The sequence below is a fragment of the Glycine max genome, chromosome 2 (assembly GCF_000004515.6).
Source record: "Glycine max cultivar Williams 82 chromosome 2, Glycine_max_v4.0, whole genome shotgun sequence".
Classification (NCBI taxonomy): Eukaryota; Viridiplantae; Streptophyta; class Magnoliopsida; order Fabales; family Fabaceae; genus Glycine; species Glycine max.
Genome location: NC_016089.4, coordinates 22,224,164 through 22,296,252, shown reverse-complemented (window position 1 = coordinate 22,296,252; position 72,089 = coordinate 22,224,164).

Sequence of the window (72,089 nt, the reverse complement as noted above, 5' to 3'; positions counted from 1 at the left end):
ATCCAGAGACAGCAAGTTCGATGACGGGTGGAGACCAATCATGGCCATCCGCCACCTTTGTTAACCAGAGGCAAGCGAGCCCGTTGATTAGGACTACTTTAGTCTCACCTTCGTCATCCAGAGACAGCAAGTCCAATGACACGCGAAGACAACATATGTTCGTCTGCACCCTTCCTATCCAAAGATTATTGAAGTCCCCTTTATCATCCAGAGACAGGCAAGTCCGATGATATCCGGGATGAGGATGGTTGTCCGCTTCTAATCATTTTGAAGATTTTTGTAGATTTACCTTTGTCATCTAGAGACGATCAAGTCTGATGACATGCAAAGACTCTTTTCTACTTACCAGAGACAATCAAGTTCGATAGCATGCGGACACGTCATGGCTATCTGGTTTTATCACTTTCAAGGCACTGAGGTTCTTGCTGATGCCCCTAATGCTCGTTTCTGCTCTTTCTGATTGATAGGTTTCGCTGATTGAGCTATAGGTCGAGTGAAAGTTCAGCTCAAACGAAATTCGTGTCTTATCTTTACTTTTCTTTTATCTCCAACAAAAGATAAGAAAAGAGGGGCAACTATCATACCCTAATTTAGTCTGGGGAAACATCTTGTCGGTATGCGGACCGTGGTTAATCACTTTGGGACACTTAAACAAGCATCGTCGCGTAATCCGTAAAGTTCCGCAACGTTTCAAAAAGAAGTCAGCAATTGGCTCATTTGGGCCCATCCAAAAGACTCTAGAGAAAAGGTTGCTTCTGGTGGAAGCAACCCAGCTTGCTTGGGCAAGCTGGGCGGCAACCACCTCCCCTTTTCTCCTAAAAATAGGGGAAAGGGTTTGAGTTTAAAGGGTCCAGCAATTTTTGCACTAAGTTTTCACTTGAAATTAGTGAGGAGAAGAGAAAGAAGGGAAAAAAATCCAAGCCGAGGCGCTTCCGTAATGCTTCCGAGAAGTTTCTGTAAGCGATTCCATGGAAGTTCTTCGCCGTTCTTCGTTTGCTCTTCATCGTTCTTCGATCTTCAACCGGTAAGTCCTTAAAGTCAATGCTTTCAATTCATTCTATGCACCCTCAGTGGTCCATTCTTGTTTTGTATGTTTTCATTCTTATTTCGCTTACTTTTGGTATACTTTTCTCCCATTTTTAACGAGTTTTGATAGATCATTTAAGTCGTTATCTCGTTTAATAATTGATAAAATGAATTACAACCAATCATTTGTTTTGTAATCTCGTTTAATCACTGTTAAAATAAAATCCAACCGATCGTTCATGTCGTAACCTCAGTTAAATAATAATAAAAAAAAATAATAATAAAATAATCAAAATATCTGATAATAATAATAAAATAATAAAAAGCCCCAATCAGACATTTTTACTTTGAAAGTTCCTTTAAATGAGTTGAGTGAAGTTAAGGCTAAAATCAACTCACAAATCAAGCTTTGTCTGCAAAAAGGGTCACTTGAAACCGTTTTAAGGACCAATGCCTTAAACGGTCCTCTTCACTTTTATCGGTTAAAATGGACCGTTCAAAAGTATAAAATCAACACACTGTGTAACTTTACCGCTTTTTAGAACTACATAGGTTTGATTTCCTCATTGCAATTGAGGATACGTAGGAGCAAAAGTCCTGATTAGAGGTTGTCGTCCCTTGTGACGGACACGTGGGGTGCTAATACCTTCCCCGTGTGTAAAAACAACTCCCGAACCTTTCACACTTAAAGTTCATAGACACCACGTTTTGGTTTTTTTCTAACGTTTTCCTCAAATAAACGTTGGTGGCAACTCCGCGCATTTTCCTCCCTTGGAAGACGCACCCGTGAGTCTCACATCGCTTTCCCGCCGAAGGGTAGGTTGCGACAGACGATGTCTCCTTCCACCATGTTCCCAGAGAGGAAAATCAGATGGCTGATGCGCTTGCCACTCTAGCATCCATGTTTCAGCTAACCCCACATGGAGACTTGCTGTACATCGAGTTCAGTGTTGGACAAGTGGCCTCAAAAATCTTAAGAAGAGGGAGTTGAATTAAGATTTTACAAACTATTCCCCAATTAAAATTTCTATACAGATTTTAACCCAAGTCCTAAGATTCCTTTTAAAATGAATTACTAAATAACAATTCAAATTAAACTTACTAAATAGAAATTATAAACAACAATAAGTAAAAGAGTTTGGGGGAAGAGAGAATGCAAACTCGGTTTTATATTGGTTCGGCAAAGTTCGTTGCCTACGTCTAGTCCCCAAGAAACCCGCTTGGGAGTTCCACTATCTTGTAAATCCTTTAGAACTTATGAAACACACAAGGACAACCCTTCCTTTGTGTTCAGATGCTTTACAACAAGAAATTCTCAGTCTCTTAGCCCTTTGATTAGAAAGAGAGGAAGAAGAAGGTGATCTCTCTTGAAAGAGATAGATGTTTATAATGAAGCACTCAATTCCTTATTGAATCTCACAAGTGTTTGGCCAAGGAATTTTTGAAGATAAGATGATTTGTATTTGAGAGGATAAGAACTTGGAACTCAGTGAAAAACTCTCTTAATCATTTGAGAGGATAAGACTTTTTGGGCAATAAAAAAATCTCTTAATCTTTTGAGAGAATAAGACATTTTGCACAATGAAAAACTCTCATCATCTTTTGAGAGGATATGACATTTTGCACAAGCAAAAATCTCATAATCTTTTGAGAGGATAAAACATTTTGGACAAGCAAAACTCTCATTCAATTTCGTTCCTAAGTCACTAATTTATAGGCCTTTGATAGCCTTTCAAAATTCATATGAAAAGTTGTGACTGTTGGGAATATTTTTCGAAACTACCCACTAGTAATCGATTACAATCTAGGTGTAATCGATTACATAGTTATTTTTCTTGAACAGTTGTGACTCTTAATTTAAAATTTGAATTTCCAACGTTCAAAGTCTCTGGTAATCGATTACAATATGTTGGTAATCGATTATACATTTTGAAAACCTTTGAAAATGTTTGAAATGATTTTCAGAAAGCTTTTGTGCTTATGGTAATCGATTACAGTCTCTGGTAATCGATTACCAAAGAGAAAACTTTAAAATCATTTGTTTTGAAAGAAAAATAACTTGGCCAACTCTTTGTGCTTTCAAATCTAACTTATAAATCTAACTTAAGAATCTATCTAGTCAATCTTACTTGAATATCTTGGATTGCTTGATGTTTACTTGAATTATCCATGAAGACAAATCTTTCTTGAAATCAAAATCTTCTTGAGTTGGGCTTGGATATGCTTGATTATTGGCATCATGAAAATCTTCTTGAAGCCTTGCTTCTACATTCAGATGTTGCGATAAGCCCGCACATTACTGCTTGATGGAAGAGGAACAAGATGGTAAACTGCGGTACTTCGACATAAAGCGGTATGTAAAGTATAATGAGTATCCACAGGGGGCTTCTGGCAACGACAAGAGGATGTTGTAGAGGTTGGCAGCTGGTTTCTTTCTAAGCGGAGGTATCCTGTACATGCAAAATCATGATATGGTTTTGCTCCAATGTGTGAACGCTAAAGAAGCCGAGCGATTGCTCGTGGAGGTACATGAAGGGTCCTTTGGGATGCATGCTAATGGGCATGCCATGGCCAAAAAGATTCTAAGGGCAGGCTATTACTAGCTCACCATGGAAAGCAATTGTTGCATCCATGTGAGAAAATGCCACAAGTGCCAGGCATTCGCAGACAATGTCAATGCTCCGCCCATGCCTTTGAACGTATTGGTAGTACCCTGGCTCTTCTCTATGTGGGGAATAGATGTGATCGAAGCCATTGAGTCCAGGGCTTCAAACAGACATTGCTTCATCTTGGTTGTGATCGACTACTTCACAAAATGGGTTGAAGTTGCTTCATACTCCAATGTGACGAGGAGCGTGGTGGTTAGATTCATCAAGAAGGAGATAATCTGTCAGTATGGGTTGCCCATGAAGATTATCACGGACGATGCCACCAACCTGAATAAAAGATGATGATGGAAATGTGTAAGGATTTCAAGATCCAACACCAGAATTCCATGCCTTACAGGCCCTAGATGAATGGGGCGGTTGAGACGGCCAATAAGAACATCAAGAAGATCATTCAGATGATGACGGTGTCATATAAAGATTGGCACGAGATGCTCCCTTTCGCGTTGCATGGTTACCGAACCTTAGTGCGCACATCAACTGGGGCAAATCCGTTTTCTTTGGTGTATGGAATGGAAGTCATACTACCGTTTGAAGTATAGGTCCCCTCTTTAAGGATTCTGGAAAAGTCTGGGCTAAAAGAATTGGAGTGGGCCTAAGCGCATTTTGATAAGCTTAATCTTATAGAAGGTAAGAGATTGGAAGCTATGAGCCACGAGCGCTTGTATCAAAGATGGGTGAAGAATGCTTTTGACAAGAAGGTACGCCCGCACAAGTTAAATAAATGGGATCTTGTCTTGAAGAAAGTATCCCAGGCCAAAAAAGACAATAGGGGGAAGTGGGATCCAAACTACGAAGGACCTTTCATCGTTAAGAAAGCATTCTCAGGAGGAGCACTAGTGCTTGCCAGCATGGATGATGAAGAGTTACCTTCACCCGTGAACACCGATATCGTCAAACGATATTATGCTTAGCACTTGGGGCAGCTAGGGAGTCAATACATGATTGTACTCTAAGGCTCCCCAAAGTTTTCCCGTCCTTTGTAAACTTTTATCGCAACATTTAATAAACATTCGATTGATGGTTTGCATTTCAACCCTTGTGTTGTGTCTGTTATTGCTTTAAAATGCATACTCTCATTTTAAATCCTGAGCCATCTCGCTCAATCTATAGGGGTGCCGTAAGCGTTTAAGTAAGATTGAACATAATAAACATTTGTTTAAATTGTAACACTTCAACTGCCTAATCATGAGCCTGCATGCATATGCATTTTGTCATCCTGTGAGTCGAAGGATAAGCAAAGATTTGGTCGATACCATGCCGAATTCAAGGCAAAGGTAAAAAAAGGTAAATGGTAGCATGGTCGTATTTTATTGCGTAGTGCCATTTCCTGTATTCAGAGACTTAGGGGCAGGTACGAGCAGGTGCTAGGCCCGTGATCAACAGATCATCATCCCGCGTTCAGCTCAAGACGTTAAAGAAGCGCTACTAGGAGATAGCCTAGTACCTTTTAAATTTCTGCTTGTTATTTATTCACCTATGTTTCTTAAGTCATAGTTGAATATGCCTAGCTTGTTTGTAATGCTAGGAATTAAAATAAAACCAGTGCAAACCCAGAGGAGAGTTAAAATTTTGCAAAGAATTCTTGCAAAAAAAAAAAAAAAAAGCAGAGTTAGCTCGCCTGGACGAGCATCATCTGCACGAAAACATAAAAGGGGGGGGGGGGGGGGGCAGGGGTGAAGCTTCATTCACCCCAAAACCTTCCCCAACGTTCAAGAGAAATAGAAGCTTGCGGAAATCATGATTTTGCAGCCCCCAACCCACCATTTTTGTGCTTTGCTTCCATTTTGGTATTCTTGCTCACTCCATACAAGTAAGTACACCATCCTTTGGTTCTTTAGCTTTCCATTGATGCATTTTTGTGCTCTAAATTTTATGTATTTGCTCAAATCCGTGAAGCAATTTGTCCTTGAATTCATGTTTGTTTTGTTGAATTTGGGGGTTGTAGGGGATGGCCTTAGGCCTAAGTTGTGTTCTGAAGTAATTGGGCATGTCGCATTGCCCCCATTCCCCACTTTTTCATGCCTAAAAGTGCGCCCACCAAGTGCTCAGTGAAATGCCTTAATGGCATTTGAGCACAGTTCTGTGAATTTTGCTTATGGAATTGACTTGGGCATAAATGTCTGCCATTGTTGAGTTTAGGGACAACTTGTAGAAACTAAGATAGGTGCTCAAATATGTGCTTAGGCCTAGAGACCCAAGCTTTGGTTTTTGAATGCAAGAGAGCATGGGAATGAGCACATGTTGGTAAGGTTCCCCTTTTAGGCCAACATTTGATGAAGGCTGCACCTTGAGGGTTCTTTGTGCCTAGATGATGTGGAAATGTTGGTCATAGAGTAGGTAGCAAGAGGTAAATAAGGCGTACGTATATTGGGTAGATAGCCAAGTGCTTTGCCAATATGCATATATGCTGAAAATGGCACGAAAATTCTTCTCAAAATGGGAGCATATGGCATGAAATTGCTTTTCAAAATATGAATGGGTAGTAAAAAATTGTGCCTTTCCTATGAATGTGTAACATGAAATTGCTTTTCAAATAAATGCAAATATGTGTATAGCATGAAATTGACTCTCAAGTGTGTACGTATATGCGAATAAAATGTGAACATATAGCAAAAAAATGCCACCCAAAATGGAGTAGATATAGGTAGCAAAAATACTTTGAATATGCATGTATGTTGATATAGGTAGCAAAAATACCTTGCAAAAATGCATGTATGTAGATATAGGTAGCAAAAATACCTTGCAAAAATGCATGTATGTAGATATAGGTAGCAAAAATACCTTGGATACGCATGTATGTTGATATAGGTAGCAAAAATACCTTGAATATGCATGCATGTTGATATAGGTAGCAAAAATACCTTGCAAAAACGCATGTATGTAGATACATGTAGATATAGGTAGCAAAAATACCTTGGATACGCATGTATGTTGATATAGGTAGCAAAAATACCTTGCAAAAATGCATGTATGTTGATATAGGTAGCAAAATACCTTGTAAATATGTATGTGTGTTCATAAAATATTTTCCTCAAGAAAAAAAAATGTGTGTGTAAATATATGTGCATCCTAGAGAGGCATACGCATCGACGTGTAAGTTTTCTCTAAATTGATATTGATATTTGTGTTTTGTTGGAAGGAATTGTATGCTATTTTTGCTTGACTTTGCTTTAAAATGGTATTTCCTTGAAAACTGACTTTACAAATGTGTCTTCGCAGGAGATGGCCCCGAGAAAGCTCCCCGCGAAGAGGTTCAGGAAGGACACCACTGGAGAGGGTTCTAGTGCGGCCCCGCAAGCTAACATGCACTTCAACAGACACCGGTTCCTGAGCATGGAACATCAGCAGCGTTTTGAGACCATTAAGGGATGGTCATTCCTTAGAGAAAAACGAGTCCAGCTGAGGGACAATGAGTTTCCTGACTTTCAGGGAGAGATAGCCCGCAGGCGCTAGCCACCGCTTGTGACACCCATGGCTAAATTCCATCCGGAGATAGTCATGGAGTTCTATGCCAATGCTTGGCCTACCGAGGAAGGGGTCTGAGATATGCACTCCTGGGTGAGGGGCCAGTGGATTCCTTTCGACGGAGATGCCCTCAGTTAGTTCCAAGGACACCCACTGACCTTGGGAGAGGGCCAGTAGTGCGAGTACAACCAGATGAGGAGTCAGGCCTCTGGCTTTGATGAGGAGGCTATCGCCCAACTGTTATGCATACTGGGGCAAGACTTCGCCTGGACCGCCGCAGGGAGATGGGTGTTGATCATGCGCACCAACATGACCACCCTCACACAGATATGGATGACATTGCTACTTAGCAACATCCTGCCCAGCGACTACAACTCTAATCTCCCCCTGCCGAAGTGTTAGTTGGTTTATGCCATCCTAACACAGGTGAGTGTGCATGTGGCCCAGCTCATATCTGAGGCTATTTATCAGTTTGCAGGGATTGCACCTACGAGACATCTTGTGGACTCGGAGAAGTCCAATAGGGCCCTGGGTTTCTCGCTCTGATTATAGGCCTCTGCCAATTCTACGGAGTGCCCTTTGCCCCTAGCAAGGTCATTCAACCACCTATTAATATGGCCTTCATCGAGAAACACTACACCCCCAGGCAGGCGTAAGGCCAGGCGCCGCAGCAGCCAAAGGAGGACCAACAGCCAGCTGCAGATGCGCCACCGTTGCCTAAAGAGCAGGTACCGTCTCTGAGGTCTATCTCCGATCGCCTGCAGAGGATAGAACTCCAGATACACAGGTATATGTGTCACGTGACTAGCCAGTAGGTGGCTAATCACAGAGGGTAGAGGCATCTGAATGAGACGTTCTATCGTTATAACATGCACCACCAGAGTCAGGACCCTAGTCCTTTCCCTTGGCCCACCCCTGAGCAGTTCAAGGCCACAGTTGCCTGGCCTGGGGACAAGACCTATTTTGAGACGCGGGTGGGGCCTGCGGAGGCCTCCGGAGGTGGAGACGAAGCCCAGGAGGATGAGGACATGGCTGACATGTTGGACTTCCTCCTGTGAAGAGTCAGAGCTGCATAGTCGGGTCGCCAAATTTGTGATTTGTTTTCATTTTGACATTATTGCTTTTAATTATTTTGTTATTTCCGTTGTGATTTGACGTTATCTGCTTCCAGTTATTACGTCCATTGTGATTGAACTCAACATGCCATTATTGCTTTCAATTATCTGTTGCTCATCGTATGTACTTTGCGATGGTTTGTCTGAAATGCCAAAAATAGAGGTCTTGTGTACTTTCATTCGCACACTTTTTTTTTGATAAAGTGTAATCTCAGATACCAACCGTGCCCGTATTGCAAACTATTTTTAATCTTTTATTTGCTTGAGGAAAATTGATTGAAAGAAAATAGCTAAAAAGAAAAACAAAAAAAATGATTAATCAATTAACCAAAAAAAAAAGAAAAGGCCAACACGCTTTTGAAAAGAAATAACTGCTAGTTTTTCTTTGAAACAATTCGCTGGTCTGAACACAAGTGGATTTTGAAAAAAAAAATGTGTGTACACCAAAAGGATGAATGTTGTGAAAGTTATCCCAAATGCCTAAATGGACTCAGATGTGTGCATAAATTGATAAAAGAGCATCTTTTGGAAACACTGGGTTGATTTTAAATAGGGAAAGTGAACCCTAAGCCTTGGTGTTACATGGCCACAAAACTTGATGTTTTAGTGTCCACATAGGTGCATTCATGATCAGTTTTGCATAAATTTCTAAACCATCATTGTTATATGTGTGCCATGCAAATAAGGTGGGACATTGCCTTATCTCTGAACCGCTTGCCAAGAAAATACCCTGACATGCACCATGTCTTGCCTTCAGCAAGCCCTTTTAGCCAAAACCCCAACCCTTCGGCCATAAACCTTCACCAACATGGTCGCCTGCACCCTTTGTCGAAGACTCAATGTCTATCGATCGAGACTTTAGTCTCCCTCTCGTCATCCAGAGACAATCAGGTCCGATGACATGCAGAGTTCAACATGGTCGTCTGCACCCTTTGTCAAAGACTCAATGTCTATCGATCAAGACTACTTTTTTTTAGTCTCCCCCTCGTCATCTAGAGACAATCGGGTCCGATGACACGCAAAGACCAACATGGTCATCTGCACCCTTTGTCGAAGACTCAATGTCTATCAACTGAGACTTTAGTCTCCCCCTCGTCATCCAGAGACAATCAGGTCCGATGACATGCAGAGACCAACATGGTCGTCTGCACCCTTTGTGGAAGACTCAATGTCTATCGATCAAGACTACTTTAGTCTCCCCCTCGTCATCCAGAGACAATCAGGTCCGATGACACACGGAAACCAACATGGTCATCTGCACCCTTTGTTGAAGACTCAATGTCTATCGACCGAGACTTTAGTCTCCCCCTCGTCATCCCGAGACAATCAGGTCTGATGACATGCAGAGACAAACATGGTCATCTGCACCCTTTGTCGAAGACTCAATGTCTGTCGATTGAGACCACTTTAGTCTCCATATCATCATCCAGAGACAATCAAGTCCAATGGCACGCGAAGACAAATTATGGTCATCCACACCTTTGCTATCTCGAGACAATCAAGTCCGATAGCATGTAGAGACAAACATAGTCGTCTGCTTCCCCTTTGGTCGAAGACTCAATGTCTTTCAACTGAGAGTGTTATAGTCTACCCTTTGCTATCCAGAGACAACCGAGTTCGATGGCATGCGGAGACCATAATGGTCACTCGCTTTCATTGTTCCGAGACTATCAAAGTCCCCTTATCATCCAGAGACAAGCAAGTTCGATGGTATGCGGGGGCGATGATGGTCATCCATTTCTAATTGTTTTTTGAGATTTTTGCAGTTCCCTTTGCTATCCAGAGACAATCAAGTCCGATAGCACACAGAGACAAACATAGTCCTCTGCTTCCCTTGTCGAAAAACTCAATGTCTGTCGACCAAAGCTACTGAAGTCTCCCCTGCTATCCCGAGACTAGCAAGTTTGATAGCATGCAGAGACCATCACAGTTATCCATGTTTATCAATTTCAAGGCACCAAGGCTTTTGCTGATGCGCCTAATGTCTTTTATGCTCTTTCTTTTGAAAGGTTTCGCTGATTGAGCTAATGATCGGTCGGGAGGAAATTCGGCTCGAACGAAATTAGTGTCTTATCTTTACTTCCCTTTTATTTCCAATAAAAGATAAGTAAAGAGGGGAAATTCTCATACCCTAATTTCGCCCGAGGACATTTGTTTGTTGACATGCGAATTCTTGCTGGTCACATTGAACTGCTTAAAGCCAATTGTCACGCGATCCGTAAGATTTCGTGACGTTTCAAAAGGAAATAAGCAAAAAACTCAAAATGGGGGGTGAAAAGATCAATTTAGGGGGTGTTCTTTAGTCATGGGGCCATCTAGGCCCATTAGGAAGCTTCAACATGAAGCAACTAGCTCGCCAAGGCGAGCATGTTGCTTCTGAACTAAGCCACCAGCTTGCCTGGGCGAGCTGGGCAGCAAGCTCCTCCCCTATTTTTGCTATAAAAGGGCGTGGGAGGTTGAGGAGAAGGGGTTCAGCACCCTTGTGTTGGATCAAGTGGCCTCAGAATAATTAAGAAGGGGGGGTTGAATTAATTATTCCTAAACCTTTACTAATTAAAAATTTACTCTTCTAAGGCTTTTACTATGTTGTTAAGTAAATGAAGAATAGAAAAGAAACTTAACCAAAAGTAAAAGCGGGAATTAAAGTGCACAGTGGAAATTAAAAGAGTAGGGAAGAAGGAGACAAACACACAAGAGTTTTTATACTGGTTCGGCAACAACTCGTGCCTACATCCAGTCCCCAAGCGACCTGCGGTCCTTGAGATTTCTTTTCAACCTTGTAAAATTCCTTTACAAGCAAAGATCCATAAGGGATGTACCTTCCCTTGTTCTCTTTGAACAACCTAGTGGATGTACCCTCCACTAGAACTGATCCACAAGAGATGTACCCTCTCTTGTTCTCAGTCAACAACCCAAGTAGATGTACCCTCTACTTGTACCACAAAGGATGTACCCTCCAATGTGTTAAGATAAAGTTCTCAGGCGGTTAAACCTTTGAAACTTTGTGAATGGGGATACAAAAGAATTCTCAGGCGGTTAGTCCTTTGAAATCTTTTGTATATGGGAAAGGGAAGAATCAAAAGAATTCTCAGACTGTGTCGTTTTGAATTCTTTGACAAGGGAGAAGGGAGACACAAAAGAATTCAGGCGGTTAGTCCTTTGTTCTTTTGGAAAAGGGAGAAGAGAGACACAAAAAGAATTCAGGCAGTTAGTCCTTGGCGAATTCTTTTTGGCAAAGGGAGAAGGGAATGAAAAAGATGAATAGCACAAGTTTTTGAACAAAGAACTTTTCTTGGAAGAAAAAGTTTTGAACAAAAACTTTTAGAAAGATGAAGAGAAGATGAAATAAGAAAGTTTTGAAAGAAATGAAAGAAGATATTGAAAGATAGAATGATTGAAAGAGATGATGGATATGAATGAGATTGATCAAATGTTTCATGCCAAGGTCACATATTTATAGTTTCTTGATGACTCAAGTCAAAACTTGTAACTCTTGGAAATTCCTTTAAAACTAATCACTTAAAAAGATATGACTTTTGAAAAAATCTTCAGAAACAAGTCACTTGAAGAAATGTGACTTTTGGAAATGAATTTTTCGAAAACAGTCACTGGTAATCGATTACCATAAAGATGTAATCGATTACACATCAACAGATGTGACTCTTCATTTTCAATTTTGAAAATCTTAACGTTTTAAAAACCACCGGTAATCGATTACTATAATCTGGTAATCGATTACCAGAGAGTAAAACTCTTTGGTAATGAGGTTTTGAGAAAAATTCATGTGCTACTCAGTTTTTGAAAAAACTTTTTAATACTTATCTTCATTGATTCTTCTCTTGATTCTTGAATCTTGATCTTGATTCTTGGAACTTGAATCTTGAAACTTGATTCTTGAAATCAAATTTCCTCTTGAACCTTGAAGTGTTCTTGATTCAATCTTGAACTCATTCTTTGATTCTTGAGATCATCATCTTTGTTATCATGAAGTGTTCTTGACTTTTGAGCTTTTTGTCATCATCTGTTATCATCAAAACTCTTTGAATCAATCTTGATTCATCATGAAGCTTGCTTCTACACCTTGGTATTCATATTTCACTTAAAATTAGTGAGGAGAAGAAGAAAGAAGGAGAAAATCAAGGCCGAGGCGCTTCTGTAATGCATCTGTGGTGTTTTCATGACCAATTCCGTGAATGTTCTTCGCCATTCTTCGTCTGTTCTTCATTGTTTGTTGATCTTCAACCAGTTAGTTTTCAATTTCGAAACTTTGAATTCATTCGATGCACCCTTAGGGGTCCATTCTTGCTTTGTATGTTTTCATCTTCATCTCGTCTACTTTCAGTTTTCTTTTTCTTCATTTTAAGCAAATTTCGACTGATCATTTAAGCCATAATCTCACTTAATCAATGTTAAAATTAATGTCGACCAATTGTTTGTGTTGTAATCTCATTTTATCACCTTTAAAATAAAATTCAATCGATTGTTTATGTTGTAACCTTGGTTAATCATCAAAAAGGCAAGTTTCAACCAGACATTTACTTTGAAAGTTCTCTTTTAATGAGTTGAGAAATAACCAAGTGAAACTAAAGCTAAAATCAACTCACAAATCAAGCTTTGTCCGCAAAAAGGTCATTGAAACTGTTTCAAGGTCCAACGCCTTAAACAGTCATTTTACTTTTATCGGTTAAAATGAACCATTTAAAAGTCTAAAATCAACACCTCGCGTAATTTTCTTGCTTTCTCAAAGAATTACGTTGGTATGAGTTCCTCATCACAATTGAGGATACGTAGGAGCAAAAGCCTGCTTTTGTTGACCCCAAAAAGATAAAAACATAGAAAAGGGAAAATAAAATAAAATGGAAGTCATGATTTTGCACATTTGATTAAAGGTTGTCGTCCCTTGTGACGGATGCGTGGGGTGCTAATACCTTCCCCATGCAAAAAAACAATTCTCGAACCTTTTATTCTTAAAGTTCGTAGACCCGCTTTTGGTTTTTCTAACATTTTCCTCGAATAAATGTTTGTGGTGACTCCACGCGTTTTCCTTCCTTGGAAGAAGCACCCGTGAGCCTCGCGTCACCCTCCCGCCGAAGGGTTGGTTGTGACACCAATCTTCCTATCATGAACCCACCAACTAAAGTCGGAATAATAAAGGCTTTATATTTCGACATCAACATCATCACTTTATAATGTGTTTTAAGTCAAGTTGATGACAATGGAGTGATAATGACGTTGAATCGTTCCAAAAACAAATATAACTAGGAAATTTTGTAGCATATGATTAACCTAGGCTGACTCGAAGATATGATTCAATTTGGTTCCTACGTTCATTCACTTATAAATAGCAAGGGGGGAAATTTCATCGAACATTTTGTAAGTGACTGTAAAGGAATGCGAAAATACAAAAATAGAGATGAAGAAACAGAACAGAACAAAAATAGAACACAAATCAAGTTTAATAGAATCAATCCAATTCTCCAAACAAATGCAAATTGAATTATCACAGTTACTACAAATGATGTTCAGTGTAAAAGTTCAGTCAAATGCATTAGAGATAGTTCAATCGAATCAATCCCTAAATTGTTCGAGATCACAAATTAGGTTGGAAAATCCTCCAAATAGTCTATGATTAAATTTCAAAACTAGGAAATTAATCCATAACCAAATCCATTTTCAATCCTAAGCATAATCATAATCATGAAAATCGGAAATAGGATTGAAGAGAAAGATTTTATTCACAAAGATTATAAATACTAAACCAGAACGCAAATTCAGTCTTGCTTGGAGTGGATCCTTGGATGGATGAAGTATTTATCCTTCTATGATTATCACTAATGGAAAAGGCACGAAATTTTGTGCAAGAAAATGGTAGAACAGAAGTGAAAAGAGGAAGAAGAATGAAGATCAGGTGAGAGAAAAAAAAAAGAGAAAAAAGGAAAGCTTGCACAACAAGTAACTAATTTTGTTTTTTACAAAATGAAGTGGCTAACTAACTAACTAACTTCCATTAATATATAGATTGACTACTCAGAAGGAAGGGATGAGCATTGATTAGACTCATCTAATCTACCTAATTAAACTAATTACACAAAACAAAGCCTAAACTCCCAGCCCAATTATTCAAGTGCAGAGGTTCTGACTTCCATGCTTAATTTAACCCTTGAAATCGTAGAATTGGCCAAATCTTATTTGTGACAAAATTGATTATCGTTTTCATAGCTTTCCAGAGACTACTCTCATGAGCCATTTGGAGTTTTTTAGTGTCCTATAGGCCCTGCATAAGGAAGATAGGTCAAGTAAGCATAAAATCTGAAAATTTGCTACAATTCTCAATTAAAGTCAATGATTTGCCTAAGACCAATATTGAGTTAAGGTGACAAAATAAGGGTCAAAGAGATATCAATTGAGCTAAGAAGAATAGAAAAACATTAAACTACAAATGCTCAGTTGAAAGTACTGTGTATTATTTGAGTAGGATTCTTAATAACTAGAAGTTAGATATAGTTTGATAGAAAAGTTGTGTCTATGTTTGTATTATTCTTGTATTAAACTAAAGAATTACATTAAGCCCTTTGATGTAACACCACTTTCTTATCGTAATATAATAAAATACATGTCTATTAGGCATAAGTGTTGGTAAATGGTCTTTAGCTTTAATTGAATTCTCGCTAACATTTGTTCCTTTAAAATTAGTTAAGGAACAAATAGAAGCTGATTTTATGGCTAATCATACTTTCTTAGAAGTAGAAGAGTGTAATTTTATTGAAATAAAACCTTTGATACTATATTTTGATGGTACAAATCATGATGATGGTTCTTAAATAGGAGGTTTATGTTGGATCAAGGGGCCTCGGAATAATTAAGAAGGGGGGTTGAATTAATTATTAGTGAACCTTTACAAATTAAAAAAACTTATCCTTCTTAATGTTACTAGATTCAATTAGGCTTTTACTACAAAGTTAAGAAAGTAAAGAACATAAATAGAAACTTAACCAAAAGTAAAAGCGATAATTAAAGTGCACAGCGGAAATTAAAAGTGTAGGGAAGAAGAAGACAAACACAAGAGTTTTATACTGGTTCAGCAACAACTCGTGCCTACATCCAGTCCCCAAGCGACCTGCAGTCCTTGAGATTTCTTTTCAAGATTTGAAGATCTTGGAAGCAACACACAATGAGATAATGAATGATGCGACTTTCAAAAGCCAATGAACCGGCAAGAAGCCTTCCGGTCATATCCGCTTGGTTGGTGCAAACCAACCGGCGGGCATCATGCACAGAGAAGTCAAATTTCCAATCATTATTCAGTGTACCTTCAAATGGTACACCTTCACTAAATAATTGGGTCAAGTCATAGAATAGGGATTGGTAAATGATCATTTTTATCCCATAAACTTCAGAAATCAAAGTGCCTTCTTGAATTTCAAGGTTAGAACAGAAGGCTTTAACTAATTCAGTATAAACAGGCAATTTTAAAGACATGAAAGGAATGAGATTGGAGTTTTCAAATGCCTGAATGCATTCAAAACTCTCATTTGAAAAGAAATCCATGTCAATGAATTTTGGATCAATAATGGAACGAGAAGAGAAAAGATTTGTGTATCGTAACCGTTGTTCTTCTGTTGAGAACAATGAGGAAGAGGAAATGGAGGAAGGAATCTGTGTTTCCTAAGTCTCGGAATATCATTGGCTTTGACTTGAAGAGCCCTTTCGCTTCTTTGATGGTTCCTCAATTAGAAGGCGTTATTTGAAATTTCAATCGGTTCAAATGAAAGAGAATGAAAAAAGATGAAGTTTGGACTTTGTGGGGAGTGATTTGGACAAGAAATGAGTGAGATATGGCAGAAGGAAGAATTGGGAATGAGGGTTTTCGAGAAAATGAGAAGTTGCAGTTTTCAGATTTTGAAATCTGAATATATAGGAGCAGGGACGCGTTGTAATTTATTATTGCATTTGGTATTTGATTACACCTTACTTAACTGCCTGTAATCGATTACACTACTACGGTAATCGATTACCAGAGTGCATTTTAGCCAAAACTAAATGTTGAATGACTTTTAAGGGAAAAGGGATTTGAATGAATATCAAAATACTTTCTTAAAGAAAATATATATTAAAAACATTATGAATGAATCTTAATCAAGTAATTCACATATCATATTCAAAATCATGCATAATCATTTAAAGGAAACACACACATATATATATATATATCACAATAATCAACACAAGTATTGAAGAATAAAGATCATAGATATTATCAAAATATTTAAAGGAGACTTCATGCTTTGAGAAAGAAAATTAACTCAATCATAAACATATAAACACATACTCACAATTTCAATCAATGAAGACAAACAAATAAAATTTTGTTAGTCATTATAATCAAAATTAATTGAAAGGGAAATTTCAACCAAAATAAAATTTTAAAAGAGAATGGTTTTGATATTACCTTTTTCATGATTAAAGTATCTAGTTCTTCAAATATGGAAGTCATATTTTTTACTTTTTCCTTAATCTTCTTGAGAGATGTTCTCATCACTCTCATAGTCCTTGGTTAGAAGGTTGATCTCCTTCTCTGAACCATTGGATGAGTCATTGTCATCCCATGCAATGTAGGCCTTCTTGGTCCTTCTTTCATCATACCTTTTCTTATCACGTTTCTCAGGCCATTCTTCATTTGAAGGACAATTTGCTTTGATGTGACCAAGTTGGTTGCATTTGTAGCATCTAAGAACTTGAGAGTCTTCTTGAGATCTTCTTCCAATGTTGAAATTCTAACGCTTCTCGATTCTTCTTTTCTTGACAAATTTTTGAAACTTCTTCACAAAGAGTGAGAAGTCTTCTTCACCATCTTATTCTTCTTCTTCATTTTCTTCTTGCATTGATGAGGAGGCTTTAAGCACTATACTTCTTTTATTTTTGTTGGTTTCTTCATTTTGATTAAGACGTTGGAGTTCCATTTCATGTTCCTGCAATCTTCCCAACAAAGTAGCAAGAGACATAGAGGAAAGATCTTTACTTTCAGAAATAGTAGTTACCTTAGGCTGCCATTCCCTACTTAAGCATCTTAAAACTTTATTAATTAGATCTTCATTAGGGAAGATTTTTCCTAAAAAGGCAAGATGGTTGACTATATGTGTGAATCTTTTTTGCATGCTATGGATGTTTTCATTAGGGTTCATCCTAAACAATTCATATTCATGTGTAAGGGTGTTGACTCTAAATCTTTTCACATCAGTGGTGCCTTCATGTGTAAGTTGGAGAGTATCCCACATCTCCTTGGTATTTGTGCAATTTGACACTCTAAAATACTCATCTATTCCTAGGACTGAAGTAATAATGTTTTTGGCTTTAAGATCATACTGGATTCTTCTTCTATCTTCTTCAGTCCACTTATCTCTAGGTTTTTGTGTTGTGGTGCTAGTGCTTACATCTACTACAGTGGGTATGTAAGGTCCTATTTCTATTGCTTCCCAAATGTTTAAATCTATGGCTTCAATGAAAATCTACATATGGGTTTTCCAATAGTGGTAACCCCCACCATTGAAGATAGGTGGCCTATGGATGGAATTTCCTTCAGGAAACAAAGAATTTAAAGAGGCCATGAATCTTGAAGTGGTTAAACTTTCTACAAGATACCTGCTCTGATACGACTTGTTGGATCAAGTGGCCTCGGAATAATTAAGAAGGGGGGTTGAATTAATTATTACTGAACCTTTACTAATTAAAAAAACTTATCATTCTTAATGTTACTAGATTCAATTAGGCTTTTACTACAAAGTTAAGAAAGTAAAGAACAGAAATAGAAACTTGAACCAAAAGTAAAAGCGATAATTAAAGTGCACAACGGAAATTAAAAGTGTAGGGAAGAAGAAGACAAACACAAGAGTTTTATACTAGTTCGGCAACAACCTGTGCCTACATCCAGTCACCAAGCGACCTGCGGTCCTTGAGATTTCTTTTCAACCTTGTAAAATCCTTTACAAGCAAAGATCCACAAGGGATGTACCCTCCCTTGTTCTCTTTGAACAACCATGTGGATGTACCCTCCACTTGAACTGATCCATAAGAGATGTACCCTCTCTTGTTCTCAGTTACAATAACCCAAGTAGATGTACCCTCTACTTGTATCACAAAGGATGTACCCTCCAATGTGTTAAGACAAAGTTCTCAGGCGATTAGTCCTTTGAAACTTTGTGAAGGGGAAACAAAAGATATCTCAAGCGGTTAGTCCTTTGAAATCTTTTGTTTATGGGAAAGGGAAGAATCAAAAGAATTCTCAGACTGTGTCATTTTGAATTCTTTGACAAGGGAGAAGGGAAACACAAAAGAATTTAGGCGGTTAGTCCTTCGTTCTTTTGGAAAAGGGAGAAGAGAGACACAAAAACAATTCAGGTGGTTAGTCCTTGGCGAATTGTTATTGGCAAAGGGAGAAGGGAATGAAAAAGATGAATAGCACACTTTTGTTTTCTGTGAAAGAACAAAGTTTGGAAACCAGAAAATTCAGAAAGCTTTTGGCAGAGTTACATCTTTTGATTTTTATTCAAAACTTGTCACTGGTAATTGATTACCAAAACCATGTGATCGATTACACAAAGCTTTTTATGAAATGATATGACTCTTCACAATTGATTTTGAATTTCAATGTTCAGATACACTGGTAATGGATTACCAATATCTTGTAATCGATTACACCATTTTGAAATCAATTGGAACGTTGCAAATTCAGTTGAAAACTTTTGAAATCAAACTTTGCAACTGGTAATCGATTACAAGAAACTGGTAATCGATTACCAGAGAGTAAAAACTCTGGTAACTTAGAAAATTTTGAGAAAAACTCTTTTGAAAAGAGAAAACTGTGCTATGTTTGTTTTTTGAAAAATCTTTTCAATACTTCCCTTGTGAAGTCTTCTTGATTTCTTCTCTTGAATCTTGAATTCATCTTCTCTTGAATCTTGAAATCAAACTTCTCTTGATTCTTGAATCTTCTTGATTTCTTCTCATGAAACTTGATCTTGAACTTGTTGACTCAATCTTGAAATCATTCTTTGGGCTTTTTGTCATCATCTTTGTCATTATCAAAACTACTTGAATCAACTTGATTTATCATCATGAAGCTTGCTTCTACAGTTTAATAATAACCACATGGTTAATTTGGGATACATACAAATTACATACGACGAGAATATGTTTGAGGGGATTTTATAGCTAAACAACACTCATGGGTTGGATCTTCCTTGATGGTTTGTTTGTTCTTCACTTCATTGTGGAAGCAATGCTTTCCAAGGTTATTTTGATGATGCCAAAGAATCAAGAGTTAAGCAAATTCCAAAGATTCAAGAATCAAGTTTCAAGAATCAAGATTCAAGATTCAAGGATAATCAAGGTCAAGATTCAAGACTCAAGATTCAAGAATCAAGAGAAGACTTAATCAAGATAAGTACTAAATTTTTTTTCAAAACATTGAGTAGCATAAGAAGTTTTCACAAAATCATTACCAAAGAGTTTTACTCTCTGGTAATCGATTACCAGAAGGCAGTAATCGATTACCAGTAGCCAGCATTGTTTTCAAAACTGATTTACAAAGTTGTAATTGATTACCATGAGCATGTAATCGATTATCAGTGTTTTAAAACGTTAGATTTCAAATTTCAAGAGTCTCAACTTGTGTTTAAACATTTTCAAATCATTTTAAACTTGTGTAATCAATTACACAATATTTGTAATCGATTACCAGTGTTTCTAAACGTTTTAATTTTCAAATTTAAACATGAAGAGTCACATCTGTTAATGTGTAATCGATTACACCTTAATGGTAATCAATTACCAGTGACTGATTTCGAAAAATAAATTTCTAAAAGTCACAATTCTTCAAGTGACTTGCTTCTGAAGATTTTTTGAAAAGTCACAACTTTTTAAGTGACTAGTTTTCAAAAGAGTCACAATTTTTAAAAGGTGACTAGTTTTAAAGAAATTGCTAACAGTCACAAACTTTAACTTGAGTCATCGAGAGATTATAAATATGTGACTGTCATACCCTAATTTCTTCCGGGGATTATTACTTGATGACATGCAACCTTTGATTGGCCGCTTCAAGATACTTGGCACCCTTTGTTGCACAATATGTAAGTCACGAGACGCGTCGGAAGTCAAAAGGAAGCAGGGTTACGCGATCCGTTAAATTCCGTAACGTGGCGGAAACCAAAAGGAGGTGTTGTTGTGCAATTCGTGAGTTTCTGTAACTTCTTCGAAAGCTGAAAAAGAGTAAATACATGATCCGTAAGGAGTCGTAACCTTACGGAAAGAAAATAAGTATCGTTATGAAATTCGTAAAATTTCGTAACGTCACGGAAAAAGAATCACCAAAAAAATAAGGGGGGTACATTTAGTAAAAAGGGGGTAAAAATAGCAATCAGGCCCACTTGGGCCTTCCAGATTCTTCCTCCAGAAGGCGGTTGCTTCTGGAGGAAGCAACCTTGCTCGCCTGGGCGAGCTGGGTGGCAAGCTCCTCCCCTATTTTGTTATAAATAGGGGGAAGAATGAAGAAGGAAGAGTTGAGCCTTCTTGGCACTTCGTATTCTCTTAAATTTGCTGAGGAAAATTGTTTCAGTGAAGAAAATCCAAGCCGAGGCGCTTCCGTAACGTTTTCGTAACGTTTCCGTGTGTAATTACGCGAAGATTTTCAACCGTTCTTCGACATTCATCGTTCGTTCTTCGTTTTCTTCGATCTTCAACTGGTAAGTACCCCAAACCGAGCTTTTCAATTCATTCTATGTACCCGTGGTGGTCCCCATTTGTTTCATGTACTTTTATTCTCATTTTCATTTACTTTCCGTACCCCCTTTTGACGTGCTTAAGTCATTTTAAGTCATTTCTCGCCTAATCAAAAATAAAATAAATTTCCACCGATCATTTGATTTGTAATATCCGTTAATTTCTGTTAAAATGAATTCCGACCGTTCGGTCGTGCCGTAACCACGTTGGAAATAAAAAAAAAAGAGGTAAAATAATAATATAATAATAAAAAAGTACCATTTAGTAAAATGAAGCGAAAAAAATCAATCGGACGTTTTCTCTTTGGGATTTCTCATTCTTAATTGAATTGACTAATAACTAAAGTGAAACTAAGGCTAAAATCAATTCGCCTAGTCAAGCTCGTCCACAAAAAAATCACTAAAAAGGGTTTGAAAGTTTATCATCTCAGTTTTCCTTATCAAGTAAATGGATCATTTCCTTAAAATGATCACCTTTCAAGTAAAAAGAATCGCTTGATTCACTCTTAAAAAAGAACTACGTAGGTCTGATTTCCTCTTCCATGGAGGGTACGTAGGAGCAAAAGCCCCGCTTTTGTCGACCTCAAAAAATAAAAAGGAATAAAAGGTAAGATAACACAAATTCACAAATCTAAAAAATAGGCTGTTGTCCTTTGAGACAAATGTGAGAGGTACTAATACCTTCCTCAAACGTAAATACAACTCCCGAACTTAGAATTTTCATTTTGACCAGTTTCCTTCGGTTTTTCTGACGTTTTCCACAAATAAACGTTGGTGACGACTCCACGCATCTTTCCTCCTTTGGAAAGCGCACCCGTGACCCTCGCCTCGCACGCCCGCAAAAAGGGCATGTTATGACAATTGGCGACTCCACTGGGGACCTTCTGTGAGTTATGCCTATTTTAAGGAATTGTGGAATTGTGAAACTTTGTGTGTGCACTTGTTGAACTGTGTAAAATGTAAATAACTGTTGTCTATTTTGCATTCTTTACACTACATTCTAAGCACCCACGGGTTTGAGTAAAAAAAGGGCCCTATACCCGGGTTCATGGGAATCTAAGGAGTGGGGGGTGAATCTATCATCATGCTAGGTCTCCGACTTGCTTGATAATAGTGAAACCTCGTCTAGAGCTTTCTCTCTTTATAATATGTTGTCGCTGGTATTCCATACTGCCAAAATATTATTATTTTGAGTGATGATACCTCTAGAAAACAGCCGTGTGAGTTATGAATTGTTGGGGGTAGTGATTAGAGACCCCTAGATATTGTCCTATAGGGTCCCAAAATAGGGGCAAAGAGCAAACACGCTCCGTGCCATTTTGTTCTCATGCAATTTTTTTTGGTAAAATAGCACTAGTTTATAGTTTTGCTAGTGATGTTTTGTTTCTTTAGAGTAATATGTAACTTTTTAATACTATGTTGAGGTGCCATGATGCCTAAAAAGTAGCATTAAAAAGATGGATCTTTGCGGTCTCGTACGTGTGAATTACCCCTTTGTTTTGTTTTCTTTCCGTTTCATGCATGCGCATCGCATCATTCATATCGGAGTCTTGATCCACCCCTGTTTTTAGGTAAATGATGGGGACAAATCAAAACGGCAAAAGATTTATCAAGTCAAGGTTAAGGGTCTAGATGTCACCAGCCTCAAGGAATTGGGACGGTTGATGGGACCTCTCCAAAGGCAAGCCTTCCGCAAAGTGTACGGAAAGATTCTAGATTTGACCGCAGCACAGGTATTTACGGAAGCTGTCGTATCCCTCGCCCAATACTATGATCAGCCGTTGAGGTGCTTCACGTTTGGGGACTTCCAAATGGTACCGACTGTTGAAGAGTTTGAGGAGATATTGGGATGCCCTTTTAGGGGAAGAAAACCGTACCTATTCTCCGGGTTTCTTCCCTCCTTGAGTAAGATTGCAGCTGTGGTCGGAGATTCGGCAAAAGAGTTGGATCACATGAAGCAAACTCAGAACGGCGTAGTAGGCCTGCCGCGGAAGTACTTGGAAGGCAAGGCAAAGGACATGGCAAGCCAAGAGAAGTGAGGCCCGTTTGCGGATACACTAGCTTTGCTGATTTTTGGGGTTGTCCTCTTTCCGAACGTGGACGGTTTGGTGGACTTAGCCGCAATTGATGCTTTCCTTGCATATCACCATAGCAAGGAAAGTCCAGTGGTGGCTATCTTGGCGGACTTATTTGATACCTTTGACCGAAGGTGCGAGAAAAACAGTGCACGGATTGTCTGTTGTTTACCCACCCTCTGTGTGTGGTTGGTTTCGCATCTATTCCAACAAGACATAAGACATCCGTGGCCACTTCAAAGTTATCGTTCGTGCATCAAAAAAAGAAAAGTCGATTGGGACCAACACTTGGTTGGGATAGGAGGCAGTGCAATCAATTGGTTTCCTCGATGGAAGGAAGGCAAGGAGGGAGTTCTTTTCTCGTGTGGGGACTACCCTAATGTTTCGTTGATAGGGACGAGGGGTTGTATTAACTATAATCCCGCACTTGCCATAAGACAGCTAGGGTACCCCATGAGGGGAGCGCCAACAGAAGAGAGTCTCTTGCCCTTCCTTGTGAGAGATTTTGGCGCGCAAAGTCTCAAGGTTATACAAAGAGTCCACAAGGCGTGGAGAAGTCCATTGAGGAAAGACAAAGAGCTTAGGGGCATCCGTAATGGCGTCATCGGTGGTTATCATGGATGGCTAAGAGTTCATACACGAGGGTTAGATTGCCTCTCCAAGTTGAAAGTTATCAATGAGGAGAACTTTGAAACTCCGGAGGAAGATGAAGAAGTCCAAGCTCTAAAATTAGAGCTAGGGAAGGCAAGACTCGGCAAAGAAAAGTTCAAGTCAGCCGCTACACACATCCGGAAACAGTGCACCGAGTTACAAGAGGAAAACGCGGCCACTGCAAGAGCCCTTGAACAATAAACCAAAAGGGCCCGCAAGGAGGAACATGGCCGAGAGAAATTCCGAGGAGCTTTGTGGGGTAGCAACAATGAGCTCAAGCTCCGAAGAGAGGAAAGAGACCGGTCACGGGTGCATGGCATGATCTTAAAAGAAGAGTTAGCTGCTTGCGCAAGATCCAAGAGGAGTTTGGCTCAACACTTGGAAGCCACGGAGCAAAGCATGCTAGCTATCATAGGGCATTACAAGGAAGAGTTGAACCAGTATGTGACCCATGAACAAAAGCTAGTAGAGGATTATGCACAAGTGTACGCCGAAAAAGAAGCAAGAGGGAGGGTGATTGATGCATTGCATCAAGAAATGACTATGTGGATGGATAGGTTTGCCTTGACCTTGAATGGAAGTCAAGACCTCCCGCGACTACTAGCCAAAGCAAGAGCCATCGCCGAAGTGTGTACAACCCCCGAGGAAATTCATGGGCTAATCAATTACTGTCAACACATGATAGATTTGATGGCCCATATAATTAGAAACCGTTAGGTTCTGTTGTAACACTTTTGTATAATCTTGGCTAGATGAAAGCTTTGTTCTTTTTATAAAACAAGAAGTTCTGAACTCATCACGTTATCTAAAAACTTTGAGGTGAATCTAAGTGCTTCGATCATTCATTTGCATATTCATGTTTTGGTGGCATACTCACTGTTGTTTGTTTCTTTAGGGAATTCACCATAACTAAGAAAGCACAAAGGCACCCCTATAACACCCGATCCAGAAAAATGGATAATGAAGAGGGCGTGCAAGAGCAGATGAAGGCCGATTTATCGGCCTTAAAAGATCAAATGGCTTCTATCACGGAGGCCATGCTAAAACTCCAGAAAACTCTAGAGGATAATGCCACGACGACCGCCTCCAATGCAGTTAGGGTAGCGGAACCGGTGCTACAACCCATAATAAATTTGGGCCGAGATAGGAACCCAACGATGTTCGGTCGGAGGTACAGTCCGCAAGCTTACCCTTATGGCTTGCCTCCAGACTTCACTCCCCGTGCCGCTCCGGAAGAGGTGAGCCAAGCCCCTACCTTCGAGGGGCAACTTCCTCCTTATGCCGATTATCCCCTGCAAGAAGACGACGAAGGAGATGCCCATCTAGGCCCTCTGCTTCCCCTCAAGGATCCAGCCCCCCATGAATTACCCCAACCAAACATAGTCCGACATGTCCCGTCTTCACCCGCGCCCGTAAAAGAATCCGTTCCCTTCGCAAAAGATAAGGGAAAGATTGATTCACTTGAAGAAAGGCTAAGGGCAGTAGAGGGCCTCGACAATTACTCGTTCTCGGATTTAGCGGACCTATGTCTGGTACCTGACATCGTCAACCCTCCCAAATTCAAAGTACCAGATTTTGATAAGTATAAAGGGACGACATGTCCAAAAGGGCATCTTCGGATGTATTGCCGAAAGATAGGGGCGTATTTTGCGGACGAAAAGCTGTTGGTACATTTCTTTCAAGACAGCTTGGCCGGAGCAGCCGTGGCATGGTATACCAATCTGGAAGCATCTCAGATCTGGTTGTGGAAGGATTTGGCAACAGCCTTCATTAGGCAGTACCAATACAATACGGATATGGCTCCCGATTGGAACCAGCTTCAGAGTATGACCAAGCGAGAACATGAGTCCATTAAGGAATATGCCCAAAGATGGAGAGATCTCGCAGCCCAAGTCGTCCCACCCATGATAGAGAGGGAGATGATCACAATTATGGTAGATATGTTGCCCACGTTCTACTATGAAAAGCTGATAGGCTATATGCCAGCTAACTTTGCGGATCTCGTTTTCGCCGGAGAAAGAATTGAATCCAGACTAAGAAAAGGCAAGTTCAAATATGCCTCCAACGTGGCCCCCAACAACAACAGAAGGGCCTCAGTGGTAGGCGCGAGGAAAAAGGAAGGAGATGCCCACGCGGTCACCGCCGCCCCGACGTGGATGAAAGCACCCCAAAATATCCAAAGCTCATACCAGCCCAACCCCCCAAACTTTTCAATCCGAGCCGGGAGTTCCCTCCCAACTCAAGTAAAAGGACCACCCGCAGCAGAAAGAGTGCCGGCCCAACGCACAGCTCCAGCCACTCCCCGGCCAGTCAATAATACAACCCCCGGTGCGAGCTATAATAATGCACAGCGCCCACCCCCGAAAGATAACTTCTCTCCTATTCCCATGGCATACTCCGAGTTATGGCCTTCATTATTGGAGAATCATTTGGTGGTGGCCATACCCGGGAGGGTCTTCCAGCCACCCTACCCCAAGTGGTACGACCCGGGTGCCAAGTGTGTGTACCATAGTGGAGCTCTCGGACACAACATTGACTTCTGCATCCCGTTCAAGTATAAGGTGCAGCACCTAATTAGTGCCGGCTGGCTATCATTTCAAGAGGAAGGCCTAAATGTTAAAACCAACCCGCTAGCTAGTCATGGAGGGGCTAGCGTAAACGCCACCGAAGAGAATGGGCCATTGCGGGCAAAGAGATTAGGAGAGGTGGCTACTTCTAGACGCTTCATCTACCAATCGCTGCAAACGGCGTGCATGGTCTCCCGTGGCGGAGATGAAAGGGATGAATGTTTGTTTTACCTCGGGGAGTCACACAACATGGAAACCTGTCCCGCGGTGGAAGAATTACTTCAGCGGCTCATGGACTGGGGGCAGCTTGAAGTGTCCAAAGGAGGGAAGGAAGAACCACAAATTTGCAAGCAGTCGGAAGAAAAGAAGGTTCCCCCAACCCCCAAAGCCCTAGTAATATGTTTTACTAGGAAAGGGACCGGCTCCACGTCCATATACCCCCAAACAGCGCCCAAGCCGACGTCGTTTTCATATCAAAGCAATAAGGCCGTTCCGTGGAAGTATACCCCTCCTGCATTTGGAGAAAGAGTTGCAACCGAAGTTGACTCCCTGTCAGCCAAGGTGACCAACATCACCGGCCTCAGTGGCATAACCCGCAGTGGTCGGGTGTTCGCTTCCCCTCACTCGGCGGAATTTCCCTCCAAGGGGAAAGCACCCATGGTCCAAGAACCCACAGACATAGCCACCCCCTCAAAAGAAGTGGATCCTTCAATGGTAAAAGGGGCTGAAAAGAAAGAGGGACTTCAAGGAAAGACGGTGACTTTGGAAGAGGCTCATGAGTTCCTTCGCCTCATCCAACAATGCGAGTTTAAGGTAGTCGAGCAACTGAATAAAACTCCAGCAAGGATCTCTTTGCTTGAACTACTCATAAACTCCGAGCCTCATCGGGCGCTGTTGATAAAGGTCCTTAACGATGCCCATGTAGCACATGATATCTCGGTGGAGGGTTTTGAAGGCATCGTTAATCATATAACCACCAATAATTATATCGCGTTTGCGGAAGAAGAGATTCCCGTCGAGGGGAGAGGACACAACAAGGCTCTACATGTGTCGGTGAGATGTATGGACCACGTCGTTGCGAAGGTACATATCGATAATGGATCGAGTCTAAATGTGATGCCAAAGACCACCTTGGAAAAGCTTCCTTTTAGTGCATCACGTTTAAAACCGAGTTTGATGGTGGTACAATCTTTGATGGTACTCGGGGGGAAGTGATGGGGGAAATCGACATTCCTATTGAGATAGGCCCTCACACTTGCAATGTGGTGTTTCAAGTGATGGACATAAATCCCACCTATAGCTGTCTCTTGGGGAGACCTTGGATTCATGCACTGGGAGTGGTCCCTTCGACACTTCACCAAAAATTGAAGTTCGCGGTGGGTGGACTTTTAGTGATAGTGTCGGGTGAAGAGGATATGTTGGTGAGCTGCCCCTCCTTCGCACCATACGTAGAAGCGGCGGAAGAATCGTTGGAAACGGCTTTCCAATCCACTCATCTCTTCCCCTAATGATTGCCTTGATCCTCATGTGCGTCCACATCTTTTCCAAATTGTCTTGTCCATTGATCCTTGATGTACAATTCTTCCTTAGGCATCAAAACAAAAGACTTTGCATGGTTAGATGCACAAAAAAAATTACAATAAGAATTAATATTATCATTCAAATTAGAAGAATTAGAGTCTTGCATTTCTCCATTGAGATCTCATTTTCATTCTCCTTCTCCACATGAAAGACTTCATCATTATACAATGACGTAGAACATGGAATTTTAAATTCTGCACATGGAAGCTCTTCTTGAAACCCCTTGAACAAAGAATCTTCACAAACAAACAAAGGGTTAGAATAAAAAGAACAATATTCACATTTATCTTTATCTTTTGCTCTCTCTTTTTCTCTTATTTCTCTATCTTTTGCCTCCTTTCTCTCATCCTCTATTTTCTTTCTCAGTTTAACTTGATTCTCACTTGCTTCCTTAGGTGAAAGTGAGGCAAGTTTGATCTTGTGTTCTTCATTTACAAAAGAAATCTTGTTGGTCTTTCCATGGTGTTTCACATTTCTTTCAATTTGCTAGGGTTTACCCAGCAAGATGTGACATGCTTCTATGGGAGTTACATCACACAACACAACATTATATTTTCTAAGGGTAAAACTCATCAACACTTGCTGGTCCACAACTAAATCACCTCCTTCACATGTCCATTTCAAGCAATAAGGATTAGGATGTGGGATGGTTTTTGAAAAAGATGATGGGACTCACTAAACCAAGCGGGTTTTTTTGGGGGGAGGGGTGAATTGGTTTTAAAATCAAATCAAAATAGAAAAAGAGTTTTAAAACTTCTTCACAAGGATTGTATCACAACTTTCTATTAAATCCAATATTGAATCAATCACCTGAACACAATATCCTTTTGTTAAAGTGCATCAATTTGAAACTTAGCAAATTGATAAAGAATGCAATAGAGAGAGATGGGAGTTAAAGAGAAGATAGACAACAAGATTTATACTGGTTTACTCTCTATTTCTAGAGAAATTACTCCAGTCATCTAATTCAACCCGAATTAGATTTTCACTATGCAATGCGAGTCTTACAAGCAATCACAAGAAATTTCAAATTCTACCTAGAAAATGAAACTTAGGCACCCAACCCTAGGATCCTTTGAGAATCTAAGCCTAAGAGAAACCTACTCCTAGCTTCAAACTAGAAACACCTATTCTAGCACATGGTAAAGACTTTTGCACATGCAGTAACAATATGTAAAAATCTTATGAAGCGAAGTTAAGGAGAGATACAACCTTTACATTCAAATGCAAGAACAAAAAAATTGATTGAATGGACCTTTCTTGATCTCAAATATGTTTACAACTCAATTATCCTTTGAAAGCTCCAAGAAACGAAAACTAAAGTTTTAAGTTGTTATAGATCGTTCAAAGCTCATTGTTGAAAGTAAGAACAAAATTTGGGTATATATAGATAAAATAATTATAACTATTTGTAATCGATTAAATTGACAATGTAATCGATTATCTTGTGAGAGTAATCAATTAGATTCTTTTTTTAATCGATTAAAGTGTTCTTCCCCAAAACTGGAAAACATTCAAGAACAATGTAATCGATTAGACTCTTGATTTAATCGATTAAAGTGTTCTTGATCACTTCTAGAAACACTTGAACAATGTAGTTGATTACTATACCCTCATAATCGATTAAACTAGAGATCCATGAAAATATATATGGTCTCAAAAGAACTATGTAATCGATTATGGATGGATATATTGTAACCGATTAAACTAGAACTATAATCTATGTGCAAGTTTCTCAAAGACTTGTGTAATCATTACAAATAGCAGCAATCGATTAAAATAGAAAGCTATATAGCACTAAATATGATTCTTACCTTAGAAACTTTCTTCCTACTTCTATAGGATGATGCATCATGATGTACACATAAATAGACTAAGAATAAAAAGCAATAACCAATACAAATGCCACTCAATAAGGAGTTGGCATATAAAAGTCAAAACTCTTCATAGCTTGATCTTCATGTTGGTCCTCTATCTCTTTCAATCTCCCTCTTTTTGGCTTTGATGATGCCAAAATTTATTGCTATTGAGTGCATTTGGAGAGGCTTCAAAGTAGGGTCTTGTCTTGAGACATCACCTGGAAATTTACTGGACACTATGACCAAGAGAATGTTGGATCAAGTGGCCTCGGAATAATTAAGAAGGGGGGTTGAATTAATTATGAACGTGTCTTGACTAATTAAAAATTTATCCTTCATATCGTTACTAGATTCAATTAGGCTTTACTACTAAGTTATGAGGAAGTAAAGAACAAAAGCAATAACTTAGATAAAAGTAAAGTGGAAATAAAAAGTACACAGCGGAAATTAAAGAGTGTAGGGAAGAAGAAGATAAACACAAGATATATATTGGTTCGGCAACAACCCGTGCCTACATCCAGTCCCCAAGCAACCACCAATTCTTGAGATTTCCAATAACCTTGTAAAATCCTTTACAAGCAAAGATCCACAAGGGATGTACCCTCCCGTATTCTCTTTGAACAACCAAGTGGATGTACGCTCCACTTGAACTGATCCACAAGAGATGTACCCTCTCTTGTTCTCAGTATCACAACCCAAGTAGATGTATGCTCTACTTGTACCACAAAGGATGTATGCTCCAATGTGTTAAGACAAAGAATTCTTAGGCGGTTAGTCCTTTGAATTCTCTGTAAGGGGAAACAAAAGATATCTTAGGCGATTAGCCCTTTGAAATCTTTTGTTTAAAGGGAAAGGGAAAAAGATATCTTAGGTGGTTAGTCCTTTGAAATCTTTTGTAAGAAACAAAAGATATCTCAGGCGGTTAGTCCTTTGAAATCTTTTGTCAAGAGGGAGAAGGGAAGAAATAAAAAAATTCTCAGGCGGTTAGTCCTTTGAATCTTTTGACAAGAGAGAAGGAATGAAGAAAAAAATAGCACAAGTTTTTGGTCAATGAACTTTTCATAAAAGAGAAAGTATTAAACAAAAACTTTTAAAAGATGAAGGAAATTTGTTATGCATAAAAGGAAACCAGTCTTTTTGAAATTCGTGCCATGGTCACATATTTATAATCATTTGATGACTCAAGTTAAAGTTTGTGACTCTTGGAAATTTCTTTAAAACTAGTCACTTTTTAAAAGTTGTGACTCTTTTTGAAAACTAGTCACTTAAAGATTGTGACTTTTGAAAAACTCTTCAGAAACAAGTCACTTTAAGAATTGTGACTTTTGGTAATTTTTCAAAATCAGTCACTGGTAATCGATTAACATCATAGTGTAATTGATTACACATCAACAGATGTGATTCTTCATGTTTAAATTTGAAAATCAAAATGTTTAGAAACACTGGTAATTGATTACAAGTATTGTGTAATCGATTACACAAGTTTGAAATGATTTAAAAAAGTTTAATCACAAGTTGTGACTCTTGAAATTTGAAATCTAACGTTTTAAAACATTGGTTACATGATTATGGTAATCGATTATAGCTTTGTAAATCAGTTTTGAAAACAATGCTGGCTACTGGTAATCAATTACTACCTTCTGGTAATCGATTACCAGAGAGTAAAACTCTTTGGTAAAAGATTTTTCTTTTTGAAAAATCCTTGTGCTATTCAATCTTTTGATAAAATCTTTTTAATACTTATCTTGATTGAGTCTTCTCTTGATTCTTGAATCTTGAGTCTTGATTCTTTACTTGAATCTTGATCTTGATTATTCTTGAATCTTCAATCTTGAATCTTGATCTTGATTATTCTTGAATCTTGAATCTTGATCTTGATTCTTGAAACTTGTTTGACTCTTGATTCTTTGGAACTTGCTTGACTCTTGATTCTTTGGCATCATCAAAATAATCTTGGAAGGCATTGCTTCCACAATCTCCCCATTTTTGATGATGACAATCCAGAAATCAAGAGGATACATACAAGTTTTGTTCTACCATTCACTCATCTCTTTCTCCCTGTTTCGTTTTGAATTCATGCTTAAATTTAAAATTTTGAAAATATAATATCTTGATTTCTAAAATACCCATTTTCTCTCCCCCTTTGGCAACATAAATAAGGCCAAAGTGCGTAAAATAAAACATACAAGAAATGTATTTATACAAGACAAAAAGGAGAAACTTATAAAAATGCAAACAAGATAATAAATTGTCCACAAATCATAATAAAATCATATATATCAAATAAGTCATAAGACATCATAACATAAAAAAAATCAAGTGTCTAAGTCACTAACATCTAGAAGTCCTAATTCTCTTCTAATGGTGTAGAAAGAATCTTTGGGTAGTAGTTTTGTGAAGATTTCTGCAAGTTGGTTTTTGGTATCTACAAATTCTAGAACATAGTCACCTTTTAGGTCATGATCTCTAAGAAAATGATGCCTAATTTCTATGTGCTTGGTTCTAGAGTGGAGGACTGGGTTCTTAAATATATTTATGGCGCTTGTGTTGTCACATTTTATGGGAATATGGTATAATACAATCCCATAATCAGATAATTGTTGTTTCATATCAATCATGTAATCATTATTTTCTCTGAAACCTATATGCTCAATATCTTTATCATGCTCATGCTTGATAGCACATTTTTTAGAATCAAAAAATACTTTATATTTGAAAACTTATATAAATATATACATATATATATATATATATAACAATGGATTTTTGAAAAACTTTATGAATGAACCTTAAACAAGTAATTCATATATCATATTAAAAATTATGCAAGAACCATAGGCATCATCAAATATTTGTTTTATTTTAAAAAAAATAAACTTCATGCTTTGAGAAAGGAAAAATAACTCAATCAAACGTATAAGCACATACTCACAATAGCAATTAACCAAGACAAACAAATAAAATTTTGTTAGTCATCATATAACAAGTTAATTGAAAGGAAAGTTTCAACCAACTTAATTTAAAAGAGAATGGTTTTGATGTTACCTTTTTCATTATTTAATGCCTAGATCTTCAAAGATGGAAGTCAGACTTTTGCTTTTTGCTTAATCTTCTTGAGAGATGTTCTCATCGCTCTCATAGTCCTTGGATAGCAGGTTGATCTCCTTCTCCGAACCTTTGGATGAGTCATTGTCATCCCAAGCAATATACGCCTTCTTGGATCTTCTTTCTTCATGACTTTTCTTCTCATTCTTCTCGGGCCATGACTCATTTGTGGGGCAGTGTGCCTTTATGTGAACGGGTTGATTACACTTATAGCATTTAAGTGTTGGGGAACCTTCTTGAGATCTCTTACCATTGTTGAAGTTATGACATCTCTCCATTCTTCTATTTTTAACGAATTTATGAAACTTCTTCACAAAGAGTGAGAAGTCCTCTTCATCATTAGATTCTTCTTCTTCTTCTTCTTTTTCTTCTTCTTCTTCTTCTTCTTCTTGTATTGAGGAGGAGGCTTTGAGTGCTATGCTTCTTTTCCTTTTGTCAATCTCTTCATTTTGGTTGAGACGTTGAAGTTCCATTTCATGTTCCTATAATTTGCCAAAAAGAGTGACAAGAGACATAGAAGAAAGATCTTTACTTTCAGAAATGGCAGTTACCTTGGGTTGCCATTCCCTACTTAAGCATCTCAAAACTTCATTAATTAAATCTTCAATAGGAAAGGTTTTTCCTAAGGAGGCAAGGTGATTGACTATGTGTGTGAATCTTTTCTGCATGCTTTGGATGTTCTCATTAGTGTTCATCCTAAATAATTCATATTTATGTGTAAGGGTATTGACTCTAGATCTTTTCACATCAGTGGTACCTTCATGTATAAGTTGGAGAGTATCCCACATCTCCTTTGCATTTGAACAGTTAGACACTCTAAAATATTCATCTATTCCTAGGGCAGAAGTAATAATGTTTTTGGCTTTAAGATTATACTGGATTCTTCTTCTATCTTCTTTAGTCCATTTATCTCTAGGTTTTTCTGTTGTTGTGCTTGTGCTTGCATCTACTATGGTGGGTACATAAGGTCCTATTTCTATTGCTTCTCAAATGTTTAAATCTATGGCTTCAATAAAGATTTGCATTCGGGTTTTCCAATAGTGGTAACCCTCACCATTAAAGATAGGTGGCCTATGGATGGAGATTCCTTTAGGAAACAGAGAATTTGAGGAGGCCATGAATCTTGAAGTTGTGAAACTTTTCTATATTTGCATAGAGGGTGTATTTCCTAAGGACTGAAAGAACTTGCCTGAGATGTCCTAAGTGATCATCTAGGCTCCTACTGTACACTAAAATACCATCAATATAAACAACTACAAATCTACCTATGAAATCCCTTAAGACATGATGCATAAGCCTCATAAAGGTGCTTGGTGCATTAGTGAGCCCAAAAGGCATCACTAGCCATTCATACAAACCAAACTTGGTCTTGAAAGCGGTTTTCCACTCATCACCCTTTTTCATCCTGATTTGGTGATAACCATTTTTAAGATCAATTTTTGAAAAGATATTGGCCCCATGCAACTCATCAAGCAAATCATCAAGTTTAGGAATGGGGTGCTTATACTTTACAGTGATGTTGTTGATGGCCCTGCAATCTGTACACATTCTCCACGTACCATCCTTTTTGGGCACCAACAACACAGACACAACACATGGGCTTAGGCTCTCTTGGACCCAGCCCTTTTCCAACAATTCTTTAACCTGAGACTCTATCTCCTTAGTCTCCCGAGGGTTAGTCCTATAGGCTGGCCTATTAGGAAGGCTTGCTCCTGGGACTAAGTCTATTTTGTGTTCTATTCCCCTTAAAGGAGGTGGCCCAAGGGGTAACTCTTTGGGAAATATATCACAAAATTCATGTAAGAGTTCTTAGACCTTTGGGGGTAAGGTCTCAAATGTAGGAATTGTGGCAGTGCAAAGGGATGTTTCCCTTGATAGGAGAAGGTAGAAAGATTGTTTAAGAAGGAGTGATCTTTTAATATCACCTTTTGTTGCAAAATGATTTTCCTTCTTAACAATCTTCTTGGAGGAATCCTTTTCCTCCTTTTCCTTCCCCTTGGCCTTTGAAAACAAGGCCTTACTATCCTTCTTTTTCTTTTGTTTTTCTAGTTTTTCTTCCACATCCCTCTTGTCTTTCATAGTTAGTTGATCTTTGGGCACCCGTGAAGGTGTTTGAGGATGCAACACAAATTTAGTGCCAAGATGGGTGAGGGTAATCTCATTAGTTAGGCCATTGTAAATGATCTTCCTATCAAATTTCCATGGCTTTCCTAAAAGAATATGTCCTGCCTCGATGGGAACTATATCACAATTAAATTCATCCTTATATGTCCCAATGGAGAAAGGTACCTTCACTTGTTGGTTAACTATCATTTCCCCTTGCTCATTGAGCCATTAAAGTTTATAAGGTTTTGGATGGGGAATAATAGTGAGGTTCAACTTGGAAACTAATCTTGTGCTACAACAATTGCAACAAGATCCACTATCCACAATGAGAGAACATGTTTTATCTAAAATTTTGCATCTTGTATGAAAGATGTTCTCTCTTTGGGATTGAGATAGATCAGAAGATTGCCCTCCAAGGAGCCTTCTAACCATTAAGAGGTCACCTTCTTCATGGGGATAGCTTTCAAACTTTGTAACAAAAAGGCCTTTCATTGGAAGTAAGTTGGGAGCCTCCAATAGGTCACCCTACTTCCATTTGTGTGTAATAATTTTAGGCAATTTTCCATTAGGATAGTGAGTGTTTTGTTGGGAACCTTAAATGAGGTCATCCAAACACTCTTAGGATCCGCCTAGTTTGCATTTCTTGCACTTTAATTTCTTGCTTACTTTCATAGCTTATTTCCTTTACTCTCCATTGTCAAACCGCCTAGATAGCTTGCCTTTTACCAATTAGTTTTTACCTTATCTTTCACACCTCTTTTAGTGTTTGTTTTGGCTAGTTTCAACCATAGTTTCTTTTACCTTTTGTTTTCAAACCCCCAACAAGAAGAAACATAACTTAGGAACCAACATGAGTCTTCATTCTTCATCTAGTGTTAATGGTGAGGGTTTTACACCTAAGGACCCCTTGTATAAGATATTAGATGAGTTGAGATCCCTTAAGTTGTGGAAAGAAAAACAAGAGAGAAAAGAAAAAGGAAAAAAAGAGTGGAAGAAATAAGTCAAGATAGAAGAGAGAAAATAAGAGAGGAAGAAAGAAGAAAAATAATGAAAGAAATGAAAAGAGAAAAACATGCCTTCTATAGTAGTCATGACTCTTGCAATAGCTTAAGTGAAAAACTTAGTGACTATTATAGAGGGCGCCATAGTTCACATACTAAACATCATTCCCAACGAAGAGAAAAGGATAGAAGGCCTCAAGAGGTTAACATTAGCCTCCCATATTTCCATGGAAAAGATAATGTTGAGGTATACTTAGATTGGGAAATGAATGTTGAACAACTCTTTGCTTGCCATCATATTAGCGAAGAGAGAAAAGTTCCATTTGCTACCCTTAGCTTTCAAGGGTATGCCCTCTATTGGTGGACATCCCTTGTTAGGGAACGAAGGATTCATGGGAATCCTCCAGTAGAGTATTGGAATGATCTTAAGTGTGCCCTTAGGAAGAGGCACATTCCCTCCTACTATGAAAGGGAGCTTATGGACAAGCTCCAAAGGCTTAGACAAGGGAGTATGAGTGTTGAAAAATATAGACAACAAATGGAACTACTCCCTTTAAGAGTTGCAATTGTTGTAGCACAAGATTAGTTTTCAAGTTGAACCTCACTATCATTCCCCACCCAAAACCTTATAAACTTCAATGGCTCAATGAGCAAGGGGAAACGATAGTTAACCAACAAGTGAAGGTACATTTCTCCATTGGAACATATAAGGATGAAGTTAATTGTGATATAGTTCCCATGGAGGCAGGACATATTCTTTTAGGAAGGCCATGGCAATTTGATAGGAAGATCATTTACCGTGACCTAACTAATGAAATTACCCTCACCCATCTTGGCACTAAATTTGTGTTGCATTCTCAAACACCTTCATAGGTGGCCAAATATCAACTAACTATGAAAGATAAGAGGGATCAGGAAGAAAAACTAGAAAAACAAGGATAGTAAGTCCTTGTCTTCAAAGGCCAAGGGGAAGGAAAAAGAAGAAAAGGATTCCACCAAGAAGATTGTTAACAAGGAAAATAATTTTGCAACAAAATGTGATATTAAAAAAGCACTCCCTAAACAATCTTTCTACCTTCTCCTATCAAGGGAAACATCCCTTAGCACTGCCATACGTGTTGAGCTTGAGGTTATTCCTCAAGGAAAGGAGTTGTTGGATGAGGGTTTGGTTCGCAAGAGTTTAAATCCTTGTTCTTTGTTGGTGCCTAAAATAGGTATTATTAGGCACCAAATCCCTATGATAGGTGGTATGATGAATGTGTTGAGTGGTGCAACACTCTTTTGTAAAATCACTCATGCACCCAACATCTTCATGATTTGTGTACATAGGGACTCATTAGGTAGGTTTGTTCTTTTTTTAGTTTCAATTCAAACCTAGGTGCTCATGTGGGACACCTTAGGTTTGCTGTAATTTTTTGTAGGAATAATCAACATGAAAATAAAGAAAAAGGTATGTTTTATTCCATTACTTTCCCTAACTTTTTAAATAGTGATCAAGGGCTTCCCATGGACCCTAAGAGAATAAAGGTCATTCCTGAGTGGCCTACTCCACCAAGTATAATGGAAATTTGGGGCTTCAATATCTTAACAAACTTTTACAAAAGGTTTGTTCCATATTTTTATATACTTGTAGCACCACTCATTGAGTTGGTGAGGAACTATATTCTCTCATGGGAAGATGGCCAAGAAAGGGGTTTTCCGTCCTTACCGTACTATAACATACCCAACATCACTAACACATATGTTTTTATTCTTTTTACACGTGTTGAGGAAAGAATCCATGAGTTTCAAGAACCTTTGGATTTGAGGTCAAATCCTTTTCAAGGGGGAGGGACTGATGTAATCCTACCCCCCAAGGGCATTGGATAAAAGACTCCACGAAGATTCGGCCAAAGATGCAAGAGAAGGCCCTAGGGTTTTGATGAGCCTTAGGGTAGATTTCGGGCCCATGGGCTAAGTATAAGCCCACTTATCTTTGTACATATTAGATTAAGGTTTCATTAATTTTGGTCCTTGTATTTAGGGCTCCGTAATGTAGGTAGGGTACCCTAGAAATATAGGATTTTTCAACCCTTGTATTTTAGGGCACCTAGACTACTTTTTTTATTAGGGGTAGTTTTGTAATTTCACATGCACTAAGGGAATATTTGATGTGTGTGGTTTGAAATAAATTTAATTGAATTGGTAGAAGCCCAATCCAATTAAATTTTAGAGGGGGAGGTGAACATTTGCTTTCTACACCCCATTGCCACATCATATAGTCAGACTTTGTGCATGTCCTTTATGCTTTACATGCCTCATGACACCTAAGCACACTTAGTGGAGAATATTGGAATTGATCTTGGATTAGTGGGCTGAACCATAACTAAAATTCACTAATCATAATTAGTGAAATTTTGGCTCCAAAGTTTGGCTCCACAAATTCAATTTCAAATTCAAGTGAAATTTGAATTGAAATTCAAATTTCCCTCCAATTTTGTGTGACACTTAGGCTATAAATTCAACAAGGTCCTCAATTTTGGTGGTTGTTCTCTCTTTGGTGATTCACTCAATTTGGAGTGCTTCTTAGTCCAATATCTCTTAAGGCGGTTTTCCCCTTGCTTCTTGACTCAAATTCTTCAAGGGATGGCACCAATCCTCCTTTCCAATTATATGGCAACTCACCAACAAGGTAACAAAGCGACAAGCAATAACCAAACACCAAAAAAATGAAATGAAAGCTAAACCAATACAGTTTTAACAAGACAAATTTTCAAGGATTATTCAACAATTAAAGCAATGAAAAGCACACAAAAGCAAGCTAGGACTCAAAGAGAAACCTAGAATGGCTCTAGAGTAAAGTAGAAAGACAAAAAAAAAAGACTCAAGAAACCTCTAGTTTTGGCAAATTTTTTTTCACACTAATTTTCAATTGAAATTTCAGAACTAGGATTGGTATAAAATAGGCACCAATTATAGAACAAATTTTGAGCCAAAACAACAAGCACACTTTCCTTTCACCTTTTTTTTCCTGGACACTAATTTTTCTGCCAACTTGTGTAATTTTTATTATTTTTTCCTTTAATCCAAATAGCTTGGTTCTTTTTCATAATTTTTATCCAGATGTCTAGAAAATTTAGTAAAAATTTCAGCTCGAAAAACGTAGTGACCAATTCCCAGTAATTTATACAAGTTTGTATGTTCAAGCTGCCAGCACCAGCAATTTCAACCTAGAAATCAAGAGTAGTGTTTATGTTGCTTAAGGCTTGGATAGTTACAATTTATGTTTGCTTATGCTCAATTATCTTCAATAAAACAGTTCAAGAGAGCTTAAGACTTATTTTGATTCACAAATCCAGCCACAAATCAGCACCACAACTCAACTTCATCATAGGCATCATGTAGGAAACTTAGAAAACAAAATAAAAAGAGTTCAACAACAAGACTACTTCTAGGAATTGATTTAGAACATGTTATGAACTAAATAAAATGTATGAATTAGACTCAAAATTAAAAAGATAGGCTGAGAATGACAAGAATACATGAACAAATGTATCTAGAATTCAATCAACAAAATCAAAATTCAACACAAACTTAGAACATAATGTGACAATTATTATGACTAAACATGACTCTAAGACAACATGGATTAAGTGATTTACACTTAGATTTTTGTGTTTTTTTTTCTAATCAATATCTTGGAAGAAAATTTAGATCTAAAGGTTCAGCACAAGAAGATTATGACTGAAAAATGATAGAACCTAAAATCAACACAAAAACATGATTCAAGAGTAGATCTAAAAAATTTGAACCATAGAAATGCAAGAACAAGTGTAGATCTAAGATTTAATCGGTTTATTTTTTTGAATCTACTCTAAACAGCACCAAACCACAAGAAAATGGAGGATATACATGGAGAATAAGATGAAGAACAAGGAATTAAAGAGAATTCACCGAACAAAAAGATAGAGGAAGCAAAAGAACATCACCTAGATGAAGATGCTCTTGATACCACATGATGTAGCTCCATTGGAGCTTGTAGGCCTAGGATCTTCTTCATCAATGGATTCATTTGCTTCTTGGAAGATGAATGACAGCTGAATGGAGAAGGAAGAGGGAGAGGAGACGCCACTTTAAGGAGAAGATGAGTCTAGAAGAAGCTCACCACCATAGGAGGCCATGGATAAGAGCTTGGATAAAGAAGGAGATGAATGAAAGGAGTGGAAGAGAAGAGCACGAAATTTTGTGCTCTAAGAGAGCTCTGGAATCTGAAGTTTAATTTTCAAATGATCAAAGTTGAAAAAATGCACACACATGACCTCTATTTATAGCCTAAGTGTCACACAAAATTGGAGGGAAATTTGAATTTCAATTCAAATTTCACTTGAATTTGAAATTGAATTAGTGGAGCCAAACTTTGGAGCCAAAATTTCACTAATTATGATTAGTGAATTTTAGTTATGGTTCAGCCCACTAATCCAAGATCAATTCCAAGATTCTCCACTAAATGTGCTTAGGTGTCATGAGGCATGTAAAGCATGAAGGACATGCACAAAGTGTGACTATATCATGTGGCAATGGGGTGTAGTAAGCAAATGCTCACCTCCCTCTCTAAAATTTAATTGGATTGGGCTTCTACCAATTCAATTAAATTTATTTCCCAACACTCACATCAAATATTCACTTAGTGCATGTGAAATTACAAAACTACCCCTAATACAAAAACTAGTCTAGGTGCCCTAAAATACTAGGGCTAAAAAATCCTATATTTCTAGGGTACCCTACCTACATTATGGAGCCCTAGATACAAGGACCAAATATAATGACATCCTAGTCTAATATCTACAAAGATAATTGGACCCAACCTTGGCCCATGGGCTCAAAAATGTACCCTGAGGTTCAAAAGAACCCTAGGGCCTTCTTCAGCAGCTCTACCCCAATCCTCTTGGAGCCTCTTGCTCATGGCTCTAGTGACTGTTCCCTTCCTAGGGAGGATTGCATCATGAACCCTCCAGTACTTATGCCTCCAGTGCCTGGGAGGCCTCTCATCCTGTACATGACGGTGTTGGATGAGTCAATGGGATGCATGCTAGGGCAGCATGACGATTCCGAAAAAAGAGAATGGGCTATCTATTACTTGAGCAAAAAGTTCACGGCCTGTGAGATGAACTATTCTCTACTGGAAAGGACATGTTGTGCTTTGCTATGTTCATCCCATCGTCTAAGACAGTAAATGTTTAGCCATACTACTTGGTTGGTATCCAAGATGGAGCCAGTAAAGTACATTTTCGAGAAGCCCAATCTTACAGGGCAGATCACTCAGTGACAAGTTTTGCTATCTAAGTTCGACATCATCTATGTCACCCAAAAGGCGATAAAGGGAAACACCTTGACAAACTATTTGGCTCAACAGCCTCTCAATGATTACCAGCCCATGTGTCATACCCTAATTTCATCCGGGGACTATTGTTTGATGGCATGCAACCCTTGTTTGACCACTTCGAGGTACTTGGAACCCTTTGTTGCACTATACGTGAAGTTCTGTGACATGCCAAAGATCAAAAGGAAGCATTGTTACACAATCCGTGAGATTTCGTAACATGCCGGAAATCAAAAGGAAAGCATTGTTACACAATCCGTGAGGTTCCGTAACATTTTGAAAGCCAAAAACGGAGTAATTACGTGACTCGTAAGGTTCCGTAGCCTTACGGAAAGAAAACAAGTATCGTTACGAAATTTGTAAAGTTTCGTAACGTTACGGAAAAAGAATCACCAAAAAAAGCAAGGGGGTGTATTTAATAAAAAATGGGGTGCAAATAGCAACCAGACCCACTTGCGCCTTCCAGGATGTTCCTCCAGAACACGGTTGCTTCTAGAGGAAGCAACCTGGCTCGCTTGGGCGAGCTGGGTGGCAACCTCCTCCCCTATTTTCCTATAAATAGAGGGAGGAGTGAAGGAGAAAGGGGTTCAGCCATTCTGGTATTTCGGGATCACTTAAAATTAGTTAGAAAAATTCTTTCCATGAAAAAATCCAAGCCGAGGTGCTTCTGTAAAGTTTCCGTAACATTTCCGTGGGTGATTTCGCAAAGATTTTCAACCGTTCTTCGTCGTTCGTCGTTCGTCCTTTGTCGTTCTTCGGTCTTCAACCGGTAAGTTCCCGAAATCGAACTTTTCAATTCATTCTATGTACCCTTGGTGGTCCCCATTTGTTTCGCGTACTTTTATTTTCGTTTCATTTACTTTCCGTACCACCTTTTGACGTGCTTTAGTCATTTACTTAAGTCATTTTCTCGCCTAATCAAAAATAAAATAAATTTCCACTGATCATTTGAATTGTAATATCCGTTAATTTCTGTTAAAATGAAATCTGACCACTCGGTCATGTCGTAACCACGTTGGAAACCAAAAAGAGGTAAAATAATAATATAATAATCAAAAATATCTTTTAGTAAAATAAACCAAAAAAAATCAATCGGACGTTTCTCTTTGGAATTTCTCTTTCTTAATTGAATTAACTAATAACTAAAGTGAAACTAAGGCTAAAATCAACTCGCAAAGTCAAGCTCGTCCGCAAAAAATCACTAAAAAGGATTTTAAGGTTCGATACCTCAGTTTTTCTCACCAAGTAAAAATGGATCATTTTAAGGTCCAATGCCTTAAAAGGACCACCTTCCAAGTAAAAAGAATCGCTTGATTCCCCCTTTAGAAAGAACTACGTAGGTCTGATTTCCTCTTCGATGGAGGATACGTAGGAGCAAGAGCCCCGCTTTTGTCTACCTCAAAAATTAAAAAAGAAATAAAAGTTTAAATACACAATTTCACACGATTCTAATTTAAGGCTATTGTCCTTTGGGACAAACGTGAGAGGTGCTAATACCTTCCTCAAACATAAATACAACTCCCGAATCTAGAATATTCTTCATGACCGGTTTCCTTTGGTTTTTCTGACGTTTTCCACAAATAAATGTTGGTGGCGACTCCGTGCATTTTCCTCCTTTGGAAGACGCACCCGCGAGCCTCGCCTTGCTCACCCACAAAAGGGTAGGTTGCGACAGTTGGCGACTCCACTGGGAGTTAGGCCTATTTTAGGAAATTGTGGAATTGTGAAACTTTGTGTGTGAATTTTTTTGAACTGTGTAAATATAATAAATGTTGTCTTTTTCACATTTTTACACTGCATTCTAAGCACCCACGGGTTTGAGTAAAAAAGGGGTCCTATTCCCGGGTCCATTGGAATCTAAGGAGTGGAGGTGAATCTATGGTCATGCTAGGTCTCAGACTTGCTTGATAATAGTGAAACCTCATCTAGAGCTTTCTCTCTTTGTTATGTGTTGTCACTGGTATTCCATACCGCCGCAATATTATTATCTTGAGTGATGATACCTCTAGAAAACAGCCATGTGAGATATGGATCGTTGGGAGTAGTTATTAGAGACCCCTAGATATTATCCTATAGGTCCCCAAATAGGGGCATGGAGCAAACACACTCTGTGCCATTTGTTCTCGTGCATTCTTCTGCGAATAGCACATAAATTATAGTTTGCTGTATAGCTAGTGATATTTTGTCTCTTTAGAGTAATGCGTCACTTTTTAATGTATACATTGGGGCGCCGCAATGCCTAGAACGTAGTATTAAAAATATGGATCTTTTTCGGTCTCGTATATGTAAATTACTACTTGTTTTTCTTTTCGTTTCATGCATGCACATTGCATCATTCATATTGGAGCCTTGATTCACCCTTCTTTAGGTAAATGATGGGGACAAATCAAAACGGAAAAAGATTCTATCAAGTCAAGATTAAGGGCCTAGATGTCACCAGCCATAAGGAGTTGGGACGGTTGATGGGACCCCTCCAATGGCAAGCCTTCCGCAAAGTGTACGGAAAGATTTTAGATTTGACCACAGCGGAGGTATTTACGGAAGCCGTTGTATCCCTCGCCCAATACTATGATCAGCCGTTGAGATGCTTCACGTTTAGGGACTTCCAAATAGTACCGACTGTTGAAGAATTTGAGGAGATTTTAGGATGCCCTCTTGGGAGAAGAAAACCGTATCTTTTCTCCGGGTTTCCTCCCTCCTTGAGCAAGATTGCAGCTGTGGTTGGAGATTCGGCGAGAGAGTTAGATCGTATGAAGCAAACTCGAAATGGCGTAGTGGGCCTACCGCGGAAATACTTGGAAGGCAAGGCATGGGATATGGCGAATCAAGAGGAGTGGGTCCCGTGTGCGGATATACTAGCTTTGCTAATCTTTGGGGTTGTCCTCTTTCCAAGCGTGGACAGTTTGGTGGACCTAGCTGCAATTGATGTTTTCCTTGCATATCACCATAGCAAGGAGAGCCCGGTGGTAGCTATCTTAGCGGACTTATTTGATACATTTGACCGAAGGTGCGAGAAGAACAGCGCACAGATTGTCTGCTTCTTACCCGCTCTTTGTGTGTGGTTGGTTTCGCACCTATTCCAACAAGACATAAGGCACCCATGTCCGCTTCAAAGTTACCGCTCATGCATCGAAAAGAGAAGAGTAGATTGGGCCCAATACTTGGCTGGGATAGGAGGCAACACAATCAACTGGTTTCCTCGATGGAAGGAAGGAAAAGAGGGAGTTCTCTTCTCATGTGGGGACTATCCAAACGTTCTATTGATAGGGATGAGGGGTTGTATTAACTATAATCCCGCACTTGCTATAAGACAGTTAGGGTACCCCATGAGGGGCACACCGACGGAAGAGAACCTCTCGCCTTTCCTTGTGAGAGATTTCGGCGCACAAAGTTTCAAGATTGTACAAAGAGTCCACAAGGCGTGGGAAAGCCCATTAAGGAAAGATAAAGAACTTAGGGGCATCCGTAATGGCATCATCGGTGGTTATCATGAATGGCAAAGAGTTCATACACGAGGGTTAGATTGGCTCTCCAAGTTGAAAATTATCAATGAGGAGAACTTCGAAGCTCCGGAAGAGGATGAAGAAGTCCAAGCTCTAAAATCAGAGCTAGGAAAGGCAAGACTCGCCAAAGAAAAATTCAAGTTAGTCGCTACAGACATCCGGAAAGAGTGTGCCGAATTATGAGAGGAAAATGCAGCTACCGCAAGGGCCCTTGAACGAGAAACCAAGTGGGCTCGCAAGGAAGAACATGGCCGAGATAAATTCCGAGTAGCTTTGTGGGGCAGCAACAATGAGCTCAAGCTCCGGAGAGAGGAAAAAGAGTAGTCACGAGTACATGGCATGGTCTTAAAGGAGGAGTTAGCTGCTTGCTCAAGATCCAAGAGAAGTTTGGCCCAACACTTAGAAGCCACGGAGCAAAGCATGCTAGCTATAATAGGGCAGTACAAAGAAGAGTTAAACCAGTCTTTGACCCATGAACAAAAACTAGTAGAGGACTTCGCACAAGCGTACGCCGAGAAGGAAGCAAGAGGGAGGGTGATTGATGCATTGCATCAAGAAGCGACCATGTGGATGGATAGGTTCGCCTTGACCTTAAATGGAAGTCAAGATCTCCTGCGACTACTAGCCAAAGCAAAAGCCATCGCCGAAGTGTGTTCAACCCTAGAGGAAATTCATGGGCTAATCAATTACTGTCAACACATGATAGATTTAATGGCCCATATAATTAGAAACCATTAGGTTTTGTTGTAACACTTTTGTATGATCTTGGCTAGATAAAAGCTTTTGTTCCTTTTTATAAAAGACAAGTTCTGAAACTCATCACGTTGTCTAAAAAGGCCTTGAGGTGGATCCAAGTGCTCTGATCATTCATTAGCATATTCATGTTTCGGTGGCATGCACACCACTGTTTGTTTCTTTAGGGAACTCACCATAACTAAAAAAGCACAAAGGCACCCCTATAACACCCGATCTAGAAGTAAGATGGATAACGAAGAGGGAGTGAAAGAACAGATGAAGGCCGACCTATCGGCCTTAAAAGATCAGATGGCTTCTATCACGGAGGCCATGCTAAAGATTCAAAAAACTATAGAAGATAATGCTACGGCGGCCGCTTCCAATACAGCTAGGGAAGCGGAACCGGTGCTACAGCCCGCAATAAACTTGGGTCGAGACAAAAACGCGACGGGTTTTAATCGGAGGTATAGTCCTTAAGCCTACCCTTATGGTTTGCCTCCAGACTTCACTCCCCGTACCGCTCCAGACGATTTGAGCCAAGCCCCTACCTTCGAGGGGCAGCTCCCTCCTCATGCCGACTATCCTCTACAAGAAGATGATGAAGGAGATGCTCATTTAGGCCCTCTACTTCCCCTCAAGGAACCAGCCCCCTATGAGTTGCCCCAACCAAACATAGTCTGCCACGTCCCGTCTCCATCCGCACCCGTTAAGGAACTCGCTTTCTGGTACCTAACATCATCATTCCTCCCAAGTTTAAAGTACCAGATTTTGATAAATACAAAGGGACGACGTGTCCAAAAGGTCATCTTCGGATGTATTGCCGAAGGATGGGGGCATATTCTACGTACAAAAAGCTGTTAATGCACTTCTTTCAAGACAGCTTAGCCGGAGCAGCAGTGGCATGGTACACCAATCTGGAAGCTTCTCAGATCCGATCATGGAAAGACTTGGCAACTGCCTTTATTAGGCAGTACCAATACAACACGGATATGGCTCCTGATCGGAACCAACTTCAGATCATGACCAAACAAGAACATGAGTCCATTAAAGAATATGCTCAAAGGTGGAGAGACCTAGCGGCCCAAGTCGTCCCACCTATGTCTGAAAGGGAAATGATCAGGATTATGGTAGATACGTTGCCTACGTTCTACTACAAGAAGCTGATAGGATATATGCCGGCTAACTTTGCAGACCTTGTCTTCGCCGGAGAAAGAATCGAGTCCGGACTGAGGAAAGGCAAGTTTGAATATGCCTCCAACGTTGCCCCCAACAACAATAGAAGAGCCTAGTGGTGGGCACACAGAAAAAGGAAGGAGATACCCACACGGTCACCACCGCCCCAACATGGATGAAAACGCCCCAAAATGCCCAAAACTCATACCAACACAACCACCCGAACTTTTCGATCCGAGCTGGAAGTTCCCTCCCAGCTCAAGTGGAAGGGCCTCCCGCAACAAAAAAAATGCCTGCCCAACACACAGCTCCAGCCATTCCCCGGCCAGCCAATAATACAACTCCTGGAGCGAGTTATAACAACGCACGATGCCCCCCGAGAGACGAGTTCTCTCCTGTTCCCATGGCATATTCCAAGTTGTGGCCCTCATTATTGGAAAATCATTTGGTGGTGGCCATACCCGGGAAGGTCTTCTAGCCACCATACCCCAAGTGGTACAACTCAAATGCCACATGCGCGTACCATAGTGGAGCCCCCGGACACAACATTGACTTTTGCCTGCCATTCAATTATAAGGTGCAACACCTAATAAATGTCGGCTGGCTATCATTTCAAGAAGAGGGCCCCAACGTTAAAACCAATCCACTATCCAGTCATGGAGGGGCTAGCATAAACGCCATAAAAAAGCATAGGTTGTCAAGGTCAAAGAGATTAGAAGATGTGGCTACGTCTCGACGATTCATCTACCAGTCGCTGCGAGCAGCATGCATGGTCTCTCGTGGCGGAGGCGAAAGTGACGAATGTCTGTTTCATCTCGGGGAATCACACGACATGGAAACTTTCCCCGTGGTGGAAGAGTTACTTCAACGGCTCATGGACTGGGGGCAGCTCGAAGTGTCCGAGGGAGATAGGGAAGAACCGCAGATTTGCATGCAGTCTGCAGAAAGGAAGGTTCCCCCAACCCCCAAAGCCCTAGTGATATGTTTCACTAGGAATATGACCGGCTCCAGGTCCAAGTACCCCCCGACAGCGTCCAAGCCAACGCCGTTTTCCTATCAAAGCAATAGGGCTGTTCCATGGAAGTATACCCCTCCCGCTTTTAGAGAAAGGGCGGCAACCAAGGTCAACTCCTTGTCAGCCAAGGTGACCAACATTACCGACCTTAGTGGCGTAACCCGCAGTGGCCGGGTGTTCGCTCCCCCTCACTCGGCGGAATTGCCCTCCAAGGGGAAAGCACCCATGATCCAAGAGCCCGCAGACACGGCTACCCTCTCAAAAGAAGTGGATCCCCCGGTGGTAAAAGGAGCTGAAAAGAAAGAAGGTCTTCAAGGAAAGGCGGTGACCTTGGAAGAGGCTCATGAGTTCCTTCGTCTCATCCATCAAAGTGAGTTTAAAGTAGTTGAGCAACTGAATAAACCCCGACACGGATCTCTTTGCTCGAACTGCTCATAAACTCCGAGCCTCATCGTGCACTATTGGTAAAGGTCCTCAACGAAGCCCACGTAGCACATGACATCTCAGTCGAGGGATTTGAAGGCATTATTAATCATATATCTACCAATAACTATATCATGTTGGCGGAAGAAGAGATTCCCGTCGAGGGGAGAGGGCACAACAAAGCTCTACATGTGTCTGTCAGATGCATGGACCATGTCGTCGCTAAGGTGCTCATCGACAATGGTTCAAGTTTAAATGTGATGCCAAAGACCACCTTGAAGAAACTTCCTTTTAATGCATCACGTCTAAAACCAAGTTCGATGGTAGTATGAGCCTTTGACGGTAGTCGGCGGGAGGTGATGAGGGAAATCAACATCCCCATTCAGATAGGCCCCCACACTTGCAATGTGGTTTTTCGAGTGATGGACATAACCCCGCCTACAGCTGCTTTTTGGGGAGACCCTGGATTCACGCGCTAGGAGTGGTCCCTTCGACGCTTCACCAGAAATTTTTATGTGTGCAAATGCATATGTGCCATAAAATAGCACGACCCCAATATGATTATTTTATAAAGTGCATGTTGACAATGGCGCCATATGAAGTGTTGTTTGGCTCTTGTTTGTAATGATTGGTATATTTCTTGTAAATAAACTTTCAAAATGTTTGTCCTCGCAGGAAATGGCTCCGAGAAAGCTTTCCGCAAAGAGATCCAGGAGGGATGCCGCGGTTGAAGGGTCCAGTGCCGCTCCCAAGTTTGACAACCATCATTTCAAGAGCGCTGAGCACCAGCAGCGTTTCGAGGCCATCAAAGGATGGTCGTTCCACCGAGAGAGACGTGTCCAGCTCAGGGACGATGAGTACACAGATTCTCAGGAAGAGATAGCTCGCCGGCGTTGGACGTTGCAAGTCACTCCCATGGCTAAGTTTGACCCAGATATAGTCCTAGAGTTTTACGCTAATGCTTGGCCCACGGAGGAGGGCATGCGGGACATGCGGTCATGGGTAAGGGGCCAGTGCATTCCTTTTGATGCAGACGCCCTCAGCCAGTTCCTAGGTGACCCGCTAGTGTTAGAGGAGGGCCAGGAGTGCGAGTTTAGTCAGAGAAGGAGCTAGGCTGATGGATTTGACGAAGAGGCCATTGCCCAGTTGTTATGCATACCAGGTCAGGATTTTGCCCGGACCGTTGCCGGGAGGCGGGTACGGATCATGCGCACCAGCATGACCACCTTGACCCAGATGTCGATGACGTTGATGCTCAGCAATGTCCTACCCAGCGATCATAACTCCGACCTCCCTCTGCCGAAGTGTCAGCTGGTGTATGCCATCCTGACACGGATGAGCGTGCATGTGGCTTAGTTGATTGCTGACACCATTTATTTATTTGAGGGTATGCCATCTACCAGGCACCCTCTAGACCCAGATAAGTTTAACAGGGCCCTGGGGTTTCCAGCGTTGATCACGGGTCTCTGCCAGTCATTCGGGGTTCCCGTCACACCTAGTAAGGTGATTCGACCGCCGATCACCGGGCATTCATTGAGAAGTATTGCACGCCTAGACAGGCACAGGGTGATGCACCGCAGGCCGCAGACGCATCGCCACCACCTCATCAGGCTGATCTAGCTGGGTCATTTGGCATGGGGTGGAATTTACAGCACTTGGTTTGCCAGCACGCGGCCAACCACAGGCGGCCAACCACCGGGTGTTCGCTCCCCCTCACTCGGCGGAATTTCCCTCCAAGGGGAAAGCACCCATGATCCAAGAGCTCGCAGACGTGGCCACCCCCTCAAAAGAAGTGGATCCCCCGGTGGTAAAAGGAGCTGAAAAGAAAGAAGGTCTTCAAGGTAAGGCGGTGACCTTGGAAGAGGCTCATGAGTTTCTTCGTCTCATCCAACAAAGTGAGTTTAAAGTAGTTGAGCAACTGAATAAAACTCCGGCAAGGATCTCTGTGCTCGAACTGCTCATAAACTCCGAGCCTCATCGTGCACTATTGGTAAAAGTCCTCAACGAAGCCCATGTAGCACCCGACATCTCAGTTGAGGGTTTTGAAGGCATTGTTAATCATATAACTACCAATAACTATATCGCGTTTGTGGAAGAAGAGATTCCCGTTGAGGGGAGAAGGCACAACAAAGCTCTACATGTGTCTGTCAGATGCATGGACCATGTCGTCGCTAAGGTGCTCATCGACAATGGTTCAAGTTTAAATGTGATGCCATAGACCATCTTGGAGAAACTTCCTTTTAATGCGTCACGTCTAAAAGCCAAGTTTGATGGTAGTACGAGCCTTTGACGGTAGTCGGCGGGAGGTGATGCGGGAGATCGACATCCCCATTCAGATAGGCCCCCACACATGCAATGTGGTTTTTCAAGTAATGGACATAAATCCCGCCTACAGCTGCTTTTTAGGGAGACCCTGGATTCACGCGCTAGGAGTGGTCCCTTCGACGCTTCACCAGAAATTGAAATTCGCGGTTGGTGGACTCTTGGTAATAGTGTCGGGCGAAGAAGATATGTTGGTAAGCTGCCCCTCCTCCGCACCATATGTAGAAGCAACGGAGGAATCATTGGAAACAACTTTCCAATCCTTTGAGGTGGTGAGTTGTGCCTCTGTGGAAACAAGTCCGTTGCTACCTTGTCTCTCTAATGCGGCCCTAATGGTGGCACAGGTAATGCTTAGGCACGGTTATGATCCCGGAATGGGTCTGGGAAAGCACAGCCACGGGAATGCCGATGTGGTCGACATTAGGGGGAACCCGTACAAATATGGGTTGGGGTATGAACCCGGGAAACCGGGAAGAAGGAATGCGCTGTCAAGACTCCGGGAAGATAGGGCATGGCCCGGCCATGTTAGCCAGTGTTTCACAAGTGTCGGGATAATGTTCGAGGAAGAGGTGGAGGCACTAGGAGAGGAGTCTCCCCAAAATTCGCCAAGTTTCGTACGACCGTGCCATCCCAATTCCCAAGTGGGGAATTGGCGCGTGATGAGCCAGTCGGAAGTCTATACCGCTGATTCAATGTAATTAGAGGCTATAGATTCCTTTCTCTTTTGTTTTGTGAAATCTACCTTATTAAATAACAGAGAGATCTTGTTTCATCTGTTCTTGTGATCCTACCTTTTCTCATATCATTTCGCATGTTTTTGTTTTTTGTCTTGAATGGTATAGATGTGAGGGTCGATTCTTTGAGGATCCTAACAACGAGGGTTTGATAATCGATTTTGACCGAGAAGTAAGTCAAACAATAAACGAAGAAGAGGAAGAGGACGTCCTTTCACCAGAGTTGGAGAGGTTGATCGCTTAGGAAGAACGTGAAATGAAGCCTCACCAAGAGGAAACCGAACTGATAAACTTAGAGACCAGAGAGGGAAAGAAAGAAGTGAAAGTAGGAACCGGTATGACCGCACCTATCTGCCAAGGTTTGATAACCCTTCTTGAAGAATATCAAGACATCTTCGCATGGTCGTACCAAGACATGCCAGGTCTGGACCTCAACATTGTGCAGCATAAGTTGCCATTGAATCATGGGTCTTCCTCGGTTAAGCAAAAACTACGAAGGATGAGACCTGAAATGTCTTTAAAAATTAAAGAAGAAGTAAGAAAGCAGTTCGATGCGGGTTTCTTGGTTGTAGCTCGATACCCGGAATGGGTAGCCAACATTGTCACGGTCCCAAAAATGGACGGCAAAGTGCAACTTTGCGTAGACTATCGGGACTTAAACCGAGCCAGTCCTAAAGACAATTTTCCCTTACCACACATTGATATACTGGTAGATAATACAGCCTAGTTCGCCGTGTTCTCTTTTATGGATGGTTTCTCAGGGTATAATCAGATAAAGATGGCACCCGAAGATGTGGAGAAGACTACTTTCGTCACCCTATGGGGAACATTCTGCTACAAATTGATAGCCTTCGGGCTAAAAAATGCTGGGGCAACCTATCAACGTGCCATGGTAGCTTTATTCCACAACATGATGCATAAAGAGATAGAAGTCTATGTAGATGACATGATTGCCAAATCTCGGACCGAGGATGAACACCTCGTCAATCTGCGTAAGCTGATTGGAAGGCTGCGGAAATACCAACTGAAACTAAACCTCGCCAAGTGCACCTTCGAGGTAAAATCGGGGAAGTTATTGGGATTTATCGTGAGCCAGAAAGGGATCGAGATAGATCCCAAGAAAGTGAAGGCCATTCTTGAAATGCCAGAGCCACGCACGGAGAAACAGGTTTGAGGTTTCTTGGGCAGGTTGAACTACATTGCGAGATTTATCTTGCAAGTCACCCCTACCTGCGAGCCCATCTTCAAACTATTGCGTAAGAACCAGGCGGTCCTGTGGAACAGCGATTGCCAAGAGGCCTTCGAAAAAATCAAACAGGAAGACCTCTTTTTCTGTAAATGACTGTATTAGACGAGTCTGTGGGGTGCGTGTTGGGTCAGCACGATGACTCTGGGAAAAAGGAACAAGCCATTTACTATTTAAGCAAGAAGTTTACCGCCTGTGATATGAATTACTCAATGTTGGAAAGGACGTGTTGTGACTTGGTATGGGCGTCACATCGTCTTAGGCAGTACATGCTCAGTCATACCACGTGGCTTATTTCCAAAATGGATCCCGTGAAATACATCTTTGAGAAGCCGGCCCTCACGAGACGAATCGCTAGGTGGCAGGTACTACTATCTGAATTCAATATTGTGTACGTCACCCAAAAGGCGATAAAGGGAAGCGCTTTGGCAGATTATTTGGCCCAACAACCCCTCCAAGATTATCGGCCGATGCACCCTGAGTTCTCGGATGAAGACATCATGGCCCTATTCGAAGAAAAGCGGACGCACGAGGATATAGACAAATGGATTGTTTGTTTCGATAGGGCATCTAATGTTTTGGGCCATGGAGTAGGGGCAGACCTTGTATCCCCAGATGATCAATGTATTCCTTTCACGGCCAGGCTAGGTTTCGATTATACCAACAATATGGCCGAATATGAAGCATGCACCCTTGGGATTCAAGCAGCCATTGATTTTGACGTAAAGCTACTCAAAGTGTATGGAGACTCGGCTTTGGTAATACGCCAGTTGAGAGGAGAACGGGAAACTAGGGATCAAAAGTTGATACTCTATCAAACTCATATCTTGAAGTTAGCCGAATTCTTTGACGACATTTCTTTCCACCACATACCTCGGGAAGAGAACCAAATGGCCGATGCGTTGGCCACCTTGGGATCCATGTTTCTACTTGCCCCACACGGGGATTTGTCATACATTGAATTCAGATCTCGAGGCAAGCCGACACATTGTTGTGCAATAGAGGAAGAGCGAGATGGGAAACCGTGGTATTTTGACATCAAACAGTATGTCAAGAACAAAGAATAAACACCAGGGATTTCCGATAATGACAAAAGAACGTTAAGGAGATTGGCTATTGGTTTCTTCATGAGTGGTACCATCCTGTACAAACGAAACCAGGACATGACCCTCCTACGATGCGTAGATGCCAAAGAGGCGAACTACATGATTGGGGAAGTCCACGGGGGTTCATTTGGGACACATGCCAATGGGCATGCTATGGCCAAGAAGATCCTTAGAGCAAGTTATTACTGGCTCACTATGGAAAGCGACTGTTGCGCCCATGTAAGGAGATGCCATAAATGTCAAGCGTACACGGACAATGTCAATGTTCCACTACATCCTCTGAACGTCATGTCCGCCCCTTGGCCTTTTTCCATGTGGGGGATAGATGTCATTGGGGCCATCGAACCCAAAGCTTCGAACGCTTCGAACGGTCATCGCTTCATTCTCGTGGCGATAGATTATTTCACCAAATGGGTTTAAGCGGCTCCTTATACCAATGTCCCGAGGAGTGTGGTGGTCAGATTCATAAAGAAGGAAGATCATTACTGACAATGGCACCAATCTGAATAACAAAATGATGCAGGAAATGTGCGGGGATTTCAAGATCCAGCATCATAACTCCACCCCCTATTGGCCAAAGATGAACGGGGCTGTGGAGGCTACAAATAAAAATATTAAGAAGATTATTCAGAAGATGACGGTATCATACAAAGATTGGCATGAGATGCTGCCTTTTGCCCTGCATGGATATCGAACCTCGGTACGAACTTCTACTGGGGCAACGCCATATTCCTTGGTTTATGGGATGGAAGCGGTACTCCCATTTGAGGTAGAGGTCCCTTCCCAAAAGATACTAGCGGAATCGGGCCTAGAAGAATCAGAATGGGCTAAAACGTGCTACGACCAACTCAACCTTATTGAAGGTAAGCGTTTGACGGCCATGAGCCATGGGCACCTGTATCAACAAAGGATAAAGAACGCGTTCAACAAGTAGGTACGCCCGCGCAAGTTCAATCAGGGGGACCTTGTCCTGAAAAAGATATCCCACGCTGTTAAAGATAATCGAGGGAAGTGGGCCCCGAATTACGAAGGACCTTTCGTTGTGAAAAGAGATTTTTCTGGGGGGGCTCTGGTGCTCACCAACATGGATGGTGAGGAGCTACCCTCACCCGTGAACTCTGATGTTGTTAAGCGATATTACGCTTGAAATCTGGGGCAATTGAGGAAACCGCTGCATGTTTTTTTTTGTGTTTGTGTGTTCTTCTTGGTTTCCTCCAGGGATTCCTGTCCGCTGCAATTGTCTCATCACAGTTCTTTAAAAGAAGACAACATGGGTCTGAGGCTTCAGTCCTCACTTTGGTTTTAAATCATCTGCAGTTTGTAATAACCTGAGCCCTTTCGCTCAGTTCATGGGGTGCCCCAAGCGCTTAATTAAAATTGAACCTAACCAGCTTTCACTAAGAAGATTATCGCATTTGAAAACATTCATGCATACGAATACACATGCATATTTTGTCATAACAGGGGCAAAATCAACTGGCCTTGGTCAGATGCTAGGATGAAGTTGGAGGCTGAAACTCATCAAGGTAAAACGGTAACGCGGCCACGGTTTACCACGCAATGTTGTTTCCTACTTTCAGGTACTTTGGGATGGACGCAAGTAGAGGCTAGGGTCACGACCGATAGGTCGTCGTCCCTTGCCTAGCTCTGGGTAAATGGAAAGTGCCGCTGCAAGGCAGCCTAGTATCCTTTAAATTTGCAGTAATTACTGTTGTGTCTTTAAAGTAAATATTGGATATCTGCCCTGAGTGGGTTCGAGTAAGCAAACGCTGACCCTTAGGAGTCTTACTTATTTCCTCCCAAAAAAGAAATTGTAGGTTAGCTCGCCTGGGCGAGCAACCCCTGCACGAAATGGGTTAAAAAGGGGAAGGGGGAAGGTTTCTGCACCAAAAACTCTCCCCCCCCCCCCCTCATTCAAAAAGAAGGCTACGGGAATCACCAATTTTGCATCCCCTAGGTCATCATTTTTCACGTTTTTGATTCCATTTTGCTCTATTATTCATCTCCAACAGGTAAGTACCTCATTCTTGGACTCTTTGGCTTTCCATTGATATATTTTGGTGCTCTAAGTTGCATGTATTTGCTCAAAACGTGAGGGAATTATCCATGAATTATTGCTTGTTTTTGTTGAATTGAGGGGTTGTAGGGGATGGCCTTAGGCCTAGGGTGCGTTCTGAGATAATGGGGCATGCCACATTGCCCCCATTCCCTTGATTTTCATGCTTAAACATACGCCCACCAAGTGTTCGGTGAAATGCCTCAATGGCATTTGCGCATGATTTTGTGGAACTTAGCTTGCGAAATAAATTGTGCGCATTGTGAGTGTGTGGGTAGTTTGTAGAAGCTAGACTAAAGTGCCAAAAGGATGACTCAAGCCTAGGAATCTAAGTTTCCGGTTTTGAATGTAAAAGGTGCATGAGTATTAGAATATGTTTGAGGAGTTTTTTTACTAGAATTCAAAGCTTGCTGCCTCATGAGGAACGCCTTGCGCTTAGATAGCATGAAAAAGCCCTTCGATAATATGTATGTATGTAAATATGTAGCATAAAATGCCTTGCAAAATGTTGAATAAAATGCCTTGCAAAATATGAATATATATAGCGTGAAAATGCCTTGCATAATATGAATATATATAGCGTGAAAATGCCTTGCATAATATGAATATATATAGCATGAAGTGCCTTACAAAGTGTTTGAATGGGTAGCGTAGAAGTGTTTTTCAAAATATGTATATTTATGAGTAGGTAGGAAAAGAAGCCTTCCAAAAAAAATGTGTGTAGATATATCGGATGTAGCATGAAAAGGTTTGTCAAAAAAATATATGTGTACATGGATGTCTGTCGTAAAGTGCCTTTCACCAAATTTTTATGTGTGCAAATGCATATGTGTCATAAAATAGCACGACCCCAATATGATTATTTTATAAAGTGCATGTTGACACTCGTGCCATATGAAGTGTTGTTTGGATCTTGTTTGTAATGATTGTTATATTTCTTGTAAACTAACTTTCCAAATGTTTTCCTCGCAGGAAATGCCACCGAGGAAGCTCTTCGCAAAGAGATCCAGGAGGGACGCCGCGGCCGAAGGAACCAGCGCCGCTCCTGAGTTTGATAGCCATCGTTTCAGGAGCGCAGAGCACCAGCAGCATTTCGAGGCCATCAAAGGATGGTCGTTCCACCAAGAGAGACGCATCTAGCTCAAGGACGATGAGTACACAGATTTTCAGGAAGAGATAGCTCGCCGGACGTCGCTAGTCACTCCCATGGCTAAGTTTGACCCGAATATAGTCCTAGAGTTTTACGCTAATGCTTGGCCCACGGAGGAGGGCGTGCGGGACATGCGGTCATGGGTAAGGGGCGAGTGGATTCCTTTTTGATGCAGACACCCTCAGCCAGTTCCTGGGTGACCTGCTAGTGTTAGAAGCGGGCCAGGAGTGCGAGTTTAGTCAGAGAAGGAACCGGGCCTAGCACTGTTCGTCTATCCTCCACCCTCAAATCTTATCCGGAGCCCCATGAATTGATTGTCATTCATGCATCCTCCACCATCGAGTCTGGAGCCCCACGAATTGATTGCCTAGCACTATTCATCTATCCTCCACCCTCAAATCTTATCCGGAGCCACATGAATTGATTGTCATTCATGCATCCTCCACCATCGAGTTTGGAGCCCCACGAATTGATTGCCTAGCACTGTTCGTGTATCCTCCACTATCCTATTCGGAGCCCCATGAAGTGATTGCCTAACGCTGTTCATGCGTCCTCCGTTATCAAGCACGGAGCCTCCGGTGACTGGAAAATATGGTTTTTTGTTATTTTCCCGATCGGTTCCTTCTCTAAACATGTGTATACGTATATATTATGTTATTGGTGTCTTGTGTTTGTGTTTTCTTTGTGTTGTGCAGAGAAAGAAGAAAGAGAGATGAGAGTCATCATAGACTAAATCACGGAGAGAGCGAAGACGGACGAAATCAGTGTTTTATCTTTGCTTTCCTCTTATCTCCGATAAAAGGTAAGTAAAGAGGGGCAACTGTCATACCCTAATTTCATCTGGGGACTATTGTTTGATGGCATGCAACCTTTGGTTGACCGCTTCGAGGTACTTGGAACCCTTTATTTCACAATACGTGAAGTTCCGAGACATGCCGGAAATCAAAAGGAAGCATTGTTATGCAATCCGTGAAATTCCATAACATGCCGGAAATCAAAAGAAAGTATTGTTACGCAATCCATGAGTTTCCGTAACATTCCGAAAGCTAAAAAAGGAGTAATTACATGAACCGTAAGGTTCCGTAACCTTACGGAAGGAAAACAAGTATCATTACGAAATTCGTAAAGTTTCGTAACGTTACGGAAAAAGAATCACCAAAAAAGCAAAGGGGGTGTATTTAGTGAAAAAGAGGGTGCAAATAGCAACCAGGCCCACTTGGGCCTTCCAGGATGTTCCTCCAGTAGGTGGTTGCTTCTAGAGGAAGCAACCTGGCTCGCCTGGGCGAGCTGGGTGGCAAGCTCCTCCCCTATTTTCCTATATATAGAGGGCGGAGTGAAGGTCAAAGGGATTCAGCCCTTTTGGTACTTCGTAATCACTTAAAATTAGTGGGGAAAATTGTTTCCGTGAAGAAAATCCAAGCCGAGGCGCTTCCATAACGTTTCCGTGGGTGATTTCGCGAAGATTTTCAACCGTTCTTCGTCGTTCGTCGTTCATTCTTCGTCGTTCTTCAGTCTTTAACCGATAAGTTCCCAAAATCGAACTTTTTAATTCATTCTATGTACCCTTGGTGGTCCCCACTTGTTTCGCGTGCTTTTATTTTCATTTCATTTACTTTTCGTACCCCCTTTTGACGTGCTTTAGTCATTTACTTAAGTCATTTTCTCGCCTAATCAAAAAATAAAATAAATTTCCACCGATAATTTGATTTGTAATATCCGTTAATTTCTGTTAAAATGAAATCCGACCGTTCGGTCATGTCGTAACCACGTTCGAAATCAAAAAGAGGTAAAATAATAATATAATAATCAAAAAATATATTTTAGTAAAATAAACCAAAAAAAGCAATCGGACATTTCTCTTTGGGATTTCTCGTTCTTAATTGAATTGACTAATAACCAAAGTGAAACTAAGGCTAAAATCAACTCGCAAAGTCAAGCTCATCCGCAAAAAATCACTAAAAAGGATTTTAAGGTTCGGTACCTCAGTTTTTTTCACCAAGTAAAAATAGATCATTTTAAGGTCCAACGCCTTAAAAGGACCACCTTACAAGTAAAAAGAATCGCTTGATTCCCCCTTTAGAAAGAACTACGTAGGTCTGATTTCCTCTTCGATGGAGGGTACGTAGGAGCAAGAGCCCCGTTTTTGTCGACCTCAAAAATTAAAAAATAAATAAAAGTTTAGATACACAATTTCACGCGATTCTAATTTAAGGCTGTTGTCCTTTGGGACAAACGTGACAGGTGCTAATACCTTCCTCAAACGTAAATACAACTCCCGAATTTGGAATATTCTTCATGACCGGTTTCGTTCGGTTTTTCCGACGTTTTCCACAAATAAACATTGGTGGCGACTCCGCGCATTTTCCTCCTTTGGAAGACGCACCCGCGAGCCTCGCCTCGCTCGCCCACAAAAGGGTAGGTTGCAACACCATGCATTTGGAGTCCCCAGATGAAGACATTATGGCGTTGCTCGAAGACAAGTTAGAGGATAAGGACAGGGATAAGTGGATCGTGTGGTTTGACGGCACGTCCAACACCCTAGGCCATGGGGTTGGGGTGGCTTTGGTCTCTCCCGACAATCAATGCATTCCCTTCATGGCCAGATTGGGTTTCCATTGCACGAATAAGATGGCTGAATATGAGGCATGCGCCCTCAGGATCCAAGCGGCAATTGACTTCAACATCAAGTTGCTCAAAGTGTATGGAGACAGCCTTGGTGATTCACCAGCTGAGGGGAGAATGGGAGACTAGGGATCATAAGCTGATACCCTATCAAACTTACATTAAGAAGTTGGCTGAGTTCTTTGATGATGTCTCTTTCCACCACGTTCCCAAAGAGGAAAATCAAATGGCTGACGCGCTTAACACTCTAGCATCCATGTTCCAGCTGACTCCGCACGAAGACTTGTCGTACATCGAGTTCAGATGTCACAGCAAGCCTGCACATTACTTAAGTTCCTGAATGAATCAAATTAGACACATAAAAGGTATATAACAGGAAAGACATTTTAATTATCATAGACTGAGTAACAGATTTGATTTGGATAACAGATTAGATTGGATTTGATTTGGATAACAAATGAGATTTGATTTGATTTGGATAACAGATTAGACTTGATTTGGATTTAGATTTGATTTGGATAGCAGATTATATTTGATTTGGATAACATATTAGATTTGATTTGATTTGGATAACAGATCTGATTTGGATAACAAATAGAATAAATAAAGAAGAAACAAAGAAACTACTTAATCATAGAGAAGAAGAGAACAAAATTAACAAAGATGGCAAGTAAACTTCAAATGGTCATAACTTTTGCTACGGTTGTCCGTTTGAGGCCTACTATATATCAAAACGCTTAGAATTCAGAGGGGAATCTAGATGAAGGGATTTGGTCCACAATTTTCTTGCAAAACAACCTCCTCTAACTGCCTCAATTTCGTGTTCAAAGATCAAACACCCATTTTCTTTCTTTTTTTTTTCTTTTTTTCTTTTTTTCAAAATTTCTGCAACATTTTTTCGACACAAAGTGTGAAAGACACAAGAAACAAGAAGAAGAATGCAAATAACAGAACAAGAACAAAACAAGAACGCAACAAGACGCAAACAAGAACGAAACAAGATGTAAACAAGAGCGAAACAAGAATGCAAATAACAGAACAAGGACATAAACATGAACCTGGACAAATTACAAAGGAAAAGATTTGGATAGGATAGAACCTGTATCAAGAGCCAAAGCAGTGATATCAAATGATGTGAACCTGACTAGGAGCGGATCACTTGATACAGGCTACGGAGTTTTGGATGATGCCACTTCCAAAGAGGGAAGATAAGTCATGGTAGACACCACAAGGATTACCTTGATAAGTCTGATATTGGTTCAACAAGGAACCCAGAGAGAAACTCTCACCAAATTTTATCAAAATGCCAAAAGTTCCTTTATTGAAAACAAAAACCAATACATATAGTGTATCGGAACAAAAAGATAAAAATAGACATGGGCCTTTAAAACAGTTTGGGCCAAAATTACAACAAAAATAATTAGAAATAAAAAAATAGAAGATATTTGGCATGGGCCTTCAGCAAAAATTAATATTCTTGGGAGTGCCTCAGCCTCTGGGCCTTTGTCCTTCTCCACTTGGGCCTTTCGTCCTTCTTCACTTGGGCCTTCATCCTTCTCCACTTGGGCCTTGCTAAGTATGCCTGTTACCATTTGTTAGAGGGTATCGACTGACTGTTTGGTCCTACTCCTAGTCATAGGTCCCTGTATTTGGGTGGTTTTAGGATTCTCATCAGTGGAAGCATTCTGTACAAAAGAAACCATGACATGGTTTTACTTTGATGTGTGGGCGCTAGGGACGCTGAACGCATGCTAGTGGAAGTCCACGAAGGTTCCTTTGGAACACATGCCAACGAGCATACTATGGCACGGAAGATTCTGAGGGCGGGGTATTATTGGCTCACCATGGAGAGCGACTGTTGCATCCATGTTAGGAAATTCCACAAATGCCAGACATTTGTGGACAATGTCAACGCTCTACCCATGCCTTTTAATGTTTTTGTAGCACCATGGCCCTTCTCCATGTGGGGAATAGATGTGATCAGGGCCACTGAGCCCAAGCTTCGAACGGGCATCACTTCATCCTAGTTGCGATCGACTACTTCACCAAATAGGTTAAAGCCACCTCATACTCAAGCGTCATGAGAAACATGGTAGTTAGGTTCATTAAAAAGGAAATAATCTGCCGGTATGGACTGCCCAGGAAGATTATCACAAACAATGCCACCAATCTAAATAACAAGATGATGAAGAAATTGTGCGAGGACTTCAAGATCCGACACCACAATTCCACGCCCTACAGGCCCAAGATGAATGGGGCAGTGGAGGCAACCAACAAGAACATCAAGAAGATTATTCAGAAGATGACTGTGTCATATAAGGATTGGCATGAGATGCTCCCTTTCACACTACATGGTTATCGAACCTCGATACGCAGATCAATCGGGGCAACACCATTTTCATTAGTGTATGGAATGGAAACTGTATTGCCGTTTGAGGTAGAAGTTCCTTCTTTGAGGATCCTGGCAGAGTCCAGGTTGAAAGAGTCAGAGTAGGCTCAAGCACACTTTGATCAGCTCAATCTTATAAAAGGCAAACATCTGGCAACTATGAGCCACAAGCGTCTGTACCAGAGATGGGTAAAGAACACTTTCGACAAGAAGGTACGCCCGTGCAAATTCAACGAGGGGGACCTCATTCTGAAGAAGGTATCCCAAGCCCTAAAGGACAATAGGGGAAAGTGGGCTCCAAACTATGAAGGGCCTTTCATAGTAAAGAAGGCATTCTCCAGAGGAGCACTGGTGCTCGCCAACATGGATGATGAGGAGTTGCCTTCACCTGTGAACGCCGATATCATCAAGCGATATTATGCTTAGCACTTGGGGCAGCTAGGAGAGTCACTACGTGATTATACTCTGAGGCTCCCCAAAGATTTCCTGTCCTTTGTAAACTCTGATCACAACATCTAATGAACTTTGGATTGGTGATTTGCATTTCAACCCTCATGTTGTGGCTGTTATTGCTTTAAATTGTGTTTTCTCTTTATGGTTCGAGCCATTTCGCTCGATCTATAGGGGTGCGCAAGCGCTTAAATAAAATTGAACATAATGGACGTTTGTTTGAGTCATTGCACTTGAATTGCCCATGCATACGCATGCATATGCATAATTTTATCCTATGAATCAAACGACAAGAAAAGATTTGTTTCAAGTGATGGTCAATACCGCACTGAATTCAAGGAAAAGATAAACCAAGGTAGGTGGTAGCGTAGTCATGTTTTATTGCGTGGTGCCATCTCCTATTTTCAGAGACTTAGGGATGGGTGCAAGCAGCTGCCAGGCCCATGATCAACAGATCATCATCCCGCGTCCGGCTCAAGACATTAAAGAGGTGTTACTCCGAGGCAACCTAGTATCCTTTAAGTTTCTGCTTGTGGTTTATTCATCTATTTTTCTAAAGTCATAGTTGAATATGCTTAGTTTATTCTTAGTCCTAGGAATTAAAATAAACAAGTGCCAACCCAAAGGTTAAAACTTTGCAAATAATTCTTGCAAAAAAAATGCACAGAGTTAGCTCACCTGGGCGAGTTAAGCTCGCCTGGGCGAGCACCCTCTGCACGAGATAGCTTAAAAAGAGGGGGAAGGTGAGTTTTCTTCACCCAAAACTCCCCCCCCCCCCCGCTCACTCAAAAAATGCAGCACCTACGGGATTCGCCATCTTTTGGCCCTAAATCACCATTGTTTGCAGTTTTTGGTTCCATTTGGCATCATTATTGACCCCCAACAAGTAAGTACCTCATTCTTTGGCTCTCTAGGTTTCCATTGGTATATTTTAATGCTCCATTTGTACATTCTTGCTCAAATCCTTGAGGCATTTTATCCTTGAATTGATGCTTGTTTTTGTTGAGTTGGAAGGTTGTAGGCAATGGCCTTAGGCCTAAGTTGTGTTCTGAATAGGTTGGGCATGCCACATTGCCCCCATTCCCTTGCTATTCATGCCTAAACATGTGCCCACCAAGTGCTCGGTGAAATGCCTCAAAGGCATTTGCGCATGATTTTTTGAGGAATAACCTACGAAACAATTTGGCATGCGTATGTTTGCCATTTTTGAGCATGTAGGCAGTTGCATAAGGGCTAAAATGTTTACCCCGAATATACCCTAGGCCTAGGAACTAAAGCTTGTTTTTGGGTGCAAGAGAACACAAAAATGGGTGCATATTAGGTGAAACTACCCTTTTAGGCCAACAATCGGCTTTGGGCTACGCCATGATATTTTCCGTACACCTAAATGTTTAGAAATGTTGTTCATCATGAACATAAAGGTGTAGAGTAGGTAGCAAAAATGCCTCATAATATATATATATATATATATATATATATATATATATATATATATATATATATATATATATATATGTTTAGGTAGCAAAAATACCTCACAAAAATATGTGTTTGGGTAGCAAAAATACCTTGTTAATTGTTAGTCGTCTTATACGACTAACTATTGTATAGAAAACATTTTCCAAAACTTGTATAGTTCCCCAATTTATGGTTATTTTTGTAGGATTTTGTAAATAAATCTTGTTTTATGGTTAAAGTTTTCTCTAGATTATTTCCATTGAATTTAATGATGAAACCTGTACAATTTCAGGTGATAAAGAGGCTAAGTCATGAAGTGCTAAAAGTGACAGTTGAGCTTAGCTCATCAATGGACTAAGCGCGCATCCACCGCTAAGCGCAGCATCAGCGCACTTAGCGTGACAGAAGAATCATGCAGGGCATCAATATCAAGGTCGTGCGCTAAGCACAGTAGTTGTCTTCAGCCAGGCTCAACGCACAACTGGCGCTAAGCTCAAATCCACTTACTCGCGCTAAACGTGAGGGTGGCGCTAAGCGCAACATCTCGAATTCAGAGCCTATTTAAAGCCTGTCTTGTGCACAAAATTCCATAGCACACCACAATGCCTATTTTGGGAAAAGATCTCTGGAGGCAGCAAGGGGAGCAGCTTTTGCAGAGATACCTAGGTTTTGTAAGCTTATTATTGTTAGGGTTTCTTCTGTAATGGCTTGCTAAAACACCCTTGTTGGGGATTTCTAATAAACAACTAATGTAATTATTTTAATATCAAATTGATTGTGTTTCTTGTGTTCAATGCTTCTTTCAGTGCTTAAATTTTGTATGCTCTTGGTCGGATCACCCATTTGTGTGCATAGTTAGGTGACTTTAGCATTGGGAAATGTATTGTTGCCTTAGAACTTGAATGAAGTAGAATTGAAACATAGTCTTACAAGAGGGATCTGCGGATTAAGTTTTGGTTTTAAGTATGCTGTTACAATAATGTTGTTTGGTCTAAGTCTAGTCCAACAAGATGGATTTAAGGACAAAGCTTAGGCTAAATTAGTCTAAACTTTCATAAGCTATTTAAGATAAGTCTAGTCCAACAAGAGGGATTTGAGGATGAAGCTTAGTTTAAGTTAGTCTAAACCTAGGAGGGCTGTCTAAATTAAGCCTAGTCCAACAAGAGGGATCTGAGGATGAAGCTTGGATTGAGGTTTAGTAATTTAGGCTACAACATAGAATAAAAAAGCATGATTAATTATAGAAACATCTTTATACACATCAGTTGGTTTGTTAAAAAGACCCAACACTTCTACTTACTGTTGTCAATTTTACTTACTTGTATTTTTACTATTTTTAGCCTAGATTTAGTTTAATTCTATTCTAAATAATCAATTATCAATGTTTCTTTCAACAATGCCTTATTTCTAAATTTAACCCCGTCTAAGACTAGTTCCTTGAGTTCGATACTTGGATTCATCCGTTTTAATTTTAAATACTTGACGATCCGGTGCGCTTTTCGGCAAACCAGATTTCCCTTGAGCATATTTGTATAAAGAAAAAGTGGACTAAAAAGTAACTGCAGGGGAAATCCCAACAAAGTATTTATGGCGCCGTTTCCTGGGAACTAGATTTAAGAAGAGTTTAGTTTAGTTTTATGACATTGCTTTATATTTTTCTCTTTAATTCATTGATTCTTTTTGTTCATATTTTAGTTACCGTACATTCAATGTTTTCTTGAGCTGAATAATTGTGTTCTATTTTCTTGTATGCAAAGAAAATCTGTTGTAGGTGATTTGATTCCCATTGATTTGGAGATTAACGCCACCTATAGAAGGCGTAATTCAAAGAGAATCAGAATTTTTTTGCAGGATTTAGAAGCAGTAGCAACTCCAGAAGAAGAACCTCGATCTTTCGAGGCATCGTCTAGTTTTTCTATTGCAGGGCATTCTCATATAGAATCTATTGAAGATACAATCATGGCTGAAGAGCCAAGAAGAGTAACCCTGGAGGATTATTCAAGTTCTACTGTGCCACAATTTTTCACAAGTATTGCACAGCCAGAAGTTCAAGCTCAGACAATTACATATCCTCCTTCTTCGATACAGCTGATTCAAAATAATTTGTTTTATGGTCTACCCAATGAAGACCCTTATGCTCACTTGGCCACCTATATAGAGATATGCAATACTATTAGGCTGGCGGGTGTGCCTGCGGATGCAATCAGGTTGAGCCTGTTCTCATTTTCTTTATCTGGAGAAGCTAAGAGATGGCTTCATTCTTTTAAAGGAAATAGTCTGAAGTCATGGGATGAAGTGGTAGAAAAGTTCTTAAAGAAGTACTTCCCTGAATCAAAGACTGCAGAAGGCAAAATTGCCATCTCTTCCTTCCACCAGTTTACAGATGAGTTGTTGAGTGAGGCACTTGAAAGATTCAGAGGTTTATTGCGGAAGAATCCCACTCACAGTGTTTTAGAACCAATACAGCTCAACATATTCATAGATGGGTTGAGACCACAATCTAAGTAGCTCTTGGATGCTTCAGCTGGGGGTAAGATCAAAATGAAGACCCCCAACTAAGCAATGGACTTAATTGAAAGCATGGCTGCTAGTGACATAGCCATTTTGAGAGACTGAGCCCATATTCCTACCAAGAAGAGTTTATTGGAGCTAACCTCACAGGACGCTTTGTTGGCACAAAATAAGTTGTTGTCCAAGCAACTAGAGACACTAACAGAAACACTCAGTAAGTTGCCAACTCAGCTTCATTCTGCACAAACTTCACATTCTTCTATTTTGCAGGTTGCAGGATGTACAATTTGTGGTGGAGCTCATGAATCTGGATGTTTTATCCCTAATGAAGAGAAAATTGCACATGAAGTCAATTATATGGAGAATCAGCCCAGAGGCAATTTCAATACAAGTGGATTTCCAAGATTTCAGAACAACCAGCAGTATCAACAACAGAGACAGTGGCAAGATCACCCTGGACCACGAAGGCCACAACAACTGATGCCAAGTCTCTATGATTGGACCACGAAGCTCGAAGCGACTCTAGCTCAATTCATGCAAGTGTCAATGTCTAACCAAAAGAGCACTGAGTCTGCAATTAAGAACCTGGAAGTCCAGGTGGACCAGCTTGCAAAGCAATTAGCTGAAAGATCATCAAACAAATTTACAGCAAACATAGAGAAATTAATCCTAAAGAAGAGTGCAAAGTTGTGATGACTAGAAGCAAAATGGAAATTCAAGCAGAGGAAAATAGAGCTTATAAGAAGGTGGAGGGATTTAAGCAACAGTTGGCTGAACTTGAAGAAATTGTTGAGGAAGCAGAAGGTGATGAAAAAGGAGAGTCACCAATAAAAGACTGTCAGGAGAAAATAAAGAAGAAGGAAGAAAAACAAAAAAAAAAAGAAAAAGAAGAAAAAGAAAAAAAGTTGAAAAATGAAAAACAAAAAGAGAAGGTTGTTGAGATAGAAAAGAAGAAAGAGACTACTCCTATTGAATACAAGGAGGTACCTTATCCATTGGTACCCTCCCGGAAAGATAAAGAGCGACATCGGGCCAAATTTCTTGATATCTTCAAGAAACTGGAAATTACTTTGCCGTTTGGATAAGCACTTCAAAAAATGCCCCTCTATGCCAAATTTTTGAAGGATATGTTAACCAAGAAGAACCGGTACATCCATAGTGACAAAATTGTTGTGGAAGGTAACTGTAGTGTTGTGATTCAACGCATTCTTCCACCCAAGCACAAAGATCCTGGAGTTGTCAGGATACCGTGCTCTATTGGTGAGGTTGTTGTAGGCAAAGCTCTCATAGACTTGGGAGCTAGTATTAATTTAATTCCTCTTTCCATGTGTCGGCGACTTGGAGAGATAGAGATAATGCCCACACGCATGACCCTCCAGTTAGCTAACTGCTCAATTACAAGGTCATATTGATGAGAATCCTAAAACTGACCAAATACAGGCTAAAGGCCCAAGTGGAGAAGGACGAAGGCCCAAGCCCCCGAGTGGAGAAAGATGAAGGCCCAAGTGGAGAAGGATGAAGGCCCAGAGGAAGAGGCAGAGACATTATTAAGACTATTAATTATTGCTGAAGGCCCAGATTAATTTGAAGGCCCATGTCGCAACGTGCCCTTCACGGGCGAGCGAGGGCGAGGCTCACGGGTGCGCTTTCCAAAGGAGGAAAGATGCGCGGAGTCGCCACCAACATTTATTTGTGGAAAACGTCGGAAAAACCGAAGGAAACCGGTCAAAATGAAAATTCTAAGTTTGGGAGTTGTATTTACGCTTGAGGAAGGTATTAGCACCTCTCACGTTTGTCTCAAAGGACAACAGCCTATTTTTAGAATTGTGAAATTGTGTTATCTTAACTTTCTTTCTTTTTTATTTTTTTGGGGTCGACAAAAGCGGGGGCTTTTGCTCCTACGTACCCTCCTTTGGAGAGGAAATCAGACCTACGTAGTTCTTTCTTAAGCGTGAATCAAGTGATTCTTTTTACTTGAAAGGTGATCATTTTAAGGCGTTGGACCTTAAAAATGATCCATTTTACTTGGTAAGAAACTGAAATGATAAACTTTCAAAACCCTATTTTTTGTGGACGAGCTTGACTAGGCGAATTGCTTTTAGCCTTAGTTTCACTTTAGTTATTAGTCAATTCAATTAAGAATGAGAAATCCCAAAGAGAAAACGTCCGATTGATTTTTTGCTTTTACTTTACTAAAAGGTATTTTTTATTATTATATTATTATTTTACCTCTTTTTTGATTTCCAACGTGGTTACGGCACGACCGAACAGTCGGAATCCATTTTAATCGAAATTAACGGATGATACAATTCAAACGATCGGTGGAAATTTATTTTATTTTTAGATTAAGCGAGAAATGACTTAAATAAATGGCTTAAGCATGTCAAAAGGGGGTATAAAAAGTAAATGAAAACAAGAGAAAAAATACATGAAACAAAATGTGGACCACCACGGGTACATAGAATGAATTGAAAAGCTTGGTTTGAGGTACTTACCCGTTGAAGACTGAAGAAAATGAAGAATGAACGATGAATCTTGAAGAACGGACGAGAATCTTCGCGTAATTACTCACGGAAATGTTACGGAAATGTTACGGAAGCGCCTCGGCTTGGATTTTCTACATGGAAATAATTTTCCTCAGCAATTTCGAGAGAGAGAGAAGTGCCTAAGAGGCTGAACCCTTTTCTTCTTCACTTCTCCCCCTATTTATAGCAAAATAGGGGAGAAGCTTGCCGCCCAGCTTGCCCAGGCGAGCTCAGCTCGCCCAGGCGAGCAAGGTTGCTTCCTCCAAAAGCAACAGCCTTCTGGAGGAATCTTCTGGAGGGCCCAAGTGGGCCTGGTTGCTATTTGCCCCCCCCTTTTTACTAAATGCACCCCCCTTCTATTTTTTTGTAATTCTTTTTCCGTAACATTACGAAACTTTACGAATTTTGTAACGATACTTATTTTCCTTCCGCAAGGTTACGAATCCTTACGGATTATGTATTTACTCTTTTTTAGCTTTCAAAGAAGTTACGGAAACTCACGGATTGTGCAAAAACACCTCTTTTCAATTTCCGCCACATTACGGAATTTCACGGATCGCGCAAGCCTGCGTCCTTTTGATTTCTGAGACGTCTCGGGACTTCATTTATTGCATGTCATCAAGTAATAATCCCCGGATGAAATTAGGGTATGACAGTTGTCCCTCTTTACTTACCTCTCATCGGAGATAAGAGGAAAGCAAAGATAGGACACTGATTTCGTCCGCCCTGCCTTTCCGTGATGACAACTCTCGTCTCTACTCCTTTTTTCTTCTGCACAAAACAAAATACAAACAACAACAAGAACAACAAATATAATATACATATACACATATACACATATTTGACGAAGGAACCGATCCGGAAAACAACAGAATAACGTGCTTCCCAGTCACCAGAGGCTTCGCGCTTGATAATGGAGGACACATGAACAGCGCTAGGCAATAACATTCAAGGGGCTCTGAAAAGGGGTGAGAATGGAGGATTGCCTTGAGGGTCCTCACTTAGGCAATCATGACATACAACTCAAAAGTCGAAAGTGGAGGACACATGAACAACCCTAAGCAATAACATTCATGTGGCTCCGAAAAAGGGGTGAGAATGGAGGATTGCCTTGAGGGTCCTCACTTAGGCAATCATGAAACACAACTCCTAACTCGAAAGTGGAGGACACATGAACAGCCCTAAGCAATAACATTCATGTGGCTCCGAAAAAGGGGTGAGAATGGAGGATTGCCTTGAGGGTCCTCACTTAGGCAATCATGAAACACAGCTCCAAACTCGAAAGTGGAGGACACATGAACAGCCCTAAGCAATAACATTCATGTGGCTCCGAAAAAGGGTGAGAATGGAGGATTGCCTTGAGGGTCCTCACTTAGGCAATCATGAAACACAGCTCCATACTCGAAAGTGGAGGACACATGAACAGCCCTAAGCAATAACATTCATGTGGCTCCGGAAAAGGGTGAGAATGGAGGATTGCCTTGAGGGTCCTCACTTAGGCAATCATGAAACACAACTCCAAACTCGAAAGTGGAGGACACATGAACAGCCCTAAGCAATAACATTCACGTGGCTCCGAAAAAGGGTGAGAATGGAGGATTGCCTTGAGGGTCCTCACTTAGGCAATCATGAAACACAGCTCCAAACTTGAAAGTGGAGGACACATGAACAGCCCTAAGCAATAACATTCATGTGGCTCCGAAAATGGGTGAGAATGGAGGATTGCCTTTAGGGTCCGCACTTAGGCAATCATGAAACACAGCTCCAAACTCGAAAGTGGAGGACACATGAACGAAAACGCAATTCATGGAGCTCCGAAAAAGGGGGAGAATGGAGGATTGCCTTGAGGGTGCGCACTTAGGCAATCATGAAACACAACTCCAAACTAGAAAGTGGAGGACACATGAAGGAAAACGCAATTCATGGAGCTCCGAAAAAAGGGGGAGAATGGAGGATTGCCTTGAGGGTCCGCACTTAGGCAATCATGAAACACAGTTCGAAACTCGAAAGTGGAGGACACATGAACGAAAACACAATTCATGGTGCTCCGAAAAAAGGGGGAGAATGGAGGATTGCCTTGAGGGTCTGCACTTAGGCAATCATGAAACATAGCTCCAAACTCGAAAGTGGAGGACACATGAACGAAAACACAATTGATGGAGCTCCGAAAAAAGGGGGAGGCGGGACCGAACGGTCCACCGGGTTTTTCCACCTGAAAGGCAAACATGCTTTTTGTAAAGAAAAATAAATCATTCACGAGAGCACCATATCTTAGAGAAACAATATACTTGTGCCAAGGGTAATCTTCCTTGTAATCGAGAATGAAGGGTAGGACGTCAACTTTTAGCTTTTAAATGAACATGCAGGGGAAACATCGGGCTTAGCTGAAAATAAATCACTCATAGTGTATAAAACTCACAAGGCAAGTGTTTTGTCCTATTCCCAAACCATAACTGCACCATGACTCTATTTTGCACGCGACTTCCTATCGAATCATAGATCAAACGTACGATCACGGACCAAAAGGATTTTCTCGAGGTCAGCGTTTTTGGAGAGGAAGCTGGGTGTTTCGGTCTTTTCCTCTTTGTTCATGTGGGGTGGGATATTGCCAGTCAAGAATGATTCTGAGTGGCAATCTGGTTTTGAAGAATTTTTGTCTTCTTTCTTTCATTGATCGAGAATTGATTCTTTTCCCTTTTCACTTCTTTTCGACCTTTGATCGGGAATCCTTCTTTCCTTTCTTCTGTTCTTTTCTTGATTTTCATCTTTTTCTTTTTCTTTCTTTCCATTTCTTCCTTTTTTTTCTTCTCCTTCCCGCACCCCTTTCTTTGGGAAATTGGGGTTTGAGCATTCTATTCGCTTTCCCTTGAGGAGATTCCGTTGTCCTTTGCTTCGGGGGAAAGAATGAGGATTCCTTTTTTACAGGCCAAGGTCCAAAAAGGTCTAAGGTTGTGTTTCAATGGGGTCTTTTATCGTGGGAACCCAATCTTGATATCAGGGGCGAAACAAATTTGGGTGTCAAGGTGTCGCTCTCGGCCCGAACTTCCGTATTATTCCATAAGGCACTCGTGACAATGATGATTTGAAAATAACGTGCAAAATTAGTCATGGCTACAGCCAGGTGGGCACTCAAGCATCCCGTTTATGGCATTGTGATACTACGGTTGGGAATTTACACAGACAGACCCAACGTTTCCAAGTTATGTTCTTTCATCAGTTCAATGAATTCATCCACCCTTATCTCGGTTCATTCCGGAAAATAAACTCTTAGCATCAGTCCCTTGTTTCCAGAAGATGCGTTTGCTCTTTACGAATGATT